The 72,089-nt window shown below is 35.0% G+C and overlaps 1 protein-coding gene across 2 annotated transcripts; it reads right to left on the bottom strand.

Annotated features, from left to right (window-relative positions):
* Nucleotides 1–37,399: 37,399 nt before the first annotated feature.
* On the bottom strand, nt 37,400–63,479 carry LOC145674352 (uncharacterized). 2 transcript variants are annotated; one of them, XR_014128901.1, is made up of 3 exons: nt 62,946–63,462; nt 55,874–56,036; nt 37,400–41,711 (listed from the first exon to the last, which is right to left on the bottom strand). XR_014128901.1 is itself a non-coding variant. In XM_081744292.1 (2 exons), the coding sequence occupies exons 1-2, from the start codon at nt 63,305–63,307 to the stop codon at nt 40,379–40,381; spliced, it is 1,695 nt and encodes a 564-aa protein (XP_081600418.1). In that variant the 5' UTR covers nt 63,308–63,479; the 3' UTR covers nt 37,400–40,378. The 2 variants fall into 2 exon arrangements, 1 of the variants encoding a protein (XP_081600418.1); XM_081744292.1 differs by lacking the exon at nt 55,874–56,036 and having other exon boundaries at nt 62,946–63,479.
* Nucleotides 63,480–72,089: the final 8,610 nt, after the last annotated feature.

The following is a 72,089-nucleotide window of genomic DNA, read 5'->3' as shown; positions in this document are numbered from 1 at the left end:
CCCCTGATGTTATAATGGTTGAAAAACACTACCGGCAGTGTCATGATCGTTCTGCTATGTTCATAGCCTTGCTGTTGGGTGTAATTCGAACTGTAATATTTGTGCGCATGACTGGTTCTGTGGTGTTCATAGGCGTAAAAGGCTACTCGTTGCGCGCAGTCTGCTCCGGAGGAACCGGAACAGGTACTGGAACTTGAGTCGGAATAGGGGTCAGAAAATGAATCGGAACCGGAAGTGAAACAGGAACCGGAACAGTTTGCGCATGCACAGTAGGTCAAAAAACTCCCCCAAGTGCCACCACCCTACTTATGTACTTCATAGTATATTAATTAGAATATTTTGAGGAAATGGTGCACAAAAGGTTGAAGATAAAACTAAACATAGCACCTTCTGTTTAGAAATAGTTCAATAATCGACGCTGCATCTAGACGATTATTACGATTCATTTTAATTATTCATTTAAAGTAAGATACAGCGCGTACCAGCCATTTTACCCTTGGAAATACGAGAAAGATAAAAATAAACACTATAATATGAATAAAGCATAATAAATCAATGGTACATCAATTTTAAGGTAGGAGCCCCAGTTCATTGCGTTTTCACTTTCCACTTCTATCAATCTTGATTCTTCCATTTTCTGACAGTCCTTCCATATTTCTGTCCCAATACTTTCATTTCACTCTAATCCACTAAGAGTTCCGTGTCTGTCATTTGTTTGTAAATAGCATTAGTATGTGCGATGAAGCCAAGCTGTTAGTTGGAGAACTGTTACACGTTTTTGGCTTTTAAATAAAACGTATTTGCTTTGTTCAGCTATTATTTTATCCCGAACATATTGATGTCTGAAGGTCTGACATATTTTACACTGGTATTCCTTTATATACACACATATATAAATCCCAACACTAAATATCAGCCAAACATTTACAAATCAATGTACCAGAACGCTAGAAACTAAAGTACTTGATAGTATCATTCAACTTGGAATAAATTTTGTAATGGAGAAATTAAAGGTGTAATGCATTTTGACAATACATTTTAATTAAAAATTACGCAAAACATGAATATCACGGGAACGCTCCCACAACGTTTACACACAAAAATGCAGTATTATAAAGTGAACACTAAGCGAAACGCTCATTCTTTAATAGTGTATCTTAACTATTTTAATGTTTATGAATTATCAACAAAGAACAAAAAGTTTTCTTTCCTAATGTGATGTTCACTATCACTTTTTAAAGTTTTTTTTTTTTAATTTTATAGAAGTATGTTGTTCCTAGTACTAATATTATACTAAATATAGACCGAGAATTTGTTCCAGAAGTTTTACTACTATAATTTAGATCAATATAAAATATATCGTATGAAGAGGGTGAATTTAGAATCAAGGTTTGTAGAGAACTCTTTTGGGAAGTTTGTCGTAGAAACGTTGTTAGTAGTTCTTCACTATTAACAACATAGTGCTAAATAGCATACATGTGAAATATAATAAATTTTATTTGATCTGTTGCAATGTCCCTATGTTTGAAGATAATCAAAATAATAATTATTTTCCTTACCAACCACCACTAAACTTATGCATTCCTCACTTGTCACTTTTTTCTAACACAATGAGCTGCATAATTTGCCATACAGATCCATGAATCCGTCTGTGTCATCACAATATTCCAAATACGCTGACTTCAATACACATTTTCGATCACTTGTGTCACAAGGCTAACTATCAGAAGTGTAATCCTGAAAATCGTCACTACTGGGTATCCTTTATGCATGTTTACTTTTGTTTGTAACTTACTGCACATGTGTTTTACATTTTTGCACAGTTTTGAACAACAAATGGGAGTTTCCGCGAAATGTTCTTAATATTTTTGGCTTCGATTCTGTGTCAGGGGGCCAGCCTAACCCAACGTATCCTAAAATAACTTAATAAACAAAATAATGAAAAAGATCTTAAGATCTAATACGGGAGAAGTGCCAGGAGTGGGACAGTTTTTAAGAAATAATTTTTCTGCACACGTATCAAGAATAAAGGAAAGACTATGTTAACTTTATTTGATGGTCTGATACTTTGAGTTTATAGAGGGTGAGTCAAAATAAGTGTTACAAGCTAATATCTTCCGAACAATACCTCAAATAAGAAAAATATTATTAGTAAATGTACAATATAGGGGGGCCTAAAAAACGACCCAAAGATGAGGTCCCCTCGCTCCTCAATTTTGGAGGGAGGGGCGTTTACGTGAAATGTCAAATGGGAACATAGCTCGAGTAATATGTCGTTCGAAAGGGCTTGGAAAATTGAACAATTCTTGTAGGAAACGATTTTTGATATGACGAAACCTTTTCAAGATGGCCCCCAAGAAGGATCCTGAATCAGCTAAAATTTCCAGTACTTTAAATCAGAAACGGCTGAGTAGAAAACGGTGAAACAAAAAGTGAAAAAGGAAAAAGCTATAGGCAACGTGGAATGGTATTGTTGCGGTGTCCCCAGGGTCCCCATAATGTGGGCCGGGACCAGCTTGAAAACTTATAATGGGAATATAGGTTGGGTGATACTTGTTTTATAGATCGTGGAAGGCCAAAGAGTTTAGTAGAAAATTTGTTTTGACTTTTGGCAAGCCAGTTTCAAAATGGAAACCGAAAGTGGTTCGTCATTCAGATACAAAACGCAGTGTTCAAATTTAATGTTACACGATAATATTCAACGTACTATGCACCAAATAAGAAGAGTGTATAGCCTCAATGTACAATACAGACGGCATAAAATATGTGTTAAACACGAGGATTCCACGTCCCCATTTTGGAGGGAGAGGTGTACGTGCAAGTTTAAAATGCAACATAAGACGAGTGATACTTTCTTTGGTAGATCGTGAAACACAATTGCTTAGTACAAAATTAGGCCTTGTGTTTGACCCATTTTTAGGCCTGTGTGCATTGTATATTAACTCTTAACATATTTCTTATTTGATGCATACTTTGCTGGATATTGGCTTTGTAATGTTCATTTTGAATACTACTCTTTGTATCTGAATGGGGAACCATTTTCAGCGGCCATTTTGAAACAGGCTTGCCCGGAAACAATATAAGTTTTGTACTAAGCTAAGCTGTTTGATTTTCCACGATCTATAAAATAGGTATCACTCGATCTATATTCCCATTTAAAATTTTCAAGTTTGTCCCGGGTTCACATGGTGGGAGCAATGGGGACACCGCAACAATACCATTCCACGTTGACTATGGCTTTTTCCTTTTTCATTCTTTGTTTCATCTGTTTCTACTCAGATGTTTCAGACTTATAAGCACTGTAAATTTTTACTGTCACGAGACCATTTTTAAGGTCCATCTTGAAAACGGTGACCCATACCAAATATTGTTTTCTACAAAAAATGTTAAATTTTCCAAGCTCTTTCGAACGAGGTATCACTCGACCTATGTTCTCATTTGAACATTTCACGTTCATTACCTTCCCACAAAATGGGGGGAACCTCCTGCTTGACTCTTTTCATAGGCCCCTCTGTATTGTACATTGACTCCTAATATTTTTCGTGATGTATAGTTCGCGAGATATTGGCTTGTAACACTTATTTAAGTACATAAATAAACTATAGTTATTTTATATATAAACTAACTGCGTTTTAAGTTGAAGTACTCTGAAAATAATGAATTATTTCAGACAATACCCGAATTGTCTCATTCTTGTCGACCCTAGAGAGGAGTGGGACAGAATAAAATGATATTCAGAAAGAAAACAAAGTGGCGAGAAATACAGTATATTATATTGCTATACTGAAAGTGATTAAACAACATCGTGTACTACGCTATCATGCTACTAAATATTTCAGTTTGAGAATAAGAATAATAGTTCTGCCAATAAAGGTAAGCAGGCATCTTACCACTTTCCTGTGTGACAATAGTTTCGCTTTTTTATTAAATCCAAACCTAAGGCTTAAGCCGAAAATTAGAATTAAAAATAAAATGAAATACGCCAACAAAGCAATGCACACGTTATCGTAGTCGAGTTCGACTCTTCTGGGACAGTTTACAGCGAATATGAAAATAAATTGAAGTACAAGACGACAAGAACAATCCCTATTTTAGAAGTTACAGTTTAATGGATGTTATATGCAGAGAAGTTAAGACAAAACGAATACGAAGACTGCATACGTGCTGTTAACTTACCCATGACAGAAGAAGTTAATTTCAGAACTATATTTGGAAGCTCAACCGAACTAGTATCTTGCTGTTTACAAGAAACAAATTTAGAACATCGGACTTTGTAACGCATAACTTTTACTTCGCATTCACTAATCTAAACATGTTAGACAATTCCTACATTATACACTACACACTTTTTGATGTAAAATTTAAGAAGTATAATATTACAGTTTCAACATTGACATTAGTGATTTCCCATCCTATTTCGTTCATTGATAGACCAACTACTAAAGGATATATCAACACACTGTTCTCGGAAGAAAATACTGTCTTCGATTGAGGACTCTATCAATCTTCCTATTACTTGTTGTAAATGAATTCTAATACCGACATCTCTTTCGCCTTTGCTTTGCAAAGCCTTCTTCTTTGGTTTCATCTTTTCTGCAGTTGCTATTAGCATTCTTGTTCGACCACTACTTTTTTTTTTTTACGGTTGGTTTTATTGAGTGGGTAGGCAGCCTTCGGATAAGGACGGATATTCTGAGTGGTTACTAACGCAGTTGAAGATATTGCTGCAAAATATAACAGATGTAGTTTCTTGGATAGCTGAAGTAAGGGAACGTTGAGGCAGAAGCTCTCATGAACCATGGGTCATACCATCAGATATGCCAGCAACATTCTGCATGCTAAATTTGTCTATAATTTTTTGCTGGTGAAACGGCACGTTTCTGTTCAACGAGGGATTTGGACGGTCATTTACTGAAGATATCAGGAATTAGTTTTCTGTAAAAGAAGCAGTGTTGAAAGGGTATATTACAGTCTTTTTAAATCGAGATATGATATTCTATTGTGTCATAGCACAAGGGTATACCCGTCCTATAAACTCATCAATTAAATAAATAGTTTTTCCTCGATTATTAGCCAGCCAGTCATTCCACATCTGATTGTAATGGGTCTTTAGAGGTCCATAAGCGAAACTTCCACCAGTTGCAGTTTGTGACTGCAATGCGGGGGGAAAATGTTCATAACACGCCATTTTGGTAAGTCTTCTCTATCACAATGATGTTTACGTGGTTTTCGTTGTAATCGAGGAGTAATATGATTTGATTTTCTTTCGAATATTTTGAAATTTGATTAATGTGTTCTAAAAAACACCAAATATCGCAGCAATCATCCATCCAGTGATCCTTTCTAATGTCAAGCTATGAGGTGGTATTTTCTTCAGGAAGAAATTCTTGTACCCTATACTCGAATATAGAGAAACTAGAAGAATGCTATTCCTAACTACATTGAAGGTACATGGCACTGTCACTTGTTCAGCACGTTCCGTTCAAGTTACCTGTACGACTTGTTTCTGTCCTTCTTAAGTTATCACTCGTGGTATCCTGTGTACAGTACTAAATCCAGTTTGATCACAGTTAAAAGTACACTTCAGAGTGAACTTACATTTCTCATATGCTAACTTCAAATTGTTCAAAAAGTCGTCCACGTTCTGTTTATTGAAGCTGGCACTTCTTGATAAACTTTTGATTCCAGAGATCGCAGTGATAACTGAGGGAGATGCTCCTTAAATGCATTAAGCCAGTCGTATCCCGCACTTTTGTGCGCAGTTTAATATTCCGGCATATTCTTCTTCAAGGCATTTGCATACGCGTAATCCAAAGTTCGTCCGTGCCTCGTTCTAAGCACATAGTGCATCTTACTTGTGCTAAGGAGAGTTTCCCACAAAAAAAAAAAAAAATCCTTGAAATATTACAGCATCTCTATTTGAGTCCTCCTTGTACTTTTTAATACGCCTAGCAATAGCTGATTTCGATATGTTGTGTTCTCTTGCTACCTCTCGTATACTCTCCTCTTTCTCCCTTACTATCTCGACGGCTTGCAGAATATCACTGTTTGATGTTTGTATGTGATATAAATTTATCTTCTTCCACTTGCGTGACATTTTTCTGAAACACACATGTGAAAAAAGTACTAAATAACACAGTGTCCGCCAAGCAAAACAACAGGAATTATAAGAAAGCTATCTAATGTTTTCACAGTTGTGAGTGGAAGGAGTGGGACAGTGTCCCAATCCTCCACAATTCATCATGTCGCAATCCTCCCTGTATACCCACTTTTAGTACTGTCACTATAAAGCCACGAACTCTGGTATTAGAATCATACAAAAATGTTCTAAATATACTTTCAATACCTAACTCTCTACTCTTATATTAAATTCTCTACTACCTCTTCATATTGTCAAATATGTTTATAATATAAATCACACATGATAGTTATCAGCGGTGAAGGAAAATTTGTCTTTGCTTCTAAAACCTTGTGCACGTTCAGAACCTGGTAGCAATGCTCTTTAAATGTTGCCGCCACATCTGCTAGCAACCGATATGGCTTAACACAAATCACCAGAGAGATATATCACTGTCCCACATCTGCAACTGTCCCAAACCTCACACTTTTCCCCTATTTTGTGTTTGCTCCCTGATACGGAATTTTATTTAAAAAATCATTATCTGAAAGTGCCAATGGGGTACATATTTCGGTAAAAGTTTACTTAAGGTCTCACACCGACTTCAGTCTTTTGATAAAGGTATAAAACAAATAACTCTACGTTGCTTCAAGACATAAATTACCTACAAAACACCCTTTAGAAGTAACATTATAAGTGAAATTATAACGCAAAGGTACGGCACATGTTTGTTTTAGCTAACCACCCGCTCGAGGTTTATGCCCTCCATGGGGGAAAGAGAAGTCAAGGGTACTGCGAGAAAGGAGTTAGACATGGTATAAGGGATTTTCAACATTTTATAATAACTTTATGTCATAAATAACGTAAGCAAATAGGACATTACGGTCTTTACAATCGTAATCATAATGACAGTGCAGAAAGGAAATTGTACAGTGAATTATAGACATCATGATTAATGTATTTGGATTTACATTTCATTTTATTGTGTTGATGAGTGAGATATCTATGAGATGAGGTGCATTTGGACGAGATAAATGGGATATTTTATTGTGACGGATATAGCCTATTCTTCTCCTTTTGGGACTGCTTCAAGCATTATTCAAAGGTATGAGAAGCTCTGTTAGTGACAAAGGAATTATTGTGTAGAATATATATGATTTGGTGTGGAGGGTGGTAGAGAAGAAACTTTCAGATAAGCGGAAGATCTTGATGATTCGGTGGTAAAGAATAATGATACATTGAAAAGAGGAGGAAGAGGTAGAATGACTGATGCTGTGAGGAATATAAAAAATATATATGAGCGTTGATGGAATCGAAGAGGAGTAGATGATGAGGATTGAGCGTTCCGGAAGTTTTTCCGGCAAAATTCTACTACCTGGAACCAAATGTACGGAAAAGTAACGCGAGCATAGAGGTTTGGAGCAGAGCTCGGGAGTTTGATGTGGTATGGAATTCTGAGTGTGTGATGTTCGAGAACCTTAAGTTTTTGATCAAAGGGGGGTACCTGCCGAGTCCTAATGGTATGGGCGTAACTAAGCACAGGTCGAAGGAAGACTATATAAGTGTTTAAGAGTAGCTTTGCAAAAATACTCCAGGTTATGCCACTAATTCGTTTTAATAGATTGAGTCGATTGTATGCCTTTTTGTTGATGTCCTGGACATAAGTCTTCCATCTGAGGTATCTATCTATGGTGAGTCTTAAGTATTAACGGTTTTGGAGATTCTAAGATGGTTATCATTAACAGTGATGGAAGTAACTGGAACTACTGTGAAATGTGGAGCGTTTCATAGGAGGCAGAAATACTGTAGTTTGTGTTTTAGCAGCATTGGATTTCAGTCGCCGTTTATTGCACCACAGAACAAAAGTGTGTATTTTTGGTTGTAAGGCATTGTTTACTTAGTGTATAATACGGCAAATTGCAAGAAAAGCTGTATCATAAGCGTATGGAAATAACGAAATATTTTGTGGGGGAAGAGGCAAGTCAACAACATAAAGTAGATATAATAAAAGTGATAGTAAAGAGCCATAGATATGCCTGAGTTCTGTTGCGTGTGATAGTTTATCACACTTAATTTTGGTTATATAAAAAAATAAGAGAAAGAGAAATCATGTTATCCTAGTTAAAAAAAGCTCCAAGATATTTCATAACTGTTAATATTTATAAAATTGTTTCAATATTTGTTCTGTGTTTTTGACACACTATTTGATAATTGATATTTGTGTTTTTATAATAAAATTAGAAAAGATAATTGCTGATTTTCCGTTAAATAGATCCTGCAATTGATTAACCGTTAAAAAATGTATAAAACTAGTGCAGTTCTTAAAAGCATTATTAATATATTTGAATTTAATGCTATTTTTTTCAGTTCTATAAGCTATAGCTCTAGATCTGGGTTTATAAACCAATATAATTCTTTAGAAAGAAAATATAGGTCTACCAACTCTAACCCCTCAAAAAAATGCTTTATAGTTGTCCTGGATCTTATATCCAGCGGCCCAGAACGGCGTCCATCGAGGCACGTTACAAACATTTCGTTCCGAATCCTAATACTTCATTAGGAAGAAAATTAGGAGTTAATATAGGGGTTAGTATGTTCAAATGCTGAATTAGGTGGAAAGAATAATAGTAAGCTGTGTTATGTAGGTGAAACTTGTGTGATCGCCCTGTATATATCTATTAAGGAAATAGCAACTCTAAAATTTAAGGTCAATGCATGTAAAGAGTCTATCGCTTATCCTAAAGAAAGGTAGTTCATACAGACATTACTTTGGTTTAAGAATAATAATTTTCTTTAGCCTTGTAATTTATATGGAAAATATGATTGAAAGAAATCAGCCGCAGTTAGAATTGAATGGATTTGTAAATGGAAATGCAGGGGTAGTCAATCCTCCCAATGCTAAGCTGCGATGGGTTCTTTCTTATTTAGAAACTGAAAGTGAGTCAAGGTCAAGGCATCCCTCGTCAATCAATGAAAACAGTAGCTGTATTAGGTATGTCGCGTGATAGCTCACAACAGCTTTTGTCTGTAGAAAGTGAGAGTGGAGGAAGTCTTGTTACCAATCCGTTTATTGACCTGCTGGTTACAGCTGATAGCAATGAATACGAAGAAAATGAAAGTAAGAATTATTTTGTAATTGACAATTCATATGCAGCTAAATAGTAGAAAATGGAACGATCTGGGCCAACCTAGGCCAACTCAGGAGCCCCTGGGAAATTGAGCATCGTGAACCGTCAACCCACGGTCTTTTATGAACTCCATTTTAGGGGTGTATTTGTTCCCTTTTATGACCACTTTTTAGGGGGTGTACTCGTTCTCTTTTATGAGCACATTTTTTGAGGTTAACTCGTTCCCTTTTATGAACATTTTTTCCAACCCCTATTTTAATTACGAACACATAGCAGAAGAGATAATACATGGAGAGTACGAACACATAGCAGAACATCAGACTACGTAACATAGCAGTTCCAACCTTTAATTGAACATAGCGCATCAGACAGAGACTACGAAACATAGTGAAGATTAAAGGGTGAACTCGTTTCCTTTTATGAGCATATTTTCCATCAGCTATTTTAACATAACGAATATAACAGAGAATTTGAAACATAACAGGGGTGTACTCGTTTTCTCAACCCATATTTTAATTATGAACACACAGCAGAGCGGATCACCCCTATTTGAACATAGCAGATAACACATAAGAATACGAACACGTAGAAGAGCAGATAACACATAGCAGAGACTACGTAACATAGCAAGGGTGAACTCGTTCCTTTTTATGAGCATATATTCCAACCCCTATTTTAACATAGCGGAAATGACATAAGACTACGAACACATAGAAGAGCATAAGACTATGTAACATAGCAGAGCTAATATTTCCAACCCTTATTTGAACATAGCAGAGAATACATAATATTCATTCCCTTTTATGATCACTATTTCAACCCCTATTGGAGCATAGCAGATAACACATAGGACTACGTAACATAGCAAGGGTGAACTCGTTCTCCTTTATGAGCACTTTTTTCAACCCCTATTCGAACATAGCAGAAATGACATAAGAATACGTAACATAGCAGAGCTAATAAAAGACTATGGCTTATTTTTCAACCCTTATAAGACTATGTAATATAGCAGGGGTGTATTCATTCCAACCCTTATTTTAACATAACAGAAATAGCAGACAATGAGCAAAGATTACAATCGAACACCCACGGTGTACAGATAGTCATTTTAGAGGGTGTACTTTGATTACCATTTTTTTAGCCCTAACTGAAATTACATAGCAGAGCAGATAATACATAAGATTCGTTTCCTTTTATGACCACTTTTTAAGGGGTGTATTCATTCCCTTTTATAATTACTTTTTCAACCCCTATTTGAACATTTAACATAGCAGAAATTTATGAACACATTCTCCACCCCTATTTTAACGTAGCATTGATTTCGTTCCCAACCCCTAATTTAACATAGGAGAAATGACACAAGCATGTCCCCAACTACTGACCATCGTGAACTCGGAAACGGACCCACATATTGAGGTGGTGTTTCCACATTTAGCAATTGGTCATCAACTTCTACAAGTTTCAAAAAATAATGACCATCGAGATCAAAGGTCAAAATGCTTAAAACCTAATAACTCGAAAACTGATCCACATATTGAGGTGGTGTTTCCACATTTAATAATTGGTCATCAACTACTACAAGTTTCTAAATAATGACCATCGAATTCAAAGGTCAAAATACTTAAGACCTAATAACTCGAAAACGGATCCTCATATTGAGGTGGTGTTTCCACATTTAATAATTGGTCATCAACTACTACAAGTTTCTAAATAATGACCATCGAGGTCAAAGGTCAAAATACTTAAAACCTAATAACTCGAAAACGGATCCACATATTGAGGTGGTGTTTCCACATTTAATAATTGGTCACAACTACTACAAGTTAAAAAAAGTACTGACTATCGAGGTCAAAGGTCAAATATTTAAACCATAAGAACTTGTAAACAGCGTGTCGGATAAATTTGTGTGACCTATTCAGTTTTATACCAAGCAGAAAAAGTAAAGAATGAATAAATTTGAGTGGCTTATTTGCTATTGTACTAACGAGGAATGCCATTTTGTACTACTCAAATATACGAAGGAATAAATTTGTACTAACCGAAGAAAAGCGAAAAAAGGCTCATTTTAATTAAACGAATCAATAAATTTATACTATCCAAAAAAGCGAAGAAGAACCATTTTAACTAATTCAGACTTTTATACCATTTAGTACTACTCCAATAAACGAAGAAGTATTCAGTTTTGTACCAACTAGAAAAAAAAGACCGAAGGAGGACCATGTTAACTATTTAAATAAACATAGGAAGAAATTTGTACACCGAGGAAAAGCAAAGAAATAGCATTTTAATGCCATTCAAATAAACGAAGGAATACGTTTGGATAGAGTATTTAGTTTCGTACCAAACAGAAAAATGAATAAAATTTGGGAGGTCTATTTTCTTTTGTACCAACTGGAAAAGTGAAGAATTTTATATCATTAGGTACTGTTTAAACAAACGAGAAATGACAATTTTAACTAGCTCAGAATTTATGTAACAAAAGAACAAATTTGAATGTTCTGTTTTTGTATCAAATCAGAAAAGAAACCTAAGAAGGACCATTTTAATAAGTTCATAATTTCTGTATTTTTTCGTGCTATTCAAGTGAAGGAAAGTAATAATTTGTGTCCTCAGAAATGAAAGTTCAATTTAACTAGCTGAGTATTTTAAATCATCTTGTAGTATTTGAATATACGAAGAAATAAATTTGAGTGACCTTTACAATTTTGTACCAACAAGAAGTGTCATATTTAACCGGATCAGAATCTTATACCTTTTGTACTATTTAAGCAAACGAAGGGATAAATTTGAGTGGTCTATTTTCTTCTGTACTAACCTTAAGAAAGGCGAAGAAGGGCTATTTTAACAAGCTGAGTATTTTATGTCATTTTATACTACTCAAATAAACGGTGGAGTATTTAGTTTTATAGCAACGAGAAAAAAGCAAAGAAATACCGTTTTAACAATCTGAGTATATTGTACTATTTTGGGGTATTCAAATAAACGAAGGAATAAATTTGAGTGACCTATTTTTTGCGTCAACCCTAAAAAGGACCATTTTGACTAACTCAGAATCAATTAAACGAAGTAATGCATTTGAGTGAGCTATTTTTGTAACAACCAGAGTAAAACAGAAAATGGATCATTTTAACTAGCTGAGTATTTCATGCTATTTTGTATTATTTCAACAAACAAAGGAATAAATTTGTATGAGCCGGAAAAAGCAAAAAGTACCATTTTATATCATTTTGAACTAGTCAGATAAACAAAGGAATAGAAAAAAAACTAAAGAGGGATCATTTTAACTAGCTGAGTATTTTATACCATTTTGTACTACTCAAATAAACGAAAGAATAAAATTGTACTAACCAGACAATGCGAAGAAGGCCCATTTTAACTAGTTCAATATTTCTGTACAATTTTGTACTATCCCAAATAAACGAAAGAAGGGCCATTTTATACTTTTTGTAAAACTAAAAAACTGCTGATATCTTGGGTAGTCTAAGTTTTTGTACTGATTCGAAGAAAAGTAAACATGACACATTTTAACTAGCTCAGCTTTTTTATACCTAATGTTGCCATTTAAATATGGGTGTTCTAACCATTTATAACAGGCTTAGATTTTTGTCTCTTTTGTAATATTTGTACCGAACAGAAAAAGCTACACAAATAAACAAAGAAATAAATTTGTAATAACCACAAAAAGCGAAGAAAGACCATTTGAGTGGCCTATTGAATTTTGTACCAACGAGAAATCTCATTTTTATGCCATGTTTTACTATTTAAACAAACGAAGGGATAAATTCGAGAAAGCGAACATGGACTCATTTTGTAATACTCAAACTTGAATGGATTATTTAGTTTTATACCAGCAGGAAAAGGAATAAATTTGTACTGACCAGAAAAGCGAAGACATTTTTAAAAAATAAATTTATTAAGGTGTCCTATTTCCTTTTGTACAAACGAGACCATTTTTAACTGGCTTAGAATTTTATACCTTTTTGTAAAATTTGTACCAAACCGAAAGAAGCAAGGAAATACCATTTTTGTGCTAACCAAAAAAGCGAAGAAAGACCATTTTAAATAGCTCAGCATGTTATAACTTTTTGTGCTTTTGGTCTACCCAATTTCTTGACCATGTGGTACTATTTAAACAAAGAAATAAATTTGTGTGACCTATTCACTTTTGTAACAAGCAGAAAAAGGAAAGAACTCATCAAATTAGGGTGGTCTATTTAATTTTGTCCATTCTTTAACTAGCTCAAACAAACGAAAGAATAAATTTGAGTGGCTTAAGCAAAGAAGGTCAATTTATACCTTTTTGTGCTATTAATTTTGAGTGATCTATTCAATTTTGTACCAAGTATAAAAAATTTTGTTTGCATTTAAAAAAGCGGAGAAGGTCTATTTATGTACATTTTGTACTACTCAAATTCTACCTTCTGTACCAACCAGAGAAAAACAAAGAAATACCATATTCTGCTACTCAAACAAACGAAGGAATAAATTTGTTTGACCTATTCACTTTTATAGCAAGCAGAAAAAGCCCCTTTTAGTTTTATACCAACCACGAAGGTCCATTATAACAAGCTCGGTATTTTATACCCTTTTGTATTACTATAATAAATTAGGGTGGTTTATTTCATTTTTGTAACAATGAGAAGAAAAGCTCAGAATTTTATACCTTTGTGGTGCTACATTTTGTATATTTTTGTCATCCAGAGAACAATTTAAATTGCCTCTCCCGTCACTAAGTAAGGCTCATAAAATATTCGAACGTGAGATTTAACAAACAAGAGTTGCGTCATAATTGTGTAGAACAGACTCCATAGCAATTAGCGTACTAAAGATAACTGATGAATTACGACGAATCATGACAGCATGCATGGCTATTTTTGATCACAGTAGAAGAAATCATATCAAGGTAAGGAAAGTTTCCAAAGTTCCATATTCTATACCATCTATAAAGAATGCTGCAGATATTTAAGCAACGTTACCATTGCGTTACCTAACATTGTTATTGCTAGTATAGTGAGGGTCGTAAGGTACTGTCTATTGCTCAACGATTCAATTATATTTGATTAATGGAATTATTTTTTAAACTTTCTTTCCTCGTCTAAGGTAAATTATATGAAACTTATTAAGTCAAAAAGACAAATATATATTTTTGCATTTAGGTATTGGAAAAATACTATATTTGGAAAATAATAGAACATACATCTTGATGTTATATTAACGATTGTTTTGTATTGCCTTGAAACATATTATTTGATTGTAATATAAGACGGAGAATGCATAGAATGCTTGTATTGTAGGTATATAAAATTATTAATTTGATTTGTTTTTTTGCTGAGGAGCACGGAGATTGTATATGTTTCACCTAGAGAAAAAGAAATTGAGCGTGAAAACGAAAAACCTATACTTTTAATTCACCCGTCTGACCCCGATTTGCCAGATGAATTACGTGATAAAATGAGAGTCGTATATACATCAGAAGAAATAGAAGAATGTATTATTTTAGACGCTATAATAGATATAATGATGAAATACTCCCGGAAAATGACAGTGTTTAACTGTTTTGAAGTGGAAGCTAATGAGTGCGAGTGTACTAGTGAAAGTATTAGTGATACATGTGTTATACAATTATTTAATGAGTACACACCAAATTCAGAATTATTATGTGAAGCATATTCTGAACATAATGAAAATGAAAAAGATCACAATTGTTTGCTGCATTATGATTACGAATTATTAAAAAAGGTGTGGACGATCTTAATTAAACGTGAAATGAGAGAAAATCTATAAACTTTATTTAAAGAAGCATTTTAAAGGTTGTAATATTAAGAACACTTATACTTTGGAGAAAAAAATAATCTGGTGTATGAATACATTACAGGGTGTGATTATTATATCAAAGAAATAGTAGAAATATTTTTAGAGAAAGATCAACAATTATTTAATTCTGTAAACGAACACTGAGACACTGTAGAATATGCATTTGATTGTGTAAGAATAGAAGAACATATTAGAGTTAAAATTACAAAGGGTTACAGAATATTGAACTGCTAAATATATTATTCTATAAATGGATTAATTTGTAGTATTGTTATATTAAGAATTTAATAGATTACAAACATTGGACTCTGGCAACTGAATTGTCAGTGAGAGTAATGTATCGTTTTCTTTAAAAGAAATAAATAAACTGATCTGGATGACACAAAAATATACAAAATATAGCACCACAAAAGTATAAAATTCTGAGCTTTTCTTCTGATTGTTACAAAAATGAAATAGACCGCCCTAATTAATTAGAGTAATACAAAAGGGTATTAAAATACCGAGCTTGTTATAATGGACCTTCGTGGTTGGTATAAAACTAAAAGGGGCTTTTTCTGCTTGCTATAAAAGTGAATAGGTCAAACCAATTTATTCCTTCGTTTGTTTGAGTAGCAGAATATGGTATTTCTTTGTTTTTCTCTGGTTGGTACAGAAGGTAGAATTTGAGTAGTACAAAATGTACATAAATAGACCTTCTCCGCTTTTTTAATTGCAAACAAAATTTTTTCTACTTGGTACAAAATTGAATAGGTCACTCAAAATTAATAGCACAAAAAGGTATAAATTGACCTTCTTTGCTTAAGCCACTCAAATTTATTCTTTCGTTTGTTTGAGCTAGTTAAAGAATGGACAAAATTAAATAGACTACCCAAATTTGATTAGTTCTTTCCTTTTTCTGCTTGTTACAAAAGTGAATAGGTCACACAAATTTATTTCTTTGTTTGTTTAAATAGTACAACATTGTCAAGAAATTGGGTAGACCAAAAGCACAAAAAGTTATAACATGCTGAGCTATTTAAAATGGTCTTTCTTCGCTTTTTTGGTTAGCACAAAAATGGTATTTCCTTGCTTCTTTCGGTTTGGTACAAATTTTACAAAAAGGTATAAAATTCTAAGCCAGTTAAAAATGGTCTCGTTTGTACAAAAGGAAATAGGACACCTTAATAAGTTTATTTTTTAAAAATGTCTTCGCTTTTCTGGTCAGTACAAATTTATTCCTTTTTCTGCTGGTATAAAACTAAATAATCCATTCAAGTTTGAATATTACAAAATGAGTCCATGTTCGCTTTCTCGAATTTATCCCTTCGTTTGTTTAAATAGTAAAACATGGCATAAAAATGAGATTTCTCGTTGGTACAAAATTCAATAGGCCACTCAAATGGTCTTTCTTCGCTTTTTGTGGTTATTACAAATTTATTTCTTTGTTTATTTGTGTAGCTTTTTCTGTTTGGTACAAATATTACAAAAAAGACAAAAATCTAAGCCTGTTATAAATGGTTAGAACACCCATATTTAAATGGCAACATTAGGTATAAAAAAGCTGAGCTAGTTAAAATGTGTCATCTTTACTTTTCTTCGAATGAGTACAAAAAACTTTGACTACTCAAGTTATCCGCAGTTTTTTAGTTTTACAAAAAGTATAAAATGGCCCTTCTTTCGTTTATTTGGGATAGTACAAAATTGTACAGAAATATTGAACTAGTTAAAATGGGCCTTCTTCGCATTGTCTGGTTAGTACAATTTTATTCTTTCGTTTTTTTCAGTAGTACAAAATGGTATAAAATACTCAGCTAGTTAAAATGATCCCTCTTCGTTTTTTTCTCTATTCCTTTGTTTATTTGACTAGTTCAAAATGATATAAAATGGTACTTTTTGCTTTTTCCGGCTCATACAAATTTATTCCTTTGTTTGTTGAAATAGTACAAAATGGCATAAAATACTCAGCTAGTTAAAATAATCCTTGTTCTGTTTTACTCTGGTTGTTACAAAAATAGCTCGCTCAAATGCATTACTTCGTTTAATTGATTCTGAGTTAGTCAAAATTGTCCTTTTTAGGGTTGACACAAAAAAATAAGTCACTCAAATTTATTCCTTCGTTTATTTGAATACCCCAAAATAGTACAATATACTCAGATTGTTAAAACGGTATTTCTTTGCTTTTTTCTCGCTGGTATAAAACTAAATACTCCACCGTTTATTTGAGTAGTACATAATGACAAAATACTCAGCTTGTTAAAATAGCCCTTCTTCGCCTTTCTTAAGGTTAGTACAGAAGAAAATAGACCACTCAAATTTATCCCTTCGTTTGCTTAAATAGTACAAAAGTATAAGATTCTGATCCAGTTAAATATGACACTTCTTGTTGGTACAAAATTGAATAGGTCACTCAAATTTATTTATTCGTATATTCAAACACTACAAGATGATATAAAATACTCAGCTAGTTAAATTGAACTTTCATTTTTAGGACACAAATCATTTCTTTTTTTCACTTGAATAGCACGAAAAAGTACAGAAATTATGAAATTATTAAAATGATCCTTCTTAGGTTTCTTTTCTGATTTGATACAAAAACAGAACATTCAAATTTGTTCTTTTGTTACATAAATTCTGAGCTAGTTAAAATTGTCATTTCTGGTTTGTTTAAACAGTGCCTAATGATATAAAATTCTTCACGTTTCCAGTTGGTACAAAAGAGAATAGACCTCCCAAATTTTATTCATTTTTCTGGTTGGTACAAAACTAAATACTCTATCCAAATGTATTCCTTTGTTTATTTGAATGGCATTAAAATGCTATTTCTTTGCTTTTCCTTGGTGTACAAATTAATTCCTATGTTTATTTAAATAGTTAACATGGTCCTCCTTCGGTCTTTTTTTTTCTAGTTGGTACAAAACTGAATACTTCTTCGTTTATTGGAGTAGTACAAAATGGTATAAAAGTCTGAGTTAGTTAAAATGGTCCTTCTTCGCTTTTTTATGGTTAGTATAAATTTATTGATTCGTTTAATTACAATGAGCCTTTTTTCGCTTTCCTTCGGTTAGTACAAATTTACTCCTTCGTTTATTTTAGTAGTACAAAATGGCATTCCTGGTTAGTACAATAGCAAATAAGCCACTCAAATTTATTCATTCTTCACTTTTTCTGGTTGGTATAAAACTGAATAGGTCACACAAATTTATCCGACACGCTGTTTACAAGTTCTTATGGTTTAAATATTTGACCTTTGACCTCGATAGTCAGTACTTTTTTTAACTTGTAGTAGTTGGTGACCAATTATTAATTGTGGAAACACCACCTCAATATGTGGATCCGTTTTCGAGTTATTAGGTTTTAAGTATTTTGACCTTTGACCTTGATTGTCATTATTTAGAAACTTGTAGTAGTTGATGACCAATTATTAAATGTGGAAACACCACCTCAATATGTGGATCAGTTTCGAGTTATTAGGTTTTAAGTCTTTTGACCTTTGACCTTGATGGTCATTATTTTTGGAACTTGTAGAAGTTGATGACCAATTGCTAAATGTGGAAACACCACCTCAATATGTGGGTCCGTTTCCGAGTTCACGATGGTCAGTAGTTTTGGGACATGCTTGTGTCATTTCTCCTTTGTTAAATTAGGGTTTGGGAACGAAATCAATGCTACGTTAAAATAGGGGTGGAGAATGTGTTCATAAATTTCTAATATTTTAAAATGTTCAAATAGGGGCTGAAAAAGTAATTATAAAAGAGAACGAATACAGTCCTAAATGTGCTCATGAAAGGAAACGAATCTTATGTATTATCTGCTCCGCTATGTAATTTCAATTAGGGGTGGAAAAAATGGTCATCAAAGTACACCCTCTAAAATGACTATCTGTAGACCGTGGGTGTTCGATTGTAATCTTTGCTCATTGTCTGCTATTTCTGTTATGTTAAAATAAGGGTTGGAATGAGTACACCCCTGCTATGTTACATAGTCTTATAAGGGTTGAAAAATAAGCCATAGTCTTTTATTAGCTCTGCTATGTTACATACTCTTATGTCATTTCTGCTATGTTCGAATAGGGATTGAAAAAAGTGCTCATAAAAGAGAACGAGTTCACCCTTGCTATGTTACGTCGTCCTATGTGTTATCTGCTATGTTCCAATAGGGGTTGAAAAAGTGATCATAAAAGGGAATGAATATTATGTATTCTCTGCTATGTTCAAATAAGGGTTGGAAATATTAGCTCTGCTATGTTACATAGTCTTATGCTCTTCTATGTGTTCGTAGTCTTATGTCATTGCTGCTATGTTAAAATAGGGGTTGGAATATATGCTCATAAAAAGGAACGAGTTCACCCTTGCTATGTTACGTACTCTCTGCTATGTGTTATCTGCTCTTCCATTTGTTCGTATTCTTATGTGTTATCTGCTATGTTCAAATAGGGGTGATCCGCTCTGCTGTGTGTTCATAATTAAAATAGGGGTTGAAAAACGAGTAAACCCCTGTTATATTTCATATTCTCTGTTATGTTAAAATAGGGGATGGAAAATATGCTTACAAAAGGAAACGAGTTCACCCTTTAATCTTCACTATGTTTCGTAGTCTCTGTCTGATGCGCTATGTTCAATTAAAGGTTGGAACTGCTATGTTACGTAGTCTGATGTTCTGCTATGTGTTCGTAGTCTCCATGTATTATCTGCTCTGCTATGTGTTCGTAATTAAAATAGGGGTTGGAAAAATGTTCATAAAAGGGAATGAGTTAACCCCAAAAAATGTGCTCATAAAAAAGAACGAGTACACCCCCTAAAAAGTGGTCATAAAAGGGAACAAATACACCCCTAAAATGGAGGTCGTAAAAGACCGTGGGTTGACGGTTCATGATGCTCAATTTCCCAGGGGCTCCTGAGTTGGCCTAGGTTGGCCCAGATTGATCCATTTTCTACTAGTAAGCCACCAATTTAAATATTTGTAATAATCCTTTAATAAATTGTTTTATGCCTTTTAATATTGGGGCAGATAAATTAAATGGTAGCATTACAGGTAATTTATTCAATGAGAAAATCCTATCGATACCCAATACCGACGGAAAAAATGGTAGTATGTTGTTTAAATTTCTATTAGCAGTACATAAACTTATGAAATTGAAAATTTTTCCAGTCTAGTCTGTTTTGTTTGCTGCGTTAAATAAAGCTCAAGGGAGGTTGAATCAGGAGTTGCTTTCTCTGTATGAAATGTCAAATGACTGGAGGTACATTTCTAATTATTTGTTTACTAAATTAATTACACCTTTAGGAAAGCGATAGATTTTAAATCGCTATGTAAGAGTAAGACAGAAGCCTAGAGAAAATATACTAGATTTTGTAAACAATATTTGCGATGCATATGAAATATGTTATGGTCTGTAGATGGGGAAAAATCTAGTGAATTAATTAGTTTAATAATGGATGGGATGCAGCCGCAAATTAGGTATGATATTTATAAGTACCGATACCCAGTATCAATGGAGCATCTTATGGGAGCTTTTTTTGGGTATGAGAAACATCAGCGAAACTTAGGATCGTATAATGCACTGGTGAGAAACTCCGATACTAGTGAAACTCGGAAAAAGAATCTTGAGTGCTATTTTTGTGGCGGACAGCATCGAGTTGCTAACTGTAGGGCTCACAAACAATATCTTGTGAATAAGCAGTTAGTGAAAGTGAATATGAACTTAAACTCGGACGGACGCTTTGCAGAAGTTAGTGACCGGTTAGAGGGTACTACTCAAATGAGGGGGTCGGACGATCAAACCCGGAGCTTTTCTAATGGTGTTAGTGCCTCCAATAAACAATTACCCTGTTGTTTATATAATAATGAAAGACGCTTTGCAGGTAATCGGTCAAGGGTGAGGTGGTCCGAGAAACAAAAAAGTGAAAATAATGATAGTGAGGGATTAATCACAAAAAAGAACAGTACGGAAGAAGTGTTGACTCATATGAAGGGGTCCGGGATTCAATTCCTTGGGGGAGGTAGAAGTCAGGGACGTAAGGATGTACAATTAGAACAACACGAAGTGGTACCAAAAGCAATACCAGTTAATGTGAAAGTGAAAGATAGTAATACGCGTGACCGACAGCGCGGAGACTTTGGTTTCAGTGGCGGTTCTGGAGGGAACAGCTATAAAAGTAAAAAAAAAACAGTTATTTAAAAGAAATGAAAATAGATTTTGTCGTGATTCTCAACAAGGAGAGATAAAAGATAAAAGATTTCCGTATTTTGAAACTGAAATTAGTGATAATAAAAATAAAATAGAAAATGAAAATGCCACTTCTTGTGGAACTTTGACTGCAGCATTGCAGGATGCTTTTGTGTTGGGACAAAATATAAGAGGTTGTTTGGACACATGTTCTATGGTGTCACTAATAAACAAACAGAGGTTTATTAATTGGAATAAACAGTTAAAATACCCAATTAAGATAATTAATGAAAAATTTATAGGAATTGGGGTTGAAAAACAAAAGTTAATGTTAGATCAGTGTGTGATCATTCCAATTAAGATCAAATACCCTGTTTACAGAATGAAGTTTTACTTAGTGAATGACTTAGAACCAGTGTTCATAGTTTGGATAAATGAACTTAAAACTCTAAAAGCGAACATCGACTTAGTGGACAATAAGTTGTTTCTCCCGCTGGAAGGTGCTCATGTACCATTAAACTTTACTTTAAACACCCCCTCCCCTGATTTGAAAACAGGAACTCGTGCGTGTGATTTATTTTGCAGTGAAGCGGCCCGAAACGCTTCCAAGCTATTCTTGCGTGAGTCGGACACTTATGGACAGTCAACCAGTCAGGCAATGGTGTCGGAGAGAGAGGGGCATCTCAAAGGTCCAGTTGATGGGATTTGCAGTGTTGCCAGTGCAGTTGATCATTCTATTGAAAGAAGTTGTAATACCCATAAGGAGCAATTGTCTTATCCGTTGAGTGTGGATCCAGATGTACTTGAGGCAAACCCAGACTTACAAGGGTACGTTGATGAGATTTATAATAAATATCCTAAAGTTTTTGCATCGCAGGTTGGAAAAATAAGATTTTGAGTATAAAATACAGCTTAACGACCACACTCCTATACGTAAGAAAACTTATCCATTATCTCGGAGTTCGCAACGAGAAATGGATAAAATTTTGGATGAAATGTTAGAGGCAGATTTAATTCAGCCTAGTAATAGCTACTATGCTTTTCCATGCTTCCTAGTGAACAATAATGACGGATCCAAGAGGTTAATTGTTAATTATTCGGGTCTGAATCGTCATTTGTATTTAAACACACAGTTCACTCCTAGGGTTGAAGATATATTGGCTGAGTTATCAGATGGAAAAGTATTTAGCCATTTAGATATTTTGAAGGCTTATTTAACAATTCCTTTAACTAAAGAAAGTAGACACTTTACTGCCTGTCTTACGCATAGGGGATTGTATGAATTTAAGGTCTTACCTTTTGGTTTGGCTGCAGGTAGCCATGTTTTGTCTAAAATCTTGACTGGGTTGTTATATCCATTGAAGAACGAAGGGGTTCAATGTTACATGGATGACCTCATATGTAAAAGTCCAGATGTTGAATCCCATAAGAAAATATTGGAAAAAGTGTTAGGATTACTTGAAGAAAAAGGATTAACTTTGTCAACTAAGAAGTGTACTTTCTTTTCCAATAAGATTTCTTACTTAGGTTATATTATAGAAAATGGGAAAATGTATATGGATCCTTCAAGGTTAGAGGTCATAAGAAAACTACCTGCACCAAAAACTAAAAAGGGTTTAGTATCTTTGTGTTGTTTCTTACAATATTATCCGAAGTTTGTACCACAATTCCATGAGGTCATGGAACCACTTGAACGTTTACTTGGGGCTTCAGCAGAATTTGTCTGGGGAGCGGAACAGCAGAAAGCTGTCGATGATGTAAAATAGTTATTTGCTAACTATGTTATGTTGAAACTTCCAGATTTAAGTAAGAAATTTATAGTTAATACAGACAGCTCTCTCAAGAGTTTAAGCGGGGTCCTCCAACAATACGATGAGAATAATAACTTAGTTTCCGTTGCATTTTACAGTCGGCGTTTAGAGAAACACGACTTTAATAAACCTATTTATTTATTGGAAATGTTAGCTGCAATCGAAATCATGGAACGTTTCAATGAGTACTTACATAATCCTTTCGAACTTAGGATGGATCATTCTGGTTTAGTATATGCTTTGAGAAATCTGAGGAGGGTTAAGCGCTATGGTTCGCTATTGTATAGACTATTTGCTTTTAATTTTGAAGTAAAATCTATAGCCTCGAATATGAATATTTCAGCAGATTTCGTATCTAGATTATACGATCAAAACAATTTTGAAGAAATGGAAACCGGGCCATCCCATGCGGAACAGGTTAATAATTATTGTTTAATAAACATCTGGAATATGCCTTATGCTAATATTTCCATAAAAGAACATTAACTCAAAAATCCAGAGTTAGCAAATATTATTAAAGATATAAGAGCTAGGAAAGAGGTTGAAGGATATAAAATAATCCAAGGAATACTTTGTAAAAAGACCAAGGCAATTAGGAATCCCTATAAGGTTTGTTTATCGAAGGAGTTAGTTCCCAGCATTATTGAATTCTTTCATACACAAATTTTACCAGGTACTCATGCCAGCATTAATAAAACAATAGCTAAGATCTGTGCTAGATTTACTTGGAGAGGTATCCTAGAAGACATAAGAGAATATGTATCTACTTGTGTAGATTGTCAGTTAAATAAAAGTGACAACAGAAAACAATCTGGTACATTAATCTCTCAGTATGAGAACATTGTAAACAGACTCTGGGCTGTAGACTTACGATAGAGAGTAAGTCGGGACGATACTGTCTAATTGTAGTAGACTCTCTTTCAAAAAGAGTATTCTTAGAACCGATAAAGGTCTTATCTACACAAAGTGTGATTAACAAACTGTATAAATTGATGTGTAGAAATGGTTTTATATTCAGTATATGTCATGACAATCACTCAATCTTCACCTCAGCGAAGTTTAAAGATTTTGTACATCTAACGGGATTAAAGATATTACTATATCGTCATATCACGCGGCATCTAATCCCAGTGAAAGATTCGTGGCTACAATGAAAAATTCCTTAAGAATATATTTTGATAATAAACAGAGTTCGTGGGAAGAAGGATTACGGGAAATAGAATTTTCAGTTAATAATGCGGTCCACGAATAAACTAAATGTAGTCCAATGGACTTAATTTTTAATTATAACGTTCACAATCCTCTAGATGTTAAATGGAAAATAAGTATAATGAATTTAAATAAAAAGAAAGATCCAAATTTGTGGAATAGAGCTTTGGAAAATCTAGATAAAGCTTGGAAACGTAAAAAGAAGTTGTACGATCGAAGACGAGTAGAAACATATTATAGGGTTGGAGACAAAGTATTAATTAAGTCACAGGTTTTGTCTTCATTGAAAGAAAAGAGAACTAAATCATTATGTGCAAAATGGCTTGGGCCCTATCAGATCGTGAGTTTCTTAGGTAGAAATACTATTAGAGTTGTAAACGTTAATAATCCTAGAGACATACGAAAAAGCCATGTGAGTTTAACTAAAAAGTACAGAGAGCCTAGAAATAATGCATCGTAAATATTGTTAAATTGGAAATATTGGTAAATGGAAAATAACATATGTATTTTTCTAGTCAGTCGAATACAAAAAAAATCTAGTCAGTTTATAAGAACTCTTTCGAAAAATAATTCCATCTAGTCAGCTTTTTAGTCAAATGTAATGCTATATAAAATTATATTTTTTTAAAAAAAAAGGTTTTTAATGTGTTTTCTAATACATGTTTTTATCAGTATTCCAGATCTGGATGTCGTTATGCTGTGTATTGAGAATTGTTTGTAAAAATTGTCATTGTCCAATGTCCTATATGGAGATTTTATTGGAAAGAAATCAAGGAAAAACAGATGAATTGAAGCTTCCAAAACATTGTTCCAAACATAATTCCAAAACATTAATTCCAAAGATGGTACCAAAGATTATTCCAAACATAATTCCAAAGATGGTACCAAAGATTCTTCCAAACATTATTAAAAAGATTGTTCCAAATATTGTTCTGAAGATTGTTCCAATGATTGATGGAAAATAATGGTGCTATATCAAATGAGAACAACGGATAATAAAATTTATTGTAAATAAATTTATGTAAAATATCTTAGAATATTGTCACCTCCTGAACTACATATTAAAATATAAGGTATAAATGGGTATTATTGAAACATCTTATGTATAATATTGTAAGTTAATTCAGTGTTATATAATATTATCATATAAATACATTTTTGGTGTGTAATAGTTTTCTGGAAATTCAGAGGCAATATCGTGAAATAGTCTCCTGGCTGATATTACACGGGCATAATTATGTCATTATCTAATGGTGAGTGTTATACATTTTCATTTAAATAACTAGTAATATATTCAAATTATATCACATATTGAGATATATTAAATGTATGTAAAATCTATATGAATTAAAGGAGGAATTCAAAATGTAATAAGTTATCAACGATTTATAATAGTATTGAAGTAATTAAGTATTGTCATTTAATGTACCGTTTTGACCTACTTGAACACGTGTTGTCTTGTATAAAAGGAGAATATACTCCAAGATATTTCATAACTGTTAATATTTATAAAATTGTTTCAATATTTGTTCTGTATTTTTGATACACTTTTTGATAATTGATATTTATTTATAATAAAATTAGAAAAGATAATTGCTGATTTTCGTTAAATAGAACCTGCAATTGATTAACCGATAAAAGTGTATAAGACTAGTGCAGTTCTTAAAAGCATTATTAATATATTTGAATTTAATGCTATTTTTTTTCAGTTCTATAAGCTATAGCTCTAGATCTGGGTTGATAAACCAATATAATTCTTTAGAAAGAAAATATAGGTCTACCAACTCTAGCCCCTCAAAAAATTCTTTATAGATGTCCTGGATCTTATATCCAGCGGCCAAGAACGGCGTCCTTCGAGGCACTTTACAGTGCATAAATATAGTTTGATATAACTGTTGATTAATGTAATCGTAAGTACGGTGGCCAAACAAAAAATTGTAAATAAAACGGATATATGTGAGAAGAGGACGAAACTGTAGCAGTTTTGAAAGCAAACCCTAACGCTACACCTCATTAAATGCCTTCTCTAAATCAAAGACCACCAGACAGGATGGGTTGGTGGTATTATACTGCTTACGGATGCAGTTGAGGAGACGCAGAAACTGATCGTTGATGCTAATTTGTGGGCGGGAGCCTGCTTGATGGTGTGGTAAAGATAGTAATGAGAAAGATGAACATGAAGTCATTTCACGATATTTTTCCTAGGATTTTGGTGAAGATTCTGTTGAGCTGTATCGGACGGTGTTCTTGATTTTAAGGAACAAGAGAAATTTGGATGATTTCTAATGAGCTGGTACATAATTGTTCCGTGGAATAAATGTGACCAGGAAGATTTAGCAGTATTGGTGGATTTTCTTGCATGTCGATAGACGTTATTGATTCCAGGGGCATTATAACGTTTATGATAGATAGATGACATTAGTGATTTGCGGAGTAGAAATGGAGGCAGAGAGTGCTTTGTGAGTAGATATGTTGTGAGCCATGTTGAGTTGAAGATGGATATGTGGTGAATTGAAGTTGAAATGGTCTACAGGAAGAAAAATAAAATGCTAAGTGAAATATAGAGGTGTGAAAATCTATAATTAGGAAGCAAAGGTTTTAACTTTTTCTTGGTCTCTGTGGAATGCGTGATCGTGGTGTAAGAGAGGATAAGATGTTTGGGTAATTCTACCAGCTCATGTGTTGAAACGAATCTAATATTGCGAAGGGTCTGATATGGCAGAAATTGTTTCAGGTTGTAATCCACTGTCGTAATTTGTATAATTTAAGATAATTACAAACTGTTCGGTGGAGGTCTCAACGATGCTGAAGAGCTTCGCGGTTGCCAGGGAAAACATATTCTGTATAGATTTGAGGTGAGTGTTTAACTAGACGAAAGTAGCGCGGAAGGATTTTAGGATGATGTGATATATATGCCGTTTGAGGGATGATCTGCTCGTTTGCGAGTTGAATGATTGGTGGTAGAGATTAGATTGAGTTAATTTTGAGTTTAACGTCCCTTTTCAGCAGCGAGGCTATATGAGACGTGGACCTACTGATTAACGTGGAATCCGAACCACATGAGCTCCCGCCCGGAATCGAACCCGGGTCTTCCGCGCCAAAGGCGTGTATGCTAACCGCTTAGTCACAGAGGAGCTCTGGTAGATATTAGAGTGGATTAACCCTTAGAGTACCAAACCTAGAATGTTAGGTAAAGTACTAAGCCTGGGTTATTTTGACACATTCGCGCTTCTTGTTAAAAAAAATATCAAGTTTCATTCAGAAAGTTAAGATTTCTAACGTACAATAAAAAGGGGCAATGTAGCTGATAGTTCTTTATATTACAGTAAATTTTATACGCTGTATACACTGTCAGTGGCGACTCGTGATTCTTTCAAACAATGCCTGAATTATAGTACTGTAACATTAGAAATTTATACATAAAAATATACTGTCTTTGTTAAAAATAAATTCTGTCGCACATTGTATTTTGATTACACCTGACAGTCCGTGCAGAGAGGTTTGCTGGTGCAATGCGCTTTGCAAACAAGCTTGTGACAGATTATATGCTTTTGAAGAGTGAAGAATTACGTGTCTTGCTAAAAATAAAACCAGACATTTTAGGGCACTGAACAAAAATATAGCAATTGCTGAGAAAGAAATATGTAGGGGTGAGTGCGGATGAGGGAAAAACTGGCACAAAGTGTTTGATAAAACAAAACTTTCTACTACTCTCACCCCAATCAAAGCTCGGTAGAATGAGGAAGTGATCCTTGCAAGTAAAAGAAAAATACCGTTTCAATAATAATAATAATAACAACAATAATAATAATAATATGTTATTTTGGGTGCCGGGCCACGGGGTACCAAGGCTAGGTCAAAATGACCCAGCTACCTTTTCTGTCATTTTTGGGTATTTTATGTTTATTTTTATATGAATTTCGATTTCCAAAAGTAAAAATGGTTGTTAATGGAGGAATACCTAAAATATTATCCCACTACCTTTCTTTGATATTATAGCATTTCTTTATGAAAGAATATCTGGGCCAAATTGACCCAGTCTTGGTATTCGAAGGGCCAAATTCATTTTCAGTATAAAAGGGATAGGCTTAGTAAGTTTAGTTGCGAAGTATAAGAAGAGGGGGTTGTGAGACAGAGGAGGAAGTAGTGGAAATTTCTAATGAGTGTAATGGGCACATGTTCACTATCCAGGAGATCTAGGATCTAGATAAAAATAATGGGCGAGAAATGAAGTGTTCACTATGTCAGGCGTAGTGTTAGATCAGGAACGGATTGGTTTTGGTAGTGGCTGAATGAAGCCTGTAGTGGAGGCAGTAATAAAATTGTTAAAAGCTGTTTCTCTCGGTCTGAGCGGCTACGGGTGTTAATATTGGAAGATGTGAGGTAATGTCGGAAATTATTAGAAATATATTGGAATGGGAGAGGAATAGGACGACCTGGTCGAACATAGATGACTGTCATTGTGACACATAAAGATTTGTAAATCTGGACAGAAAATCTAATCTATTCTAATTTGAACTATTCTGGAGCAAGCCGAGACTTACACTTCTAGCTGTATGTCGGAGACGGGAATTGATGCCAAGTGTTGTAGGTAGGAGCTTGTTGCAGATTCGGACAGCTTTCCATAGGAAGAGAAAAAGAGTGCAGTTCTTACTAGGATAACGGGTTCACAAGCTCGTATCCACGGGGGGAGCAAAAGGGGGCCGCACCCTAAATTTTCAATAAAGGCTTGCAAAAAAAAAAAAAACATTAATCCTGTGTGTAAACACTAAGAATAAAATGCAATATAAAAGAGATTATTCCAAGAATTTTTCCATTTTAACTATTTGATGAACATTTCTAAACATGTTTTAAAGGAGTTCAAGTAAAGTTTATCAGTCTTCTCGAATCTCGGTATGAAATAACACAATACATATTGAAGCAAGTTTTTACGAAAAGGAGGAATACGTTCATAATACTTCATGCCACAGTTGTAATGGCCATCTGTAAGGTAGGTTTTTATGGTCTTGCTGCAAGCCAAATTATAAAAACAGGATCAGGAACAAAGCGTTTATCTTTCGTCGAATGCAGTAACGGTGGTAGGTTATTGTTATTCTATTGTGTAGTTGTAGTACATACATGCATTGCAAAATCCTCGTCAACAGCAGACCTTAGATTAAATGTGGAACACTTAGTTGTGAATTAAATTAAGAGTTCCGAGTTCCGTTAAAGGCGATTGATTCTTGTAGGATCCAAATTATTGTTGTGTGATATGTAAAACAAGAACTGTGGTGGAACATTCACCGAAAAGTAATGGTTGCAAAAATTGTCATATGTTTGTTCTCGTAGAAGAATAAAGTTAAGCTAAATTATCTTAATTAGATGACTAACTGAGCAAGACAACATATTTAACGGTTAAGTTTAAGGATTAAATTCCGGGTTGTGGAGCCAGAACTAGTAAAAATTTGCAAGATTTTGAGGAGATAGTAAGTAGCAAAAAGTTTTGTATTGTACTTGGGGAGGGGGATCGCGTGGAAGTAGCTAGTTTTCATATAAAAACGTTGTAAATTGGAATTATTTCTTAGTCACCTACGCGTAATAATGTAATTCAACATGAAAGAAGCAGTGATGCTTTTACTTCATACTAGATGGGTGCAGCGTTTTACTTACACTGAGAAAAATCCGTTCTCCGGACAGTGTACAAATATACAGAACCCTCTTGCTTACTACAAACATCAGAACGTAGCTTACGTTATCCGTATGCTACATAGGCACTGCCCTTACGTGTTATATCATGCCGTTGCAGGATGTTTGATATCTAACAGTACATACATATATGTATGTTATCTTCGTCAGCTATATATTAGATACGTCCATTTGTATGTGAGATCCTGACCACCTATATTGTTTCATACGGAAAGTATGTATGGATGGAGCACTTATACAGAAAATACTATAAATCATGCCTTTTCAGTTATACGCTTGCTGTATGTAAAGTCCAAAAACTACAGGATTTGCAAATGTAATCTACGATATTACGTCTGCCGCATACATTTTTGCTCAGTGTAGGTTTGAATAACATTATAGTATTTTTTAAAGCTGTTTTGGTGTGTGTCGTCTTGGTATGCCTATAATGTGCAGGTGCTTCATTTATATAAAACGCGCGGAGCACGGTTGTGTGTAGTTAATGGGGAGTGCGGAGTTGAGAGGGAAGAAGGAGCGAAGCGAGAAGCGGAAGCAAGGCGGGTTAACGCACTACTAGGTTACTTAGGTTAGGTTATGTCTTCTTCGCACTTACCTTAGTACGTACTTAGGTTTGCAGAGCTTTCCTTTTTCAAGCAGAAAGTCATGAACGATTGTTGGTGGTCTTTGTTCTATCATTCATTAAGCCATGAATATTCAAAAGATTAACCCTTGACCGGGCAAGATATTTTTGTAACGTAGACAGGCAACTGGGTCTTACCAACTCTATTAGCCTTATCAACTCGATATGTTCATGACTTTAACTTCGACTAAAGACAGAAGAATTCAGAATTTTATATCAGCGAAATATTTAGGAATATTGAGAAATTCAAAGAAATATATGAAGCTACTGGGCCTGGGAGGCCCCGCTTGCCCGGATAACATCATGTTTTACAAATGTTAGTACTGTCAATTCACATCCAGCACAAAGACCCTACACTTGCAGTCATATTTGCTAGAAAATTATCCACAATCCAACCGCCCTGAACCTAGAGACAAGTAGTCCCCTCTACTTGCGAATTAGTCCCGTCTTTATAACAGCTTATCAAAAGGTATTGCACATAAATTACGCTTCACTTACATGTAATCAAACACACAAGCAATCACATTATGAAATTCTTCTAGGTAAATTTTCAAGATTTTGATAAAAACGGAAAGGCAACTTCGCAAGTTAGCCCTAAACAAGAGCCTAAGTAAAGTTGAATTTCCCTATTTATCTCTCGATCTTGATCTTAGTATTACATGTGGGACTATAAAAACATTTATATTTTAATTCTAATTCGTGTAGTTAGTAATACCCATTTAATAAAATTCACGTTTTTTTCCTGTAGATTACATAATGTTAACTTAATGTGTGTGTGTAGAGGGGATAATAGAATTAAGTAGAACCAAAATACTTAAACATTCAAGAGCAAAGATGATGAAGTGCTGATGTCACTATTTGATGAACTATAATATGGTTGGTTCGCCCCCCCCAAAAAACTTCTACCGGGCCCCCTCTATATTTTTGGGCTGGCTACGGGCCTGCAGGTTCATAGGATGCACATGTTAGTAGAATGTTCTTTGTATTCTTGACAGCGTTTACCTCGGAGAGGAAGTGGTCGTAATGAGCAGGATGGTTCAAATCGGCGTCTCTTCTTAAAAACGAAGATTTGTTTATGCAAAACGTCGTTGATTGTATCCTGTGATGTTCTTAGAATTCGAACTATGTTCGTTGGTCCCTGATCGTTCCAAATAGGGATGCATTTTTAAACCTGCATCTCACTTCAGGTAGTCCAGCTTATATATCGTCATGTGTTATAGATGGAGGAACCCCTCGTAATACTATTGACATGGTATGTGGCTGAGGTTGCTAGTGTCGGATGTTGTTTAGAGAAGTTAAAGTTGCAGTTTTCCTGAAAATTTCAAAACTGGATTGTCACGAATTATTTTGCGAAGTTAGCCGACTGTGATTTAATGATGAAATCATTTCTTGTCTGTACCATTTGCGAAATATCTTTGCGTTGCCGATACTAAAGTTGTTACGGAAGTAAACGCTTCGAACTCAAGTACTTTGGATTGTAGTTTTGCAGTAGGAAGCTGTATACATGGCGCATAGAACGATAAGCCGGTCGGAGTGAGAGTCGGAGCTCAATGTGCTACGTGCATTTGTATGCTTCTTAAATGGTGGTGAACTCCTTGATGATGCTTGGTGGTTGCCACTGATTGGAGAGTGAGAACTCTAAGAAATTGGTTCACTGTATGCTCTGTCTCGTCGATTTCTCTGCTTCTTGTTTATCTTCAAAGGATGCCTAAAAGACTGTCCATCGTCAATTATCATATGGGATAAAATAACCGAACTGAAACAGTATCCAAAACTATGAAATGAGATCAGTATAAGAAAGAAAATGGTCATAATGATGATCAAAAATTATTCTACTTGTATACTCAAGCTAGCTTTCGCTCGTAAAAGCTCTCAATTTCTTGCAAACTGTCGCCTGTTAATGTGTCAGCATCACCGTGCGCCAAAACGAGTGCAATAAACACAGCCTAGTCTTGACAAATAGGCCTCACTACATGTAATCCAGCTGGGAAAGTTTGCGAATGCACTACTTTTTACCGGACAGTCAAAATGGCTAGTAACCTATGAGAAGGTTACGCCCTCTGTAACCTGAGTGCTGAAAAGGAATTTACGTGCAAAGTGTAAGTCGTGGTCAGTGTTCTATCGAAATTTTACAATTATACGGTATAACATCTAACAAAAAATCAAAAAGAAAATAAAAAAATTGGGCGTAAGGAACTTCGATCCTTAGCATTATGAAGGAAGTAAACATATATAGCACACAACATAATATAAACAGATAGATTCAATATAAATACAACTAGAGAAAATGAAAAATTTGTAAAGTGATAACGAGGATGGAGAATGAGGGACTGGGAAAGCCAAACTGAGTAGAAAGTGATTAATGTGCAGGATATGATGGGTGAAAGAGTGGAAGATGCTAATGAATAAAATAATCAGATATAACCTTCAGCCCCAGATTAGCCCCAATTCGTGACTTTTTTTAATTATTTGTGAAGAACTGCAATTGCAAAAAAATGAAATGAAGTCTTTGAGTTTTACGTCCCACGGTTATGCCGGTTAGGCTAAAGGAGACGGTGATGACGAGTAATGAATGAAATCTTGGAATGAAGAAAGTGGGAGGAAATGGGAGAACCCCGAGAAAACCCACGCACACGGTATTTGTCAACCACAAAGTTTACTTGGCGGGGGCTGGGATCGAACCCGGGACCCCTAGCACCAGAGGTGAACGCTCTACCACTCAACCACAGCGGCCTAACTGCAATTACAGTTTTCTTAATTGGTATGTTAGCAATTTTGGATGTGGCACTTGTCTGTTTCCGGTGAAAATGTGGAATTCGTATGTATATGCCCAAAAGACCTGCAAAATATGGAAATAAAATTTTAGTCTTGTTGGGGAAACATTATACTACACAACAAATATGGAAGTGTATGTGGGGACACAACCAGAAGGTCCGTTCCATATAGATAACAAACCTGAGGAAGTAGTGAAGGGATTGTGACAACCGATTTATGGTTCATCTCGCAACGTGACCTTTGACAATAATTGGTTTACAAGCTACAATTTAGTTAAATCAATGGAATGGGACAATAAGTTAACAATTACAGGGACAAATTGTAAAATAAAGGAAGAGTTCCCCCCGCGTTCGTGAATGCCAAAAAGAGAAAATAATACAGGAGTGTGTTTGGTTTTCATTAGAACTGCACCATTGTCTCCTACGCACCTAAGAAAAATCAGTGTGTAGTGCTGATCTCAAATATGTATAATCACAACAAATTAGATGAGAGTACCGGAGATAAGAGGAAGTCAGAGATCGTCAGACTTTACAATGAAACTAAAGTTGGGGTGGACACATTAGACGCGATACGTACTGAATAGGACGAAGACAGAAATAGTAGACGATGCCCAATGGCGTAATTTTATCACTTCTTAAATGTAGAAGCGATCAATGGTAATGTTGCACATTCAGCGAAAAGAGCGAATAAATTCTAAGAGCGAAAATACCTAAAAGAACTGGGAAAAGTGTGATTGAAAGAGAGAGCACTGAATAAACAAAATCCCGCAGAGCTTCGAAAATCGGAGGAAGGTTTTCTGGATTGATTCTAGAAGAAAATGAAACTGTACCTCCTTAACTATGAAAACGAGGACGATGTTACATGTGTAAACACAGTAAGAGCAGATACTTTTGCCAGAAGTGCTGTAAATGGATTTAGATTTACCTAAGTCACGCAAAAATCATGTGTGGAGACTGCTGCAGAATTGAAACGTGAATTTCCCTATGTGTAATACACCGCTATTAGGAGAAATACTGGTTTACTTCTTTCTAGTTAATAAATATTTTATTTTGAGTGCCGGTATTTAAGCAATAAAATAGTTACATCGTTATCGAGCTTATTATAACCAGGAAGTTATTGCTTCAATGAAATGAATGTACTGTTTCGCTGAAATTGTGTCCACTGTCTGGTGTTTGTATTTAATATTGTAAAAATAAAAATTTAAATCCTAGTTCACATCTTATCAGTCAAAACTATCTCTGGGTCCAGGAGGCAAAATGTTACCATTCATGAAATTTTCCTTCACATTACCACTGTAGGGTTAAGAACGGTGAATCTCACGAGGGTAAATTGTACTGACAGAGCGTAAACATTAGGGACAAGGGGTATGCTGATAGCGATTTGGTGTGGGGTCTAAAGTGAGACACTAGATACTGCATGAATAAAGGATGCTGAGTTTTGAAGCGTTTGTTGATATAGGTGGGATTTAGTTTTTCGATATAGTACTGTAATATGGGGACAGTTGGTATAGCTCCAGAGTGGGACTAGGTAATCCGACAAGGAAACCTATGTGGAGAACTTATGGTTAGAGGATCAAAAGTTTTGGATAGATTTTGAATGATGCGGCTCCACATCGTAAATCTGTATGTTAAGTTTGGCACTAAGAAAACTTTGAATGTATCTAGGATCGTCTATGAATAAAGTTCAAAAAGATGGCTTCAAACTGTAGAAAAGTTAAAGTTCGTGCCTCTGTTTCGGGAAAAATATTTGTGGTTTCTCTGTGCTTCATCATTTCCATTGTGAACCCTGTAGTAAGCTTACGGCTAGGGTCTGCGTTTGACAGTATCTCCAACTGGAAATGCAGTGAAATACCGTTATCTCTTATTGCTACATAACACTCAATTAATATAATTTACAATGTTCAACACATGTGGCAAGAAAAGGGTGAGAGTGACTTGGACAACGTGATCCTACGCTAGAGAAGTGTGCCAAATTAGGTACTCCATATTCTCTGTTTAATGTGGTGATGTACAGAAGAATGCTGATCAAAGATACGGGGAACAGAAAACAACTTTTAAACTATACTACGAAAATACACAAAGAACTAAAAACAATTTTACGGACTGTGCTATAAATATTAGTTTGTTGCCGGAATATGGCTGTTTAGTGGTGAGTGAAACACGATGGAAAGAATCGGTAATGAACAGTGGAATGCCGTTTTTCAACCAATTGTCTACATAGATAAACGACTGCAAGACAATAGGGCGGAGTGTTCGTAGTATTAAAATAAATGTGGCAGCAGAGCACAGAATCATCTCGTACATGAGTGTGAAATTATTTGAGCTAAGTCCGTACAAAAACAAAAAAAGTTCATCGAGTGTTTCTGCAGACCATATAGAAACAGTCCTCAAAATTTACTTGAAACATGCCACGAATCACTTTCAGTTGCCATTACAATGTGACAAAGTTGCTCATTTTGGTGACTATAACTTGGGCTTAGATACGGATCGACAGTAAACATGGGATAACATCAGATCCTTTGTCGACAATTCTATTCAAGGACTTGATTAGGGATAGTACAATATTCATAACGCGCGTAAAAATAACAGCTTAGGTTATGTCATCTCTATTTTTCCGACAGAATGTGTCATCTCATATAAAGAGTTGATTCTCCTAGACCGCGAGTTCCCCGTTCCATATGTTACTCCCAAGCACAGAAGCCAGCACTCCAACTAAAAAAAGAAAGTTTGTGCCTGACTAAGGAAGGCCCCTTTGGGTGAAATTTGTAAAATACTACATGTGTTACAGTGGACACTTTTACTAGATGGAACAATATACGAGACAATGGGCTACTTCTCCGATGTTTTTAATGCAACAATAAATATTTTGTACTGTTCAAAAAGTAAAAACAATGAAATTTCCAACAAGGCATGGCGAACAGAGTCGCCACATATTAAGAAATAAGAAAAAGCTTTGGGAATTGTGCCGTGCATTTTCAAATGAACACATATCCTTAAAAGAATTTCTGATATAGGAAAAAAAGCTATTGAGATGCAGCAAATACCTAAACTATATTTTAAAAAATCAGACACCAGCATCAACAACACTAAACAATTTTGGTCTTAGGTATAAAACTTCTAGCATACTTCTTGTAATGTACAATGATGCATCAGGTGCAGAAGTTGAGGGAAGAACAGTAAATTTTAATGAGTTATTTGGTAATAAATTCAAAACTGCATAATCAACGTACTTCCCTGCTCAATCCGTTTGCTCGTCCACTATATCTCATTTATTTATCACTTCTCCAGAGGATGAGTTACTTTTATTTTTTCTCCGGCCTGAGAGCCTCTGTCCAGGACAATATAAGCAAAACCTTTCTGCGTTCGACGTAATCTATTCTTTCTTTTCCGCTTTCGCTCATTTTTCATAGATGCTTCAGGGAAACATGTTTTCCCTGTTCTTGGAAAACAGCCCGTTTCTCTTCCATTTATAAAACTGGATTAACAAGTTATGTGTCATCCTAAAGCAATATCTCGCTACCCTGAAACATATTAATCCTCTACGAGAAAATTATCAAAGACATTGCTTCCGGTTCAGTAGAATCCCAAAGTTGGCATTGGGGGGTGGATGCCCCATCTGCCGTCAAATTGAGCTAAAATGTGGTATTTTTGGTTCGCATTTATACAAAATGTAAGTAAAACTTTCATTATTTTTCAGTCGCTGTTTCATTTTTAACCTCCCTACATCAAAAGTAATACAGAAGACCACATCTGTATGAGTTAGCATTAGAACTAATAAATGAAAACCTGAAAGCTCGTTTTGAAATCTCAACTTTGAAAAAACAATTGCTGCTGTTCTTGGCACAATACAGAAAGCAAAATACCGACGATGAACCAGTCTAACATATCGGAAGAGATATCTGCTACATCTCCTGGTCAAAACAAAACAGAACTCGCTTTGAATATAATGATTGTTGAAAAAACCTGTTCAGAAGGCAGTCAACAACTACTAATACATGCCAGCAATCTCAGAAAGAGGGCAGTACGTGGAGGTTGATTAACTTTGAACCCGCCTGGCATCTACATATTGTGGAAAAGAATGTGCAAAAACCACTCAATGATTACTGTCCCCTGCAACAAATATCAACAATATCACAGCTAGCTCAGTGACATGAATGTTGATTAGGTTAGATTCTGTTCTTCTGTGTTTTCTTCAGTGTGTTTACTCATATTTAGCTGTGTTCTAATTTAAATTAAATTAAAAGTATACTTTTGGTCAACAATGATTTGTCTTAATTTACTAAATCTTAATGCTCCAACATATACACTTTGCATCATGTACAATGCTGAAATATGTGATTAATCGATGAGGCCGAATTGACGTCGTCGCCACCGGAAACGCGAATTGGCAGTACGTGAGCGGATGAAGGTTAAGGAACGTCATATTTAACGAATTTTACCGCAAACATTTCACAACTAAGATGTTTCGCATTTGTATATTTTATCACGTGTGTAACTTGACTATACCATTTTATGTAGAAACTTTATTTTTCAGTAAATCGTTTAACATATCTTGCAATATCTTTTCACTAACATAATATGGACTTCATATAAATGGTTTTCACAATTATGCATACCCATCTTTTACCTGTATGAGATAGCATGTTTCCCCAAGTCTTGAGACGAGCAGTTCCTCCCCATATGTATTAATGTATATTTTGCGAAATATAAATTGTAATTAAGTCGTTTCTACACATTTAGAACGCTTTAGTATTTAATGTTTTCTCCGTCGTGTTTTAACATATGCATTGCAAAATGTGAGCTCCATATAAATCTTCTTTTCAACTGTGTGTATTAATGTGTGTGAGATTTTCATCTGTGTATTAAAACGTCCTGCCAAACTTGAACATACAAAAAAATCCTTTCCTAAACTCGTCGTATGTGTGAAGTTTTCCATTTATGTATATTAAAATTTGTCTTGTCAAGCTTGAACGCGAATAAAATGAGGCAGTAGAATTAGAAGCTGCTAGCTCGTTATTGCTAGATTTTACAGGATCGCGCTTTAAACCTTATAGAAATGTGTTAATATACAGTTATATTAATAAATGGACTAAAATTTTGTATGCTGTTTCGTTTCAACAGGTGTGATGTTTTCTTACAATATTAGATACGTACAAAGTAAGCAGAAGGTTTTTGAAAAAAATTTGAAACCTGATTTAACAACAAGAATAGTTAAGGAATACGAAACATAGCTATGCACATTCACTTTACATCATCCCGCGCTTCAGGAACGACAGTGAACGAAAAAGAGTAGAAGATACTGTGTAACGAAGTTTTGGTACACAAACTCTTTTCGAACATACACCATAAATTCCCTTAAAGTCATTAACACTAATGCCATTAAAGTCGCTTTAAAATCGAAGACGTTACAACTGGAGTGATATCATGTTCAACGAGCATGAAAAAATGTCTTGGGAAATATAAATATATGCGGTCAAAACGGACCTGCGCTACCATGTATCGGCCAGCAAGATGCAGGCAAATCGCAGATGGTCCAGAAGGCCCTAGTGTTGGAATAGACATGGAACATGTTTGTTCCGCTGGATCTACGCATGTAGCTGATGAGGAAGTTGCCCCTCACTATCGATGCCGCTTCAACTTGTTACTTCTAACGCCATTAAATATATGAAGACTCAAGAAGGGGTATATTTAGAGATATTTACAGATAAAAATTTACTTGAAGCATCGTCATTCGAATCTTCCTCTCCGTCAGCCACTTTTTCACTATGCTACAATCCCTATCACGGCAAGGCAGAAGCGCAGCTCGTAGATGAGATGTGGCATCAATTTGGCGTAATATTTCCCCAAATTACGAACTTAAAACGTCTTCCAAAACACATTCCGTTACGAAGGGGAGGTATGACATTTGAAGGACTTAATACTTTCCTTTAATATTATTGTAAACCTCTTTTGTAGGCAATTTATCGGGAACTTAACATACAATCTTCTGAGTAAGTGCTTCAAATCTTTTTCTATATCCTATGTATAGTTACATGACTTGCCAAAGCTGATTCCAAACTAAATCCTATTCAACACCATTTGCATGTTTGGTTATTGAAATGTTTTAATATTGCCATTTGCCAAAGGTGAACTGCCTGTAAATGTTTTTCTACACACTCCGTACGTGTGGTTATTGCCCTGTTGAATTAACATGATTTGCTGCATGTGAACTTTGAGTAAATGCCATCTACGCTCTTTGCATTTCTGTGGTTTTTCACTGTTATTCAAATGTCTTCAAAGTTTGAGCGTAGAGTTTTGTCTTTTCCACATTTTTTCACGTATGACGTTTTCATCCTGTGGGTCAAAACGTATGAACATTGAACAAATTCCATTTCAGTGCCTTGGCAAGTGTGAGATTTTTTCCTGCGTGGATTAACATGTGTGCAACCAAATCCGAACGTCGATTAAATGACGACCACTCTCTTGGCATATGTGATGCTTTTCTCCTGTGTGGATTAACATGTGTCTAGTCAAATTTGAACGTAGATTGAATGACTTACCACACTCTTCGCACGAGTGATGTTTTTCTCTTGTGTGGATTATCACGTGTGTAGCCAAATGTGAACGTTGATTAAATGCCCTACCACACTACTGGCAAGTATGATTTTCTTCTCCTGTGTGGTTTAACATGTGTTTAGTCAAATTTGAACATTGATTGAATGCCTTACTACACTCTTCGCACGTGTGATGCTTTTCTCCTGTGTGGATTGTCATGTGTATAGCCAAACGTGAACGTTGATTAAATGCCTTACCACACTCTTCGGACGTGTGACTTTTTCCCCTGTGTGGATTAACTTGTGTGTAGTTAAACTGTAACGTCGATTGAATCCCTAACCACACTCTTTTCACGTGTGATGTGTTTCTCCTGTGTGGATTGACATGTGTGTAACCAAATCTGAACGTCGATTAGATGACTTACCACACTCTTGGCAAGTATATTTTTTTTCTGCTGTGCGGATTAACATGTGATTAACCAAAATTCAACGTCGATTAAATGACTCACCACTCTCTTGGCAAGTATGATTTTTTTTTCTCATGTGTGGATTAACATGTGTCTAGCCAAATGTGGACGTCGCTTAAATGACTTACCACACTCTTGGCATATGTGGTGCTTTTCTCCTGTGTGGATTAACATGTGTCTAGACAAATATAAACGTAGTTTGAATGACTTACCACACTCTTTGCACGAGTGATGTTTTTCTCCTGTGTGGATTTTCATGTGTGTAGCCAAATATGAACGTTGATTAAATGCCTTACCACACTCTTGGCAAGTGTGATTTTTTTCTCCTGTGTGGATTAACATGTGTTTAGTCAAATTTGAACGTTGATTGAATGCCTTACCACACTCATCGCAAGTGTGATGTTTTTCTCCTGTGTGGATTGTCATGTGTGTAGCCAAATGTGAACGTTGATTAAATGCCTTACCACACTCTTCGCACGTGTAACTTTTTTCCTCTGTGTGGGTTAACTTGTGTATACTTAAACTGTAACGTTGATTGAATCCCTTACCACACTCTTGGCACGTGTGATTTGCTTCTCCTGTGTGGATTGACATGTGTGTGACCAAATCTGAACGTCGTTTAAATGACTTACCACACTCTTGGCAAGTGTAATGCATTTTTCCTGTGTGGATTAACATGTGTGTACCCAAATTTGATCGTTGATTAAATGACTTGCCACACTCATGGCAAGTGTGCTTTTTTTCTCCTGTGTGGATTATCATGTGTGTAGCCAAATGTGGACGTCGCTTGAATGACTTACCACACTCTTGGCACATATGAGGTTTTCCTCCTCTGTGGATTAACATGTGTGTGGTCAAATGTGAACGTAGTTTAAATGCCTTACTACACTCTTGGCATGTGTGATGCTTTTCTCCTGTGTGGATTAACATGTGTTTAGTCAAATTTGAACGTCGATTGAATGCGTTACCACACTCATTGCAAGTGTGCTTTTTTTCTCCTGTGTGTATTAACATGTGATTAACCAAACTTGAACGTCGATTAAATGCATTGCCACACTCTTCGCAAGTGTGATGTTTTTCTCCAGTGTGGATTAACATGTGCTTAGACAAACTTGAACATGCACTAAATTCCTTTCCACATACTCCGCAGATGTGGGACTTCTCACCTGTATGCAGTAACTTAACGCTTGACAAAGTTGAACTTTGACTAAAGCGTTTATCTCTGATTTCGTAAGTATGACGCTTTTCACTTTCCTGTGTCAGCATATGTCTTGACACACTTGATCGATGAAATCTCCTGCCAAACTGCAACGAAGTATGGGATTCCACATCTGAATGAGAAATGGCTTCCTTTAATATAATAAACGTATTATCTTCTCCTTGGGAATCAAATACGTTATGGGGCCTGTAACATATTCAACAAACAACGAAATGTCATTGGACATAATGATTAAGTAGCAACAAAAAATACCATAATTGGCTATATTTCATGATAAAATTACGCTCAATTTGTTTTATTACATGAAATATGTAAAAATATGAAATGTAGTACCACTGAGAAGTCTCCATATTTTTCTACTTTCAAAATAAGAGGCTGTAGTTTTTTTCTCTATATAAAATTGAACAATCACTTGTATCGCGGCGGTCATAAGTCATTGACCATGTAATGGCGACTCCTTTGAAACAAATAGAGAGTATGAGAATTAAATCTGTCATATCAGTAGTTTCGTGTGGAGAAAAAACAAACTTGTGAACCAAACGTTTAAGAACAACTCAACTTAATATAAACTCTACCGAAGATTATCCACTTATATCATCATAAGTGGAACACGAAAGTCGTTTTGAAACGTAGAAAAAGTAACATACAACTTTCCAAGCTGAGGCGGAGAAACTTAACGTAACCAGACTAAAGATGAATCGTTTGCAGCGTAGTGATCGTGGTTGAGTGGTCCAGACGCTTGATCAGTAATCTGGAGGTTCTTCCACTAAATACACGTCGAGCAACTTGTTTTCTCTACTTTAGGAACATTGATTGCGATTGATCGGCAATGACAGACGTTTTATTACATTCAAATATTTGAATATTCGTTTGTTTCAATACTTGAACTATCAAATTTTCAGGAATAATACTAGTAATGATAATAATTATCTCGTGAAAAATTTAAACAATGAAAACTTATTATCGCACAGATCATACCATTACAAGCAGAAACGTGATATTAGGCAAAAAAATCGCTTTTGCGTAATATTGCCTATTAAAAGGGGACTTTCTCATCTCGATTCTAAAACAAACCGAACCAAATCGGGATGAGGCTTAACATTTTAATTCGAGATGGGACAAGGCTAACCCACAATATCGAACGCTTTAGAGATGAGAATCGATACGAGACGAAAAGTATCGTAAACAATGTTCGTCTCATCTCGATTCTCGAAAAGGTATATGCCACTCTTTAGGTAACAATTGCCCTCTAGACTGAATTTTATATATTATTTTCTTACTTTGTATTTCAGAGCTCATTGAATTATGGTATGTGAATATATATATATATATATATATATATATATATATATATATATATATATATATATATTTAGCAAAGCTTATATAATTTCATCTGCAAACTCCACATGTTAGTTTATTATAACTCTTAATATTCAATGATATTCAGTTGTTTTTATTACAGATATTTTCCTGAAAACTTACAATACAATATATTCTACAGGAAATTTTAGCAGAAAGCTTTCCATTAAATTTGAGTAGCTGCAGAAATGTCTCAGGAAGGTACGGAACCTCTTCTCCGAAACCCCTATGTTTAAGTAAGTTTTGTCAAATTTTAGGCCAACTTAAAACTTTCTATACCATTATTATTATTATTATTATTATTATTATTATTATTATTATTATTATTACTGAAGTGTTGTAAATTTAATGGTTCAACCTGTTTCACACAACTACCGTTTGTGAGTATTGTGCTGAAAAAACACCGTGTGTATAGGTTTTCTCCGTGTTCCATTTCTTTGACTTTCTTTCAAACTCAGCATCGACGCCTTCTGTAGCTTAGCCGGCATAATCATTACTTAAAATAAATTTTCTTGTGAATTCAGAATCCCTACATTCTACACGAAATTTGTCTCGAAACTTCCCTTTATAACATTTAGCTAATTGTAGGGACGTATGGAGAGGGTATGTCCTGATGGTCCTAACACTTCTCTCCAATCCCGACTATTTTGTAACTTCTGGGTAACGCTACGGGCGATTTTACAGGCTTTAATACAATGTGTCCTCGTACGAAAATTCTTATCTGTATTATAATTTATTATATTTATATTATCCACCAATTCGTCCATCATAATTCACTTGCTTTAATCATACTCTCCTTTAACCTAACAGGCATAATCTTTGGACATTAAAGGATTTCATTTTCAAGCTGTTAACCCAAACCAATCCGAATCGAAAAAGTATTTTCTATTGGTCATTAACATTTTGTGACGAAAAAATATGTAGAAAAAGTCACGGCGAATCGTAATTGCATTCAAAAATGAAACTGCAGATTAGTAATACCTTAACATAAAATGTAACCATTACATATCGTTTGGAACTTTTCCAAAATCTGTACGGATATTCCGGAAAGTGCCACAGTTGGAGTTTTTTGTTGAACCGGTGGGTCAGTTGGCCGTGGGTCAACAGCATATAACCCACTGCGACCCACCACCACCACCGTGACACACTACGATCCACCACTCACCATGAACCATTGCGATCATGACCCAGAAGTATAATTTTTCTGCACAGCAAACTACAGATATGAAAGGCTTAATTCTCGTAAGTTGCATTTGTTTCAAAGCAGTGGCCATTACCTGGTCAAAGTCTTAAGTCCGTCACGACATATACGATATCCGAGTTAACCTGGTACATACAAAAATACTTATTTTGTGCTATGTGGAATAAATATTTCATTATTATAAGTGAAAATACAGACCCGTTGTCACTAACATTAATTATATATCATTACTTTTTGTGGCAGAAAATTTAAAAATCCGAAGAACTTGTTGCAATTCAGCTACAGAAAACTGTCACTATGATTACAAAGAAACAAAGGGAAGATATAACAACTTTTAAAATTTTGCAAAAGAAGTGATTTCCTTATGTATACCAATTTCAAGTTGCGATTTTATATAGTCTGATACCTCGAGATAGTAAAATTTTGCGTACATTGATATGTAGCTACGTAGTTACATCTGATACATTCTTATTAAATAAATACTTTCGAGAAGCACACATGGTGTCTAGCAAATTTCTCTCAGCAATTTTCCGACTTTTTCCAGACTTTTCCCGACCATTTCCAAATTTTTCCCGACTCATACTAAAAAAAATGTTTTCGTAAAATTACATGCCTTTCTCATTGCGTTTCTCATTGATAGAATCATCTGCTTTGAGATTGGAAGGGCTTGTATGCCACCAGCCTCATTGACAGCATCATACACTACACGCTGTGCCGCTAAAGAATCCTCTGCCAAATTTTCAACTACTATTTCCTTGTTTACCGAAAAAACCCTTTCTAATGCTGCTTTACCGTGGGAAAGAATTAGGCATATCTTTACTATTTTGCACAGATATACATCATTTGATGGTAACACATTCATCCAGAAGTCATCAAGTCTGTGTTCATTTCTTTTGTACGACTCCAATTTCTCCCACACATGTGTCTGATCTACTAAAGCATTGTATTATCTGTCTGCCTTTTCTGCATCAGACGCTGAGACAATATTACTCTGCACTAAAATTTCGAACGTTGCTCTCATTTGTTTAACAGCTTCTTCCTGTGAATGACCAACGGTTAAGGGATTAAGAAACGTCAGCGTTTTTGTAAGGGAATATTTTAGCGGAGACTTCTCCTGCAGCTTGGACACTAAATGTTGATAACATTCACATACTTGCTTTCGGAAACACATTTCCTTTTCACTAACTTCTGTACATCTCCTCAGTGTTGACCTAGTTGCATACCCAAGGTCCATTTCCTTGATACGAATTAAATTAATATATAAGTTTTCACTTTTCTCCATAACATCAATAGCATTGATACTCTTCCTGTGCATTATTTCTTTTTTTAACGAAGCGAGACATCAATACTTTCAATAACTGAGTAAGGCTACCGTGCAAAAATGGAGTCATAGGAGCAGTAACGCAGCGTGAAGTTTTGAAATGGGTAGGCTGAAATTAAAGGGTGGCTAGGAGGGGCCCAATCCCTCGAAACTTGCAATTTTTGTTGTATGTATATATGAGTGTAAAGTGAATTTAAGTTACCCCCCCCCAAAAAAAAAAACGATCCCGACCTTATTTAAACGATCACGTCTTAGTGTTCTGACTACGCTGTAATACTCGATAGAAAAATGCTAATTCATGCAATATATTTTTCATACAATGCAAGAAAAAGAATAAAAGTGGTTCTGCTTTATATTTCCCTTACACGTACGGTTTCCTTACATATGCAATACTCGCATATCACACATACACTGTATTACTGTTTCAAAGAAACAAATAAAAACGGATAGCTATAGGACGATCTTAAGTGTAACTTCCCCAAATCAAAGACAAACTTAAGCACTTCACCCACAACAACACATATCAGCATACTAATGGAAAACAATGGAGCAGTAGCTCACAGTCAATTGATGATTTTTTTCAGAGAAAGCTATTTTTAAATTGAAAGTATGGAAAAAAAGAAACTATAAATCATCTGAGGTCTTCTTCAGTATCGATCTTCGAAAAACTTGCGGACAGCAACGCAACGCAAAAAATACAACACAACTGCTATGTCAATTATCGAAAACTAAAATGTAAATTTTACGCTGTGATAACGCAAACCAGTACGCAATAAGGTCCCTGATGAATTAATACTCTTCATAATAACAACATTTTTATTCTCTCTGTCTCTCTCTCTCTCTTTTTTTTTATCTTGGTCAAAACTCGTTACTGAATGTGAGCTTCTAAATTTTTCATAGTCTCTGTTCTATACTTTCTTACAAAACCGCATCCTGTTGCTTTTGTTTCGCAGAACACCCGAAAGGCTAGCCTTTCGTCAACATTTGTCCACTTTCGTTGCATCATGAATTTGTGTATAGCTGAAGAAGTTTTCGTCTGCTGAGGGTGGCGAGAAAGTAACTGTCACCGCCCCATTCTCCTCATTCCATGAGAGAAGCGTAAGGCTAGCCGCCGATAGCCTTCAATGCGTTCTTGCAGAAGCTTCAACTCGCTTCATGTTTAAACAGCGTATTATAAAATAAATCCATTTTAATAAAATTAATTGTATCAATATCCAAAAGCAACATTTGAGGCTGATGTATAAATAAATGGATAGGCTAAGCCTTATAGCCTTAATGGACACTACGTCCCTGCATAGGAGTGTCTAACTGATATTCAGTCAGGAAAGGCTCACAGTCCACAGCAAGAGATTGAGAAAACGCTAATTTTGCATAGAGCAACTTGTCGTTCAAATTTCTAGCTACTATTCTGAAACTGTTACAGTTGGGTTCTTCGTCTGTTCTCTTAACCGTTTCAACATACTTTCTCACATGCGGTAATATTTCTTGGCTTCGTTTGGCTACCTTCGCATTTTCTACCCAAAGAATATGGCAAAATGGAAGTGGAAACAATGACGAGGCTGTAATTTCAGAATGCTGGGCACGCCTTGCTGCTACCATTTCGTACAAGTTATACAAGGCTCTAAGAAAAGAAATCAAATCCCATCCAGTTTTTTGTATGCCAGTCTTAAAACCACCGTGAACAACGTGAAGACCACACGAGCCAAGTTCAAGAAGCTGTGGAGCGTCTCTACCAAGGCAGGCACAACGTTCCTCTTTCATTAGCCGTAAAAGAGCCCAATTTACATTTGGCCCATCCATTGAAACTTGCAAAAGCTTAAATGGATCAAGCGATTGCAATACATTCTGCAAACCTTGTAGTAGGTCTGTAGCTGTACTATGATCCATAAAAACAGAATTCAAATACCGTGTTCTGACTCTGTTCGTGTTATCGTCCAAGAAGCGTACACTTACATCCATTTGAGTTCTTTGCGCAACACTATTTAAACTTTCATCAAATCCAATGACATAATGTTCGCACTCTTCTAATACGGATTTAAGTTCACGTTGAAAGTATGGACACAATCCGTACACGATGCTATATGACACTTTACGCGAGGTTTATCGGAGTCGCTCCGACAAACGTCAGCATCATTTCCAACATGTGGAATTTAATTCCATTTTTCCCGACTTTTTTTCGCAAATTCCAGACAAATGCCCGAATTCCTGACCATTTTTTAAATTTAAGACAAATTCCCGACTTTCCCGACTGCTAGACACCCTGAGCATAGATTTTTCAATTTCTTGTTATTTTAATCTACTTACTTGAAACAATGATATAACGATTCCAGAATTCCACGTTAACGTAATGTGGAAAACCATTAAAACCTTCGTTACTCTTAGATTATTACTAGAGCTTTTATGTTTGTGCTCTAAACATAGAATTTAAATTTATCATAACCCGGTGTAATGTCATTCGCAGAAATCGAAATATATACTGGGTTTGGAATCCTGCTATTACACGGCTTTTGCAAATAATACCCCTCGAGTGTTATTAGCATCGTGAAACAATTTAGTCATTATTGTTTTATACGTTACAATAAAAAGGGCGTGCGAAGATAAATGCTACACTATGAATACCAAAATATTGAAGAAATATGTATCACATTATAAAATACAGGCAGCTGAACTATTTGAAATAAATAATTGAATATGTTGAGCGTCTACATTTAAGTGGCATTTTATTACGTTACGTTAATTCAAATGGGGATTAAATTTGTATGTCAACACTCATAATCTAAGTGGTCTCTCCTGTTAGAGAAAGGACAGTTGGCACAATAGCTTTTTCACTTTTAAAAAAGTGTCACGTGCAGCAGTGTTTTCGGAATTACAGCATTCAAGAGCGAGAAGACGAACAATCTGTTATTATACCTTAGTAAAAAAATTTGACATCAACCTAATCTGATACTAACTACAGAAATGGCTGAATCGATTGAAATTAAATTTTACATGTCTGCAATTAGCCAGACATGTATGATGTATGTCATTTGGAAAACTTGTTATCTTTTTTACGTTACTGTCTCCAGAATGAAGATCCTACGAGAAAGAGAAAATCTATAAATGCTACACTAAAAGCAGAGTATCTGATGAGTGGATTATGCTTGGAAGGTGAAAAATCTTTACTCATGTCATGAAAAAATCTTTACTCTATACCAGTGAGCAAGTTATCTACGACTTAGGAGATGAAAACGGACAATTTTGCGCAGATTTCATAATACACAAATTTACATCCTGTTTCATTCCCGCGTTACTACAATACAATACTCAAGGAAGAACACTTACGGACATTCTTCACTAAGTATATCTACATACCTTTAAAGGCATCATACATAAACATACCTTCTTTAAACACACACTTGGAGGAATAGAATTACGTAATACTATATGACTAATGTTGTAACGAACACTGGACATTTATAAACACTTACAACGTAAAAACTACATAATAATAATAATAATTAACATTTGAAATAAATTTTCAAGAAAATCTTTTCCCGACTTTACCATCGCATTTCGAAGAAAGTATACATTTTATTTATACTATTTCAGTCAAAATAGGTTTTCTTCGCACAAATGCGTCTTGAAACTAGTCCACATCTCATTAAAGTACGAGTTAAGATCAAGTTCCTGCACAAATCCTGAACCAGGGACAATAAGTAAAGGCTTGGTCCCGGTTGTATTTACTGTACTATCCGAGAAGTTTCAAAGTTGAAGTTAAGCACTGGTTTTCTGCACACTTTGTTACAGAGGTAGAACCCTCGTGATCAGGTGTTTGTTTCGCTGGTTACAAGAAAGTACAACATACTGAACATACGTTCGCGAAATTGTCAATGATGGCCGAAAGAGTAACTCAATTGCAAAAAACGTGACCTTCATTTGAAGTTTTCATAATAATTTTCAATGTGTAATTTTAACAGCAATAGCTTAAAAGGTAAAAGATATATTTCACTCTAAATTTTAGTATACATTCAAGAATAAACGAAACTCGTTCACCCAGTGATTAACGAAACCCGAAGTCCCACACCTCATAAATTTAACTTCTCGACTGGGTATCATCCTACACTAAACCTTGCGAACTTGGATCATTATACCCACTCTTAGAGTATCGTATCCTATAATATTATCTTTCTGTTTTTGACACACCAAAATGTCACAAAAGTTTTACAGTTCACAAGCATAGTGACGCAAGTGACGTGACCTGCCTATCGTAGACATATCGATTTCATTATTTGTGTAAAAATGTGATGTCTTCTTATTGTAAATGTAAACTAAATATATAGCACGTAAAATTTCTTTTCGTTCATCTCATGCTAATTAAGTTATTCAAAATTTAACGTCTTTTTCCTGGTTTTTAATAACAATCTGTAACCCTTTCAGCCCTGACCTACACAATTGTGCAGGTAGGTAGGTAGAATCACCAACATACACAATACCGGCCGAACATTGTGTTTACACTAAGGTAACTATAATGAATAAGTCCAAAAAGTTACATAATTCGTAAAATATCTGCGTTTATGAACAAATGATGCGGTGTTAGCGGAATATGTGAAATAACCAACGTATTGTCGGAACGGTAAAATCTTGTAGTGGTTAAAACATACATCATTCGCTAGAAAAAGAACAAATAACAGCATTGCCTAGTACTAAAATAATATTTCAAATCAGGATAAAGGTTAAAATTGATGGCAGTAAAAATTCACGGCAGTCATGGCGCCACATTTTTTATTAACCATTCACATAACATCCGCGAAAAACCTGTTACATAGATACAACTTTTTTATGCATGGCTAAAAGTATCAACCTGGTGGGGTTGATACTTTATACAATACTTTTATACAATACCTAAATAACACGTGAATATCGCTTCACAGTCGACTTCCAAAATATGCAAATTCAATATTCAAACATGAGGTAGTACATCTGTAACAATTTTTCCCCATATATTAACAAGATCGAAGAAAGAATCTGTTCCTTGGACGCTGGATCTATCTCAAATATCTATTACTATATAGTTATCCGTTAATCTTTCACTTCTATAAAGATAAATGTTGAAAAAACTTGTTAATTTGAAGCACTTCTAATTGGAATAGAAAGTTAAGGAAAAAGACAGAACGCATTGTTCGGACGCTGACCCGATCGCAGAAGAGCTGCTCGCCAGCTTATACAGTTTTTCTGTATGAAAATCAGATAACAGGATTACTAATCACTTACAAAACAACAGCTGCTGTTACCATTTTCGTTTCATAGCGATAAATGTTGAAACCGGAGACGGATAATTTTAACCACGTCCAGTTTGAATTCAATTTCAAAGGAAAAAATAAACATACTATTTGAATGCAGAATCGATTAGAAGAAACTGCAACGTGATAGATTTTTAGCACTCTGCCTCTAAAAAAATAAGTAATGAAATTTGATATAATAGTGAATTTGAACTACTTCCATATTTGATATGTATACAGTTAAAAAAAAATAGCCGTGATATTACGCCAGATTCGACACCAGGTTTGAAATGCCTGTTCTAAAATAGTGTGAAAATGTGTACGTGTCTAAATAAAACGATTACAGTTTTAACACTGATACTTTCTATATTTTATCAGAATAATAATCCATAGGTCATTTTTGAAGAGGAAAACTGATTTGACAATGCGTGTACGTGCAGAAAACTTATGCCACCGCACTAACAGTGAGTAGAAGGTTTGGCTGCATAGCACACACTGGCAGTAACTTTCGGAATAAAGAAAAAAATAATGCATTGCTGTGTCAAAAAAAAATGTGCTTTGGTATCGTTCTATATTTTCTGCTAATATATCCTTACTTGTTAAATAATTATTAACTTGTTAACTTATTAAATAAATATTACCAAATGTGAACATATAGAAATCCATTTTGAAGTAAAGATAGGAAACTATAAGTATATATAACGAAACCTGGTTTAAACTACTTAATCCATGAACACATGGTCTAAGATAACATATGTGAAGAGCAAGAAAAGAAATATTAATAATATATGTGAACATACAAAGACATATTTAGAATGAAAATGTTTCAACTTCCGTGGCTTGAACCAACGACCATTTATTCCAGACAGCAACGCGTTAACCATCTGACCACTGAATCAACCTAGGAAATTTTGGTTTGTCCGTTTTATTTACTGTGCAAAAATGCACAACTAAATCAAGATGTAAATTGTTTCGTACAAAAATTTAGTACTATACATAGCATAACACCATAAAGATAACGTTTCGGCTATCACATGAGGCTCATTCGTTGGAATTTAAAAGAAATAGGGCAATGTTAAGTTTAAACTTTATTAACCAAGCCTCGTATTTGGAGGAGCAATCTTGAAACATTTTTCATGAGTTTGGTATTTTGTACACTTGTGTTAGTAAGCCCAGCTCCGGTCTTACGGTCATACATGCTCAAGAAACAGGGACACTGATCACGTGAGTGCTGCGTTTCCGGTGACTGTTTCCTTGTATCTGAATTTCGGGACAATCACCTTGCAGCTACGCACTGGTATAATTAAAAGACAATAGGACGATAATTCCGTTCCAGATGCTAGGAGTGAAAATCGGGATTTTCCCGGCTGACCATATACAAGCTTTGGTTTGCTAAAAGAACATTAAATGCTTTGCACGAACGCCTAGTCGTCGCTCGGAAAGGCACCCAGGAAGGCGAGTGGGGTGCATTGTTCTAAAGTAAACACACGTTATACTCTTACGAGTGCTCCACTTCACGGATTCAGCTTCGCAAGCTAAATCGCCGTTTGCATACGCGAGAGCCATTTTTTTTTAGTTTATCATCAGCGATTGTACGATATTTGCATACACCTTCGTGTAAAATATTTTTTCTAATATTGTGCAGAAATCAGCAGTGAAGTGACTAGTAGAAATGTGTTAGCACCTTAACATTCGTTTGTAATTTCAGTTTTGTGTAACAAACTTTGGCTCCAAATCATTCAAAAGGACGGAATAATTGTGCCGGCTTGGACAATCGCTTATTACTATCAGCAGAGGACTCCGGAGGGCCCATGGGATTATCAGACGTGGAACGTCTGAGATCATTATAACTGCAACGCCCCTGAAGGAGTTGACCGGTAGAAGATTATTGTGAGTAAGTGAAATCTTAATTTATCAATTGTGCGACACAGCCACCTATATTAAAAGGAAAAAAAAGATAAAGGTGAAAATAAAGATGTCGAAACGGCCGTAAACATATACAGTAAAAGCTACTTGTTCATTTCTAACCTTTTGATGTTCTTTTAATTTGTATGAATTACATTTAGTATTATTATATTTTCTATACAGTTTAACCAGGTTTTGTGATTTGTGCTGGAAGATAATTTTAGTTTTTTAATATCTAAGCTTAATTTCATCACTTGCTCACTCTTCCATTTTTACGATATCTACGCTTTGTCTACCGTTCTCCCCAGCTTCGGTTTATGACAAAACGTAGGTACGGAAGAAATATTGATTTGCCGTAGCAAAGCTCGGATAAACGGAATAAAATAGTGACAGGAAGAGAGAGGGATGTGTAAACTTTTGGGGAAAAGGTGAAAATCAATATGAACGTTACAATTATATTTACAAGATTCTAACAACGACGAAAAACACGATTTCACGGCCACAGGTCTCCGTTTTCCTGGTATTCCTATTGCATTTCCCGCTATCAGCATGGTGTTACAATCGGAGTGCGGAATAAGATGGCCAAGCATGATTTTTCTTTTTTTTCGTATTATTTTCATAATCTGTTGTCCTTCACTAGCGTCCCTTAGTCCTTGTTTATTTATTTTTTCTGTCCATGTTCTACGCAACATTGTGAGCCAATACCAAATTTGAAGTGCTTCTATCTTGGATATTTTAGCTTTTCTCAATGCAAATCTTCGTTTAATCCTACATATATGTAGACGCAACAGTAAGTTCTGAAGATTGTGGATTAACTTTTGCCTGACCTTGATCTACAGATCCAAGGTTTTTTTTTCTGGAGCCACACGTTTAGCCATAGACATCTAAAAACCGTAAATAAAATTAAAAAATTAGATGGAACCGGCGGCAACTATATGGCAGGTGCATTTATATGGCTGTTTTGAACATACGCATTAGATTGTGCCCCTACTTGGATAGCATGTGAGACTCATTCTAAATATTCTCCGTTCGATTCGCCTACAGTTTGTTTTTCAACGAATTAAGCATTGTAAATTATATTCGCTATTGATACTAAAAGCGATTTATTCCATAAGGGAAGAGAAAAACCCAAACAGAAAGATGGGCAGACTGTCCATGCTTAAGAGTTAAAATTTTGTTGTTCTGTCCATTTTCCTCTGTCTCAGCATGATGCACATTATTATATTCATTTTGTTTGCAATAATTTTCATCTCTTAGAACTCAACGTGAATGTAATTTATTTTATCTATCTAGTGCTTCTCTAAGTAATGCCGAAATATGCATGCTTTCTTGCTCCAATTGGAGAAATATCCTGGCGTGTCATGTTCGGTGTCCAGCTATAAGACATACACTGAAACAATTCACCTGGATGAGAAGCTACTATTTCTTAGAACGCCAGCCTTCTTAAATGTTAGTGGTTAGCTGACTAGGACAAGTAATAAAAAATTGGATTAAAAAGAAATAAGTGAATATTTAAGAAATAATTGTAAAAATTCCGATTAGTAATGTAGCTAATGCGATCATCAAAAGAAAATGCATAACATGGTGAAAATTAACCATAAAAGGAAAAATTGCAATAATACATTCCGACTATTAAAATTAGGAAAGGGGAAGGAGAATTACATAAAGAAACGATGGAAATTGTTACAGGTCATGGTTTCTATAATGTTTATACTAGAAGATTAAATACCAAATATGACTAAACATGTTACTGGATGGTAGACCAAACGTCGGACTAACCTATCGGCTATGGGTTTACGCTCCCTACAAGCAACGGCTTTTGTGTCAAATATAGCGAAATGCCACATTATCGTTTTTCTGCTTTCATCCCTCAGATATAAAACAATCAATGTGACTACTCTATCTTTGAATTATACTATATTCAACTTTTCAATTTGGAATTTATGCTAAAATTTGTACATGTTTAAATATTTGATTCTGCAGCTATATTTTGCACATTTCAAGTTGGTAGCATTTCTGCCCTGGAAGGTTAGGCCTGAATCAGTAGTATTCGATTGAAATTTTCTATGCAAACGTAAAAGTTATAAAACTGCCTTCTGCCAATTTTGATCACTCACTACGGTACCTGTGATTCGATCAGGTGTGTTTCCAAACCTAGTAACTAATTGTGAAATAGCTATCATTTCGCTGCGGTTTTCTTTTCTTTTTTTCGGGTGGGGGGGGGCGAGAAGAAGGTAAGATGAATATTGTGTAGAAGCTGTACCGCATAATGTTACCAACCTTATCTCTCAAGATTTGTGTGTTTTTAAGATTCCTGAAGGCAATGGTTTCATGGTAAATTTAAGGACCAAACATAACAGCTTCTGGAGGAAGGTAAGATCATTATGTCGTTTCATTAAGATTCTGGTTTTAAGTTTTTTGAAGTTCAGTTCTGTGCTTAAATACAATTACTATTGATGCGAATACAGTTACTATTCCTCTGGACATTCCCGACTGTGTATATACTATTCAATTCACTCCGTTTGCTTGTTTGGAAATAATTCCGCAAGTGTGCTAATGATTACACTGGGAAAGTAGACCAAATCATGTGCTTTCATATTATGATATTATTGCCACCTTCCATACAGTTTTGATATTTCGTGGCTTTTCACGTCACACTCAGTTAAAATATAAGTTAGTTGTTTAACAAATTGTTCATTACCATAAACAAGTAATAAAAATATCATTTAAATTAAATTGACGATTCTCATACTACTTGGATACAAAATAGAAAACATCTATGTTGCAAGTGCTATGTTGCTACTTGCCAGTATCCTATGAGCTTTGAGCTCTCTGCAAGTCCTAATCGAACAAATGTCAAGCATGGAATATTTTGCTGGTAAATTATCAGTATTTTGAGAATCTGTAATTTCAAAACTCACTTCCAAAAAATCTCAGCCTTCCACTTTTTTCGCCAGCTGGTAATATTACTTGATATATAAAAATTAACTCTAATTTTTGAGGCTTCACTCGTGAAGTTCTTGATTTTATATGGAATAGCTCAGCGTTTACACCTTCAATTGCAAAAATTCGGAACTGTTCAAAAAGGCAGTATGAAGTATGATACAAGCTATCAATAGATACAAGCACTGACAAAATGGTAGAAAACTCATATCTTGGTGGAATTCAATCGAAAATAGTGTGAAAAAACTTTTAAAAATTGAGAAAAGGTACAAATTAAAGAAAAGGAAATGTACGTGGAAACACAAAATATATCAAAAAACCGATACACAAGTAAACTATAATCCATTAGCTCCATCACCTTCTCGTTAGTCTTGGTTCCTTGTACTCTCACGTTCCTGCAATTTCAATTGGATCATCGAATATATTGCCCTTGTAGGAAACAGTTTTTCTTAAACCAGTTTATATCTTTCTCTCATAAAACCTTGGATTCATAGCAATCATCGTGGTTTCTTAATGCAAACCTGCAATCCAGAATGAAATTCAGCTTAGACACTGTAGTTTTCTATGCTACTAAAATATTTTGCACGAAAGGCGGGATATACTTAATAATGTCGTATTTCCGATTACATTCCTAATCTGGACTGTACAGGGGGAATTTATAAATAAATAAATAACGCTTCGCTGGCATTTTATGAGTACATCTCATTAACCCACAATGAAAGTTTACTTAACATCGTTGGGAACGAATTTAAATAATAATGATTATGTCAGACTAAAGGAGTTTTATATAGAAGAACGAAAAGTTGATTATAAAATACTCTTTTCAAATGTACCACCAGAACATTATCTGATAAAATGCTGCTGCCCCTTAACAAAAATTGAAACTAACGTTACTTAGAAATCGATTAGTAGCCATAATGACCACCTCCCTTTTAACGAAACCTAAAAAGAAGAAGTCGACCTTGGGCACATTTATAAAGGTATTAAGATTCTATTTTGTCAAAAAGCATACTATAAATTTTGACCTCTCATTTATGCGCTCTGAGGAACTCAGGTGGAAGTGTTTCACTTCAAATCACCTTATCGCTACCGGATGAGTGAAATAATTAGTTATTTTCTACAATCTAGGAAGTGATAATAATATCCTCGGTAAGAGCTATACAATTATACCCAATAGACCTATACAATTATACACGTCGGTCGGTTAGTAATAGACGTCGGTCTGTCTCCTGTCTCTGGCTAGAATTTTTGAAGAGGTACTCGGGCTTCACATGTGAATTAAAGCACATTTCGAGAAATGGGCAGGAAGGAAGCTCGTGTGGCATGGAAAACTATAAAGATAAGAATTTATCTTACAAATATTGTGAACATACCTATTTATGCCCAAATGTTGACACAATTGTGGGACATGTGTCTTCTGAAAGTTACCCAACCTAATTTGGTTACAACATTTAAAAATTTAATATGTTTATAATATGAGTACCTAGTAGAGTCAAGTTTACAAAATCCACTTACATGTAAAGTTAAACTGTTTAGCGGTTGAAACGTATGTGGACTTACTATACCATTTTTGAAACATATTTTCTTTCCTAGAACATATTGTAAATAAATATCCATCTATGCGTAATCCCTAAATATAATAAAATAACATCGTTCAGAATATAGATTTTAAAGAATCCTATGGGAACAACTGTAATAATATACTGTGATATACAAACAAATTTAACTTTAAAATGACAATATAATAATAGAATGCATTTTTATTTCTGATTGTTCATAAATTCCCGGAAAATTCCCATTTTTGGAAATCTTCCCGGGAATATTCCCGAGAATTTACCCATCACTAGTCTTGTCATGTTCTCGTCATAGGACAGTTTGTGCATGTGGATAGAGCCTTTGCCATTGTTCAAATTGCTAGCGCGTGCCATTGGTGCACGTTGTCCCGAGTTCAATTCCCAACGTAAGTGCTAAAAATTTAGATTACAATCAGTTACTTTAATTAATTATCCGTCATCGGCGCAGAAGTTAGAGGGAAAAAAAGAGACAAAATCTATTATGCCAATAGTTTCGAGTAGCATGTCCTTAATTATATCATATTTTAGTTAAATTCTGAATTACAAAATAAATTAATATCAGTATATAATATGTATTGTAGGAGAGCTGTAAAGTGGTACTATTTTATTTTTATTGGAGACACGGTGGCCGAGTGGTAAAGCTCTGCTAGTTCGTTTAGCTTCCGTCAAGCGGGTTTTGTAGTTAAAGAATAAAAACCTGTACGTGGGTTTTCGCGATATTCTTCTGTTTCCTCTCACTTTTTTCACTCTACCGTTCATTCACTGCTGTCATCATCCTCTGCCTTGGTGCATAACTAAGTACCATTATAATAAAAGAAATAATATCTAGAACCCATTCTTCTTAATATATAAAATGACAGATGAAGTAGAGGCCTGCACGAGCTCAAACTGAGCCCGCGGGGCGGATTCGGGCTTGCAAAGCATAAATCACATCGGGCCTGAGTAGTAAACTTTTGAATATACAACCATGTTTCTCGGGCCTAACTTTCTAAATATGCTCTACAACGATATTTATTGGACCGTTCTTTCTGGAGAACTTTCAAAGCCCAGTGCATAATCAAAACTCCAATTGCTGCAAATAAAAATACAATACAACAAAATACAATAAAATACAATACAAAATATACAATTTTCTTTGTAGTTTACAGCTAAAGATATTCTTGCAAATTTTTAAATTGTAGAAAACACAAACTTCTAATTTGTTACACTTAACTACTAAAAATGAAAATAAATAAATTATTTATTCCACAAAGTTGGTTGTAAAATTGCTGCAAGTAAAAGGTACAAATCCAAAATAAGTCAGGAAAATATTTCCAATCCATATTCTTGAAATATTATCAAACTTGTGGTTGGTAATAGTTTTTCAACTTCTCAACACAAAGGATATAACTTGAAATTGTTTTATCCGTAATAACTGAGGGAAACACATTTGTTGCTATACAATACAATATAAACATACAATTATGTCCGTAGATAACAGAAACTAAAATTATGCATTTCTTCTACTTTATTACCTACTCTAAATTTTGACCACTCACTTACGCTCTCTGAGGAGCTAAGGTGGAGGTGTTTCACTTGAAATCACGTTATCGCTACCCGATGAGTGAAATAATTAGTTATAATTTTCTACAATCTAGGAAGGGATAATATTATACTAGGTAAGAGCTATACAAATATACCTATCGCTTTATTTGTAACATGTTTAGAATTTGGATCTATGAATGGCGTGCGTTCTGCTTTTCACAATACGGGTTATAATTTGAAATCACACCATTAAAAGACAAGTGAAATGACTAAAATTTTCGAGGGTCTTACAGAAACAATGTCCCTAATATGAATCACCAATAATTTCTTACTTTTTTTATTTGACTTATTTTATTCTTTAATTTTTATTTATTTCAGACGTGTTTCCAAACTGTAGTGATTATTGATGCTAGTTTCGATTTCGAGTGTTGAATGTTTTAAGGATTATTATAAATAATTTTATACAGAACTGGAATCATTATGTATTGTCCACTATTACTCAGTATGTTATGATTATGAATATATATTTTTTGCGATACCTTTTTTATGTTATGTTAAACAAATGATACAAATTACGAACTTTTTCCGTAGTATTAGGTAAAAATTCATATTATAGTACTCTACAAGCTTGTATTTTACCATGCGCCAAGCGAAATAGCACTAGCTTGAGGAAAAATGTATATATAAAAAGTTTTCAAATAAGAAACTGATAAGAATAAAGAAGAGGTGCAACAATCTTGTGATTTTAATGTCTTTTCCGGTACTTTTGCAATTCCTTATCATAATTATAATAATAACTATTATTATGAAAATTAAAGAAAATAAATACCAATGAGCAACATCTACTGCGCCAGAAAACTATGGATTCGATAGTGATAGCGACCCTATTTGATAATTTTCCCATCTCTACTCTTCCTAATATTTTGGGGTCTTTCACATCTATAGTACCCTACTCCATAATGTTAGATATAAGTGTATATTAAATAGCTGTTATAAATTAGTACACTAATCGAGCTTCATCCTCCTAATGTGATGACAGAGAGAGAGAGAGTAAGAAAATAAAATCTTCTTTAACACTTCCCCACTTAAGGTAAACCAAATAATGATATATAACCTACCGTTTAATCAAAACTATGATGTCTTGGATAAAACTACTTTGATGTACTATAAGACGGGGTTACTTTGCAAAAAAATTGAAAAGAGTTTTACGGTACTCTTTCGGTAAAAACGTGATCAGTAGAGAGAAATTTTCAACTGCCACCGTAAGTTTGCAGTTTAATTCAGTTCAAATTACCGGGAAAGTATGTTCCAGTAGAGGTATGGAAAGCAGTCACTGTAAAGGCCTCTATTAGGGGTTAATTTGCACCGGTACAAAATACCGCTTAGATAGGAAATTATTACCACTGGAGCCTCCTGTGTTTTAAATTTAGGTAGAAGCTGGAACGGATTTCTTGTTAGAAAACTAATTATGAACAGTGGCAGATCCAGAAAAGTTGTTTGAGACGGGCTTCATTTAAAAAGACATTTTTAATTTTTATTTTATTTTATTTTATTTATTTATTTTTTTTTTTTTTTTGAGAAATTACTAGACTTTGGGGACTGGGCTTGCCGCTTATACATATAGGAATCACTAGCAATATACTTTTAGGCAAATCTTTACTTTGGTTCAAACAGTGACTGCAACGATTTATCTGATCCGCTGTCGGGAGCAGTTTAGGAATGATTCCTAAACTGCTCCGGTTTGCTCCCGGAACCGGATCAGTTGAATCTTTTTTATAGTTACTGTCCGAGTCAGAGTAATGTACAATGTTAAGAATTATACTATAAAGACAAGGGCCAAAAAGTTACTAAACACCATTCTTAATCAATCCAGGTGAAGTGGTGACTATCAATATTGATATCTAAACGGGGCTACCACCCCACCCACACCTACTAAAGTACCATAAAAACATCCAAAGAAAATAATATTTAGTCAAAACACTACCATAAAGCTAACGTAAGAAGGAAAAAAATTAAAAAAACACTCATCACTAATTATAAATCAGTGCAGCATGATGAAGAAAAATAAATTACATTTCACCACGATAACGGAACAACCAGCAGCAAAACAAATACTTTGCCAAATACTCAAAAGCAAAGTAAATCAAGAATAAAAATAATATCAATTAAAAAACGAAAGCACTCGCCGTGTCGCCATACATGAACACTCATGAATAATGAACTCATAATTGCTGATTCCCGAAAAAGTAAGATAGCAGGAACACATGCGCAATACTCAATTACACATTACTGAAAAATGTTACTTTCTGCACAGACGTCGATTTATTAAAACAAGCAAACTTGTTATTATTACAAACAAGGCTAACCAATAAACGCCCACTTTTACCATACGTCGGGAATATCTTCATCCTTCAACCACAATCATCACAGGTTTTCTCTAACTCAATTAAACCACACAGTGCTGCAAAGCGATATGAATTAATATCCGAATCTAATACAAACTTATTGAACAACAACAAGTTCAAATTCTTTGTATTAAATTCATGTTATGGTTTCTAAATCGCACCTGCTAACTCGATTGTCGCCATGAAACGAAAATTCAATTACCCGCCCACCGCATTCCACCAGCAACAGCACACACATAACAGACAGACAGAACATTTGACGTCACATTAACAAACTACCCTGTGACTGTACAGAGACACTTAGTGGGAAAAATATGAACTACCACCAATCTCTGAACTAAGACGTCACACTAAAGGCACGAACAGTTCAAACAAGTGTCTCACGCAGAAACAGTTCCAGGAAGTGACTAAACCTGTAAGAACTGATTAAAGTCACTGTTTTTGAGTCTAATTACAGACTTGCCGTTAAAAAAAAAAAAAAAAATGCAATTTTCGTTAGGTTTCAGCCTGAAAGTTACAAACCCCGTAAATCTTGAACTGATTAGTGTCCGGACCATATTCTTGGATAAAGGGAATAACCAAATCAAATCAGTTTACGAAAATGATTTTTTTCTTTTCGTCAGTTGGCACTTTTGTGGAACATATGTTAAACTATTAGAATATGGTTCCAGAGTCGGTACCAGAAAATACGTAATTTCCTTTACAAATATCGATAATTCAAATTAAGTACTGATACCGGTACCATCATTATAATATCAATGTTACTAAAATGCATGCAGTTTTGTGTAGAATGTAAAATGTTGAAATACTGAATTAAAACATTACACAGAAACGTATGTCAACATACTTTTTTGTATGTTGTGGAAAGTACCTACGAAACGATTCACATTTTAATTTCAACAATTGCATCAAAGTCCAATTATACACACTAGTATTCTACGATACTGACTTAACTTTGACAGAAATTCTTTGAAATTTAGGCTGCTTTTACAGTAACTGCTTTCCATACCACTACGACAAATCTTCCCGGTAATTAGAACTGATTCTAACCCCCAACATTATAGCCAAATTACAGTTACATGTTCTATCTTACAGCTTAGTTGAAACTTCCTGTTTACAGTTCATGGTTGTACCGACAGAGGACTATAAAACTCTTTTCAATTTTTGTGCAAAGTAACGACCGATCTACAAAGTAACCCCGTGTTACGATATCTAGTAACCACTGTAAACGAAATGGAGTGTCAAAATTGAATGTGTCAAATCATGACACGGAACTAGAAAAATATTTGGGAATGAAGGAATCCATATAATTAAGAAATTATATCCCTAATGTATTGTGGTACTTCGGAACACAAATACGCAGGCAAAGTAAGCATTTCAGAATGTTACCTATAAAGTACTTAGGAACGTTCAAGTACACATTAAACACGCACGACATGTAAGTTTATCCTAAATGAAGTATTTTGCGCTATCCTCGTTTACCAACATTCTGCGTAATAGTCTAATCTGCATAGGATGAATATCATTCTAGTGATTTGTTATTTTATAAAAGTCTCTATAAAATATTTGAGCACCTATATTTTAAATATGTGCATGTTAGTGAGTAATGTGTAATCAATAAAAGAATCAATTTCTTTTTATCAAAATATAAACTACATAAGATTTGTATGAGTAGTAATTTATATCTTGAGAAAAAAGGGATTCCTTTATATCTTGACAAAAAAAATAGATTCCTTGTTATTATTTGGTATACAGCTAGTGTATGTGTGCCACGCCATTTCGGAATTGTAGATTACTAACTTACGTTCGAGATATCTCCCATAACTAAATACTTCTTGTGAAGCATTTCTTTTAACCAACAATTTTCCGAACTGATGTAACCGTATTATCAATCTGAGCCAATTAGTATATGAAAATTGAACATTACCTTTTTGGCCGAACTGAATTTAAATTTTTTGTGGTTAATTGTTGGGTGTCATTAGAGTACGACGCGCAAGTCTCCTGAACCACTATTTTTCTTAGCGTTTCTATATTACTTTCTAATGCAGGTTCTGATTCTGCAAATTCTGATTTCAACATATCAGCGGTCAGTTTCACATCCAAAGAATACATAGATGTACCCTTGTCCATTGTTTGTTCTCCTTCCGTTGTAGATAATATTAACTCTTTGTTGTCAGTCATCAGTTCTAATGTGCACCCTTTCCCTTCGAGTGGATCTTCCTGAGGTAAGTCAAACACAATTTCTTCTTTGCACATCAATTCCAACTTAATAGACGCCTCACCAGCCATTGTGAATTCAAATATTATAAGAATTTAACACTGTTCTTATACTTCCCTTATATTTTTTTTTTTCCAGCGGTAATGAAATGATTTACGAGAACTTCCAGAAAAGTAACTTTATTTTCACAACCTTCTTCCTCTCCTCTACTCTTCATAAGACTATTATCAGTCAAATAGGGAGGTGCACCAGCTCTCTAGGCAAGTGTGCTACTAATGCTAATTGGTCAAATGTGTACCTCAAACAGAGGATTTATGATAGAAAAACAAAATAGAATAATATACTGGACACAATCGGGAAGAATGGACACAAGTCAGGAAAAAAGTCAAAATCAGGAAAAAGTCAAAGTCGGGAAAGGAGTTCAGACAGGGAAAGAGGGCGAAAAGCCAAGGTGAACAGGGCAAAATGTAGAGGAAAGAGGGAGGTGTAAAATGAAAATAGAAAAGAGAAAGAGTATAAAAAGAAGGGAATGTATGTACGTGTAAATGGAACAGAAAGTGTAAGTGTAGTGTAGGTGTATCACTGGGCCCACTTAACTTGTCATCTTCTTCCTCTGCGGTTGCGTTTTCTTTCTTTCTTCTCTTCTCTTCATAAGACTATTAACAGTCAAATAGATCGGTGCACCAGCTTTCTAGTCATATGTGCTACTAATCCTAATTGGTCAATTATGTACCTCAAACAGAGGATTTATGATTGAAAAACAAAATAGAATAATCTACATGACACAATCAGGAAGAATAGACATAAGTCGGGAAAAAATTCAAAATCTGGAAAAAGACAAAGTCTAAGTCGGGAAAGGAGTTAAGAGAGGGAAAGAGGGCGAAAAGCCAAGGTGAACAGGGCAAAAAAGTAGAGGAAATTGGAAAGTGTGAAATGAAAATAGAAAAGAGAAAGAGTATAAAAAAGAAGGGAATATATGTACGTGTAAATGTAACAGAAAGTGCAAGTGTAGTGTAGATGTATCACTGGGCCCACTTAACTCCTTCCTCTTGGAGCACCACGAGCTACGAGGCACGCACTATCACAGCCGCTGTCGGACTCCTTTCTTTCTTTCTTGAATACTATTATCAGTGATAAGGTGGTGCATCAGGCGGAAGCCTAAATAGGCCACAAGTGTTGTATTGGTCAAATAGTGAAAGTGAAAAGTCAGATAGCGAAAGTGAATGAAAGTTAATTGTTGCGAGTCCAATATGGAGAACGAATTATTTCGGACGGCAGGTAATTGTGCGTTTTCTTCCGTAGAGTGATTATTATAAGAGGCACCAGTTCTTATACAACCAATGGATTTTTTTTTTCAGAACGCTACAATCGCTCGCTTGTATCGTCTGCTTCTAGCGTTGTCTACTACCAGCGGAGATTCTTGTCTAGTGATGGGCAGTGGGAATATTCTCGGTGGGAAAGAATTTTTAAAAATGGGCATATTTCCGGGTTTTCTCCCTGGCCTATAAAATCCAGAAAAGGAATTTATTTCCATTTCTTTACATTATCTTCCAAATTATAAGAACAGTATGACTAATTACTTTATTTGAAGATAAGAATTTAAATATTGTGACCATACTTTTTATGCCCAAATCTTGACAAAATGGTGGCCATGTGTCTTCTGGTAGTTACACAACCTATTTTTTTATAACATGTAAAAGTGTTTTATCTTTATATCAGTAGTTGAGTCAAGCTTAGAAATTCCACTTACATGTAAATTTAAACTTTTTAGAGGTATAAAAGTATGTGGACTTACTATACAATTTTTGAAACATATTTTCTTTCCTAGAACATTTTGTAAATAAATATCCATTTATGTGTAGTCTCTAAATATAATAAAACATTAATAAAATAACATAACATCGTTCAAAATATAGATTTTAAAGAATCTTCTGGGGACAACTGTAATCATATAAAAACCAATTTAACTTTGAAATGATAATATAGTAATAGAATGCATTTTTGTGATTGTTCATAAATTCCCACTTTTGGGAATATTCCCGAAAAATATCTTCCCGGGAATTTACCCATCACTAGTCTTGTTTTTCTCGTCATAGGACAGTTTCTGCATGTGGATGAAGCCTTCGCCGGTGTTCAAATTGCTTGCGCGTGCCATTGGTGCACGTGGTCCCGAGTTCGATTCCCGACGTATCATCATCATCATCATAGGTATTCTGCCTTTATTGGCAGGTCACTTGCTGCAGCTGAGAAGCTTCCATGCTCCACGGTCCTCCGCTAACATTTTCGTCTTCGCGTATGATCTTTCTGTTTTAATATCATCCATTAATTGTAATCTCTTTCGGCCCCTCCCTCTCTTTCCCGCCACCATACCCTCTAGGACGTCCCTCATGATACAATCTCTTCTTAGGCAATGTCCCAATCAGTTTCTCTTCCTCTTCCTAATAATATCTAAAAGTGTTATTTTCTCACCCACCATTTCTAACACTCTCTCATTCGTTTTCCGCTCGACCCAACTAATTCTTTCCATTCTTCTCCACACCCACATTTCGAAGGCTTCCAGTCTATTTTCGTCACCTTTTGTAATGTCTACGTTTCCGCCCCATTCCCGACGTAAAAGTGCTAAAAAGAAGTTTACAATCAGTTACTTTAATTAATTATCCGTCATCAGCGCAGAAGTTCGAGGGAAAAAAAGAGAAAAAAATTATTATGCCTATAGTTTCGAGTAGCATGTTCTTAATTATATCATATTTTACTTAAATTCTAAATTCCAAAATAAATTAATATCAGTATACAATATATTGTAGGAGAGCTGTAAAGTGGTACTATTTTATTTTATTGGGGACACAGTGACATTTCTGTCATCACCGTCTCAATTGGTGCATAATTAAGTAACATTGAAGTAAAAGTAATAATAACTAGAACCCCTCCTTGTTAATATCAGGTTCGGATCGAGGTGGCAATTGCCCTCCCCAAAAAGATGAAACTTACTTATTTTATATATTGTCAAGACCATAGATAATTTATTAATTTGTTTGGTTTAATTTGTAATTTTGTCTTGAGTTTTCGAAAACCTAATTTAATGTTGTTTGTTTGTAAAAAGATATGTGCAAGTAAAACACTACGCGTATATTCCAGATTGTATGCATTCTAGTCCAACAACAAGAGTTTGTAAAGTTATGTAATAAATTTGTTAACATTCACACTTTCTTCGGACAATGAGGACGTCAAGAAATGTGACATTGTTTCGTGTCATCATGATTGAATTGAGGTTATGAGAAAATGGTTGAATAAGATCTTTTCAGATCTGGGACGCACGTGGATGAAAATCGGCCCGAGTGCTGAAATCGTATTACCGGAACGCCAGCAGTCTGAGTTGTATAAAAACCTTTTATTTTATTCAATGAGATCATTCTCTCATTCAATGTTTGGACGAGGATTCCGTCGAGATCATTTCTTCGACATTCGGTCTCAGTTCATTCTCGAAGAGCAGACCTTCATGGATGCATTCATTCATTAAGTCTACGAGCATCCATTCAGTCATTCAGTTATTCGTCGAGATTAAGTATCTTTAGTGGTGTTATTCAGAGAATCGTTAAAGAAGTATAAACGTTAAGTACAACTGACTGCTGTCTCTGGGATATGAACATTCAGTGCTTTGTTTCAAAATCATCACCAACAACAGGTATGCATCACAACCAAAATCTGTGCTAATCCAATTCGTTATTCATGGTTTATACACTAAACCACTCTCTCTCGAGTCCTCATTACACAACCAACACTTCACACACAAATGTTCATTAAGTTTGTTAAATACACATGTTCTAAGTAGACATTTTTGTTATCATTTTCAATAGGGCTCTGGTTGGCCCTCAAGCAATGCAACCAGTGGTGGATAATCCCCAACTTGCCTCTCACATAATGCGAGTACACACAGAGTTGCTTAATGCTAATTAGATCAATCTGGGGAGCTCAGAGTGCTCTACCTAGTCAAATTCTATTCAATTTAAATCAAGAGCAACCCAGGTTGGCAATATATAAATAAACTCATCCCAAAGTTTGGAGCCCTTAAAAGTAGCAGTATGACAACTCCCCCCCCCCCAAGAGGTCGGTCCTGGATCCGCCCTTGGTTAATATACAAAATGATGGACGAAGTAGAGGTCTGCACGAGCTGAGACTGAGCCCGCGGGCCGGATTCGGGCTTACAAATCATAAATCACATCGGGCCTGAGTGGTAAATTTTTAAATATACAACAATTTTTTTCTGACCTAACTTTGTAAATATGCTCTCAAACGATATTTATTGGACTATTCTTTCTAGACAACTTTCAGAGCACAACTGCATAATTGAACCTCCAATTGCTCTAATCTGAAATAAAAATACAGTTTTACGTTAATTATTAAGTTTCTGTAGTTCGGGCTCATTTGGTTACCACACCAGGACAGGCCTAAATGTTAAAACATATTTCGGACTTGGGTCGGGTCTCACATTACAAATTCGCTAAAAATTCTAGTCCCTGCAGACATCCGAGAGAGATACCCCCCGCACACAAAAAAGGATATTTATAAACATAAAAAACTTACTAAACACACGAAAATCATGGCATTACTCTAGCAGACGGTTCTACTAAATTTTGGCACTTTTACATTTTCAGGCTAGGTTAGACCTTTTTATTTCTTTTAGCCGATCATGCGCTAATTAAGATACTCCATTACTAGTTGCAGATTGACGGCTCAGTATAAATAGTGCGGACGTATGGCATAAAAACTGCGTACAGTGCATGAAATACGAATCAACTTATGCTAGGTGGCCACTAAAAAGCACGAATGCTATCTAACCGTGTCAGCTCAGGAGAGCAGCAGGAAGACCTGAGCGGCGACGAGGGCTGCGTCCGTAGGGAGCACACGCATAAACACTTATATTCACACTCTCATTTCTTCACGAAAAATGTTTCACATCGTATTTTACCGATAAATATGCTACTTGGTAGAACCGTCTGCTCGAGTGGACCTAAATGGTTTTGCAATTTATTTATAGATCTACTTTCGGTGAGTCCTATACTACTTTAATACTCTAGTCCACCACTCGCCTGGGACGAATGGCTCATATGTACCGGCGAGTATTTAACACAGGGTGTCTATTGACCTGGAAAACTTGGAATTTGTTTTTGTACCTGGAAAAAGCCTGGAAGTTAACAACAAACCTGGATTTTTCTTAATTATACATTTGCACAGCATATAATAGAAAAATCCTAATATAATAGAATAGTCCTAATAAAAATAGCAACCAGGGGAATATCTGATCTGAGTTCTGTCAATGCTTCTCCATGCTTGTAACAGATTTTTTTGTACGCTTCCTGTGGCTGAGTTTCCATAGACCTCTTGAAAGTATTTACGTGGAATTTTTAACCATATTTTGTGGCAGTTCGAAAACTTCTTTGCTACATTAACAAATCTAGAAATCAGGGAAATATTGGAAACTTCTCCTATACGAAATTTTATGAAAAAGTAAGGGACAAATCAGGGAAAATGGTACTTAAACTAGAAATCAAGGAAAATTGTGGAGTTTTACTCAGGAAGTGAAACATTCTTTTAGGTTTTGCCTATTTGTTAAGAAAACCCTATAACTGAAACACGAGAGGGATATAATTAAGATATATGAATGACACGTTAGTTAAAGGTGAGAACTCTAGTTGCTATTTTTCAGTTACAGCACATTTTTCTCAATTTTCCTTGTGGAGGGGATATTAGCAGTAACAACTTCTTTGTTTAAAAAAAACTGGAAATTAATACAAATATACCTAGAGAAAGCCTGGAATTTAAAAACAAACACCTAGTAGATATCATCTAATATCATACCGAAGGTAAGTAAATGATTTGTATTTTGGGATGAGTGCTAGAAACTTTTTGCATGGGCTAGTTAAATGTTGTTGCTTATTTGCATCTCTGCTCTAGTCCCTTATAAACAGCCAAATAAATACCTACCTGCTTTGCTTATTACGTAACAGTCTCGTATTATAATTTAGCTGGGATTGCTCCTCAGGGAAATGCTAGTAGCAGTTACGATTAAAGTAAATTGTAGGTTTCGTGTCATAGTTGAAGTACTCAGAGAATGCCTATCTGTTGCGAGTTCGAATCCAGTTCAAGCTTGATCATAATAATCTCTTGTCTTCTTTGGCCTAATAAATTCACCAATAATAATAATAATGAGCTTTCAACTAATGAATCCAAGTTGTATCACAAACTTCAACTTTGTAAAAAGGCTTTCAGACCATTCACCGATTTCATAAATATACATTTGATATAGCTTGCATTTGTTTCTAGAATCTCCATATCGTACACGAATGGATCTGTCAAGTAATTTTTTTTTACTTTCGCTGTCAACAAAACTGCAAGAATTTGGCCTATGAAAGATTTTCTTTACATAGATCCATGGATCGATTCTAGCTCGGGCCGAGTGGAATTTGAAGTTGACAAATACAGTGTGCATAAATTTTCTCAGGTTTCTCATATTTCCAGTTTGTTATTTTGCAATTGTATATTCATTGTCAGCATTATAAGTCTCCTATTGCATTGCTGTATTATATTGTATTGTATTGTATTAATTTCGTCCTTTTTCATATATTCAGCACTGTATTACAATGCATATGAAATGGACACGTCATTTATATATGAATACAAAATAAAAGAAACAGTAATACTGAAAATTACACACACTGGGTGAATAATTAAGCCTTACTCCTTACATCTTATTACACTGTACATTTTACATGACATCATTGTTAAAAATAAACTTAGCAATTATTACTTGCAGTGTATTTAGAAGTAGTAAGTGCGTCACCATATCGCGTTTTGGACTTTGACCCCGACATTTGTGACTCCATAGGTCAAAGGTCAATGGCCTTGGCCCGCGGTCAATGAACTAGGGGTACATAGGACCACCCCCTCTAAATTTTGGCAGGGGTACCATGGCCAACCCCCTAAAATTTGGCAGGGGTACATAGGACCACCCCCCTTAAATGTTGGAAATTGCCAAACCTGAAAATCGGGTGTGGTAGCCTAGGACCATAGTATGTACCTCTATCAGTATTGGGGTCTATGTCGTTTTCTTTCATGGGTAAAAAAATGCCAAAAGTCAAATTTCGGGGGTTTTTGACCTAATTCATCCCCTTTGATGAGGTGTTATTATCCTATACAGTTATATGGGCGTATACAGAGGTCCATTCCCTTTCATAAGATATGGGTACATTTGTGCACCCCTTTAAAAATTTGGGAGTGGGTACCTTGGCCCACCCCTTAAATTTTAAAAATTGCCCAATTTAAACATTTGGTATTATAGTACTGGACCCTAACATGTATTATGATAAATTTGGGTGGTCCACCTCGTTCCGTTTCATGGGTACAAAATTGCCAAAATATAAACGTAAGCAATACGTTATACCACGTGTTTGTTCTCTTGGCCCAATTTATCCCCTTGGTTGAGGTCCTATTACCTTATATGGTTATATAGTTATGTATAGGGGTCTATTCCTTATCATAAGACATAGATATATTTGTGCACCCCTTTAAAAATTTGGGAGGGGTACCTTGGCCCACCCCTTAAATTTTAGAAATTGTTCATTTTATATATTTGATATTATAGTACTGGACCCTAACCTGTATTATGATAAATTTGGGTGGTTCACCTCTTTCCCTTTCATGGGTACGAAATTGTCAAATTTTAGTACAACTAGTGTCGGGCAGGGATGTAATGGAGGGTATACGCAGGTATACGGCGTATACACACCTCTATGTTTTGAAAACTGTCGTATACCCACATAAAATTTAGGAAGTACGCGGATATACGCTAGATTCCATCAATAATATACTCACTTCATTGGAACAAACAACTGCTTTTCATTTACTTTATTAAAAAAAAAAACTCACTAAACAGCTGGTGGTCAGGCTGTTATCGCGAATCATCTCTAAATTCTTTTAAAGTATTTGCATTTTCGGGGCTTGGAAATCTAATTTTCTATAATCTCTTCTACAATGGAAAACAGTGCTCTGAATATGCAGTGAGTTTTCCTTAAGTTGTCAAATGTGTTGTCTCTACATTTCAAATTACAAATTGAAATTCAAAGTACGTCGATTGGATACAATTTGAGCAAGGCAATATGGGATGGAACCAGTTCCTTTCTAAGCGCGGATGGTGGTTCCGAAAAAATGTGGTCTTTACTTTAAGAGTTAAGAGGAAATTAAATGAATATATTTACGCCAAGAAATCGTTGGCCTCCACAAAAATAACAAAACATGTGACCTATCGTCGCTTTAGTTTGAAGCATTAACCCTCGTTCCTAATACCACCAAATAGAAGAGCGAACCTAGGATTAGTACTGCTCATTTGTAGCCGCAATTGACGTCAAAGAAAGGAGTAATTGATTTCGGTAAATACTCAGCAGCTAGCATTGGTAGTAGTTTTTCCACAATCTACTGAACAAAAAATGGAACGGGGTAAAAATAAAAATTTTTCTTTGTTGTTTCATTTTCTTTCAGATAAAGGAAATTGAAGAAAATTTGTTAACAGGAAGCAGTAGAAAACAAAAGTCACGAAAGATTTCTAGCGTATGAGCATGTCACAGCAATCTTTGATGATTTCGATACAGCCGTCACTTCGAAAATATTTGCTTATTAGTGTTTATCCCTTTGGTGATTTATGGTATGAATCGGTACCATGGAGCAGTGTTGTGTTTAAACGCTTATTAAGCTCATATAACACTCTTAAACCTATTTTTTATTGGTCAAGTGAAGCATGGAACAAAGAACACCCCAGTAAATTTTTTGAATATATATATATATATATATATATATAAATGG

This window comes from Thermobia domestica, chromosome 17 (genome assembly GCF_964235325.1).
Source record: "Thermobia domestica chromosome 17, izTheDome1.hap1.1, whole genome shotgun sequence".
NCBI lineage: Eukaryota > Metazoa > Arthropoda > Insecta > Zygentoma > Lepismatidae > Thermobia > Thermobia domestica.
This window is presented reverse-complemented; position numbering and strand designations above follow the sequence as displayed.

Coding starts and splice junctions, on each gene's coding strand:
- LOC145674352 (XM_081744292.1), bottom strand. CDS start 63,307: ATGGCTGGTGAGGCGTCTATTAAGTTGGAATTGATGTGCAAAGAAGAA. Junction 41,712..62,945: donor AATTCAGTTCGGCCAAAAAG/GTAATGTTCAAT, acceptor AATATGTTACAG/GCCCCATAACGTATTTGATT.